General features: G+C 37.0%; 2 protein-coding genes across 5 annotated transcripts; one reads left to right on the top strand and one right to left on the bottom strand.

The window, feature by feature from the left end:
• Window positions 1-7,862: 7,862 nt before the first annotated feature.
• On the bottom strand, window positions 7,863-11,338 carry zfp36l2 (zinc finger protein 36, C3H type-like 2). Its single transcript, XM_026276384.1, has 2 exons — window positions 11,109-11,338; window positions 7,863-10,237 (listed from the first exon to the last, which is right to left on the bottom strand). Exons 1-2 carry the CDS (start codon window positions 11,148-11,150, stop codon window positions 9,137-9,139), a joined length of 1,143 nt encoding a protein of 380 aa, XP_026132169.1. The 5' UTR covers window positions 11,151-11,338; the 3' UTR covers window positions 7,863-9,136.
• An 18,758-nt stretch (window positions 11,339-30,096) lies between these two features.
• Window positions 30,097-59,803, top strand: LOC113111557 (protein phosphatase 1B-like). 4 transcript variants are annotated; one of them, XM_026276382.1, is made up of 7 exons: window positions 30,097-30,484; window positions 32,640-32,747; window positions 50,700-51,545; window positions 52,600-52,717; window positions 53,223-53,334; window positions 53,966-54,023; window positions 54,690-57,519. In XM_026276382.1, the coding sequence occupies exons 3-7, from the start codon at window positions 50,715-50,717 to the stop codon at window positions 54,975-54,977; spliced, it is 1,407 nt and encodes a 468-aa protein (XP_026132167.1). In that variant the 5' UTR covers window positions 30,097-30,484; window positions 32,640-32,747; window positions 50,700-50,714; the 3' UTR covers window positions 54,978-57,519. The 4 variants fall into 4 exon arrangements, with proteins under 4 accessions (XP_026132167.1, XP_026132165.1, XP_026132168.1 ...); XM_026276381.1 differs by lacking the exon at window positions 30,097-30,484 and adding an exon at window positions 31,636-32,091; XM_026276380.1 differs by lacking the exon at window positions 32,640-32,747 and having other exon boundaries at window positions 30,098-30,484.
• Window positions 59,804-72,089: the final 12,286 nt, after the last annotated feature.

Genomic DNA, 72,089 nt, shown 5'->3' with positions numbered 1-72,089 from the left:
CTTTCTGCTCTTGGTCTAGGTTGCTTGGTCTGAACTCAAGTTTGATTCCACGCTTGCATTAGAAGAATTGTGAAGAATGTGAGCTCCTCTGCATGTCATTTATTTGGAGACAAATAGCAATAACATACAAATGAGACTTTTATCAAACTGATGGAGAATGCAGAGATGCAAATTACATAGTTACATCAATAGTTATTCACTGCGGTTAGGCCAGATTGCATTACCGTTGCAGAGTTTATATGAACCGTACTCCAAACAGCCTTTTCAAACGAACGCAGGCGTGGTTCACTGGCATGCATCCAAGTTTGAGAAATAATTTGCACATCGATCAAACACACTGAACTCTGACGTCAAATAGACTCAGGTTTGCACTACAAACTCAGGCATAACAGTTCTAGAGGAAAGAAAGCTTTCAGAACAGATGTTACCTTGGTGTTTTTCCATTTCTTTCTAAAGAAAAGCAGCAAGCCAAGAATGGTTTGAATTGCTGAAATTTGTCTGGGAATGACTTGTCATGAATTTTTAAACATATGTATGATAGACAACACGTGGATGTCTGTACAGCCTGAGAACGTGCCCATGTTCGCAGAGTTACAGCCTCAATATTGAGCTGTTGACCTGCAAAGGTTTACAATTCCATTATCTCATGGTCAACCATTAATCATTGGTTTACAGAGGGGTACAAGGTTACACGGGTTAAACTACCAGCCAAAACCTGAAAAACCAACACTCTGTGTTGCAACGTTTGGCTTTTTAAAACACTTAAATGTCACTGCTAAAACAGAGATTGATGGTAACTCATGCTAATCTTCATCCAGTTCTAGTGTACTAAATCCCTGAGTGTGTAAAAACTGCACTTACGCACAGCTGTTTCGCCATTTTATGGTCCTGCAGTGACAGTAAAGCAAAGGCTTGTCAGTCTAGCCTCGCACTGCTTATCAGGTGAGAAAGATATCATGAGACGGGCCTGTAAAAAAAGTGAAGAAGTTGAGCAGCAAGACACGACCTAGAATCCAGACAGGACTTTAGATAGGTATGCTACACTGTTGACATTTTAACTGGTGCTTTTCATCGTTTTGGTTGTAAGGCTTTGTGTAAATCAAAATGTATATACATATGATGTTTTGCATAATTGCATAGATTCTGAACTGACTGATTGTCATTTGTTGTAATTTAATTCAATTTATTTCAATAATAACAATAATAACAAGACACACTGATGGTGATGACAAACTCATTTGTCTTGCTGTATCAAATTTTATAGCTACCTAGTCATGGGTAAAAAAAAGAAATCTACACATTAGTCATTAGTAAATGTAAGTGATGAAGTGCTAGTTTGTGACCTTCATACCAAAAAAGGAAAAATTAAATCAGATGTTGGTATAAAAATCAATTCATGGGACATAAAAGTGATTGTATAGACACTGATTTCTCTACACACTTGAATACATGCACTTCCACACAGCCAGTTTATGTAGTGTCAGTTTCTTCTTCTTTCAAGTGACTAGCCGTTTACCCTGTAAACACTTCCGTGTGTTTTCATTTGATCTGTATATCAGACGTGTGGTTTGAGAGCCAACACTCCTCATCAGCAACTCTAAAGCCTCTGAATCCAGAACTATTCAAGGTGAAGACAGGTAAGATAATTAGCTTTAGCTGCAGGTAACTGGATTAAATACAGGCATTAATTACAGACTCATATATCATTTTCTCCTTCAGGGCTGAGGTGTGTGTACATGTTCTACCTGAAGCTCAGGTGAGCTTCCTGATTGACTACTTGCTGGAAGTCTTTTGTGGGTTTTGTCTTTTATGGGTTTTGCTAATGAAAGCGGTGTTTCATATATATGCATCTAAACGTTTTTCTATATGACTGGATAACTGCTGCAGTTTAGAGGTTCCCCTGTAGGATCCTTCAATATGTCATGCAAGGAACCCAAAATGGTAACCTTAAAATACAGTCATATCAAGTCATCTTCATTTTTTTACATAACTTTTTACAATAATATTGTTTCAAAGCAGCTTCAGAGTACAAAAGTAACAGACTTAATGCGATGAACTTCAAATGTTGATTCAGTTCAGTTCAATAACTGTTGTTGTTGTAAATTGTGTCAGTTATGAATGAATTTGATTCAGCGATAAAGCAGCTCTACACTTGACAATAGGGTGATTATTTAGTATGAGTAGTGTCAGTGCTGTCAAATCAATAATTAATGTTAATATTTACATCTTTTAAACCTCAACTAGCAAACCAAAGGCAACTTTGGCAAGGAACCCAAATTCAATCTGGTTACAAGAATGGAGGGAAAAAATATCCAAAGTTTCCCTAAATCAGCATCCATAAATTAATCACGGGGTGTTATTGCCAATATATGATTTTTATAGAAGAGTCTTATCTGTTTGACTTTAGCTTTTATATGCAATCAATTCAAAGTGCTGTAAAAGTGGTTCGTCCTGTTTTCCTGCAGGAGCAAAGTCCCAGATCGTGAGTCAGACAGGAAATTGTTTATATGCACTGATATTCGCTCTGAGCTCAGTCGTCCTCTAGCCGTCTCATGCCTGTCTGTTGATTTGTGAGAGCCAAGTCACAGTGCGATGACTGTGTGGTGTTAGGTTTCTTTCCAGTCCCTGGAGTATGCGAAAAATGAAGCGCACATGCAGCACAAGTCCAGAAGAACATCCAAACAGCCTCAGAGTTGTGTAAACATGGAACACAGAAAAGATGGAAGAAGTATCTGAATGAAGTCTGAATGTGGATTCAAATAAACATCTGTGGAGTGGTCCAGACTCAGTGTCTTTGGCTCTCTATGATGGTTTTTACCACCGAAGTGTTGCAAAAGGCTGCGGCCAGAGCTGTGGCCTTCACATGGTGACTGTATCTTATTGTTCAAGAGTTGAGAGAAAGAGTACGTCTTCTCTTTGAGTTAAATTTGTGTTTTTGTGTGTGTGTGTGAATTATCTGTTGACAGATGCCTGGGTGTACTTGACGACAAAACGTCTTCTGAAATTCAGAACGTGTCCATCACTCCTGACTGTGGTTGGTATGTGACTGTCAATCAAGTATTTTCACCTTTTCAGTTACCTGACAAAATAATAATTGGCCATGTCTGCCAAAGCTGCCTTTAACTTTAGCTCTGCTCCAAAACCTAGTGACCTACATCATTGCCTGTCTGATAAAAAATATACAAATATTACGACCTACATGAAGCAAATGATTAACAGAGACAACATGAGGAGAATAAGATTGTCTTAAAAAACATAAATAGTTTCAAACTGACATTTAAAAAAAAAATTATCAAGTTGATTTTTTATCAAGAATTCTTCAAAAAAAAAAAAATCCATTCAACTTTCCTTCAGTTATATGAATTTTGTCAGTGCTACACCATGATGTTTTTGGGGTGATGTGGAGTGCAATTTGACCTCTAAACATGGTGTGTATTATGGCATCCAAAGAGTACAATTTTGGTCTCCTCTGACCAGACTATATTTTCCCAGTATTTCACAGGCTTTCTAAATGTGGTGCAGCAAACTTTAAACCAGCTTCAACATTCAGCTTTTTCTTCAGCGACGGAGTCTTGCGTGGTGAGCATGTATACAGGCCACAGCGGTTGAGTGCATTACTCATTGTACATATTTATTTTTTTTAAACAATTGTACATGCCAATTCTAGGTCTTTCTGAAGCTTTCCACAAGTTATCCTTGGCTCTTGGAAAACTCTTCTGTTAATTTTTTTTCACTGCTCTGTCAGAAATCTTGTGAGAAGCACCTGGTCGTGGCCGGTTTATGGTGAAATTATGTTCTTTCCACTTCCGGATTATGGCTCCAACAGTGCTCTCTGAAACATTCAGAAGTATAGAAATCCTTCTGTTACCAGTGCCATTAGTATGTTTTTACAACAATAAGGTCTTGAGAGAGCTGTTTGCTTTTACCCATCATGAAATGTTTCTTGTGTGACACCGTCATGAGACACTTTTTTTATAGGCCATCAGGTGGGACTGAAACTTTACCTTTCATGTAAACAAAACAGCACCTTTAGAAATATAATTACTGAGAAAATTGTGATGTGTTCAATACTTATTTTACTCGCTGTATATATATATATATATATATATATATATATATATATAAAATCCAAAATCTATTTAAAAAATAAATATTACAAGACTGGAAATGTATTTTCTTGCCTCTTTGCATATATATTCCCTAAACTGTGCTGCTTACAACATCTATTTCATCATATTTGAAATATATTTTAGCCAGAACAAATAGATTTTTTTTTTACTTTACAGAATTATCGCAATGAATTACTGGGATTGCCTTCTGCATGAAGAATAAGTGTGATGCTGCCTTAAGGCACCTTCAGATCAAGAAAAAAATATTGTAATGATAACTATAAAGATAATTATATTCATTATATTCTATGACGTTCTACTTATCAATGTGTGCTGCAGTTCTGTCATCTCATCTGCCACTAAATGCTCAAGCTGTTTATCAGGATGGATTCTGATTGGCTAACAATGTCTTTTTTTATTCATCAACAAGAATATCACTCTGAAAGTAATTCCAGTGCTACTGTTCTGTTATTGTTATAGTTGCCAGATAATGTGTTAAAACACATTCAGCTTATACTGAATGACAAAAGTAGTTAGGCTACTTGTTATTAAACACAAATTTAGAATTTTTGTGTTTGTCTGCAAATAGACGTCCAGGCATCTTCCTTTAACCCACAGAAGGAGTTAGGTAATGATTACATGTGAACATCCCATTTGCAGTCAGGAGAAACAGAAAGGCTATTCTCTCTCATCAGCCTTGCGCTCAAGGTCAGTTTCGTGTACGCTTCATACTGACGTCACAGTAGACTCTAACATAGCAAACTGTATGTTAATGTGTGTGTGCTTGACCTATTTACAGCCAGGGTAGCAGGGGACCAGAAAGGTGGCTTATTCACTGTATGAATCAACATCAGAAACTTGGACAGGGGGCTGGAGTGCTTCAATAAAGATACGTACATTTAAACTGATGTAGTGAAAATAAGTATTAAGCCAACTCCAACTTAATGAGAGCATGACTTTAAATCAATAAGAATGTCTTAAGTTAACAGGTTTTAAGTCACTTCACATCTGCACACTATGGAAGTCAATTTCTACCTAAGAAAATAAATATGAGATGATTAATTTGAAAATAAGAAATTGGGTGAATAAAAGTACATTTAAGTAAAAAAAAAAAAAAAAAAAAAAAAAAAAATATATATATATATATATATATATATATATATATATATATATATATATATATATATATATATATATATATATATATATATATATATATATATATATATATAATATTTATAAAAATAAATTTGCACTTCCAAAAAAGAAATTTATGTAAAATTGCAACCATGAGAATATTCTCAATTTTGAGGTATAAAGTGTGAGTGTCTATTGTGCAAAATATATTTTACACTTTATAAAAATGGTCTTATTTTCAAGAAACAAAGTTTCAAAACAAAGTTGTTTTTGCTAGATATAGACCCACATTTGAAGATTTCTCACGCTGTTACATACAAAGCCGCTACTAGAAGAAGTAGTCTCAAGAAATAAAGTCACAATTGTGAATGTTTTTTTTTTTAGGTGGAAACAGGCTTCCATGGCAAGCAAACATCACCACATGAATTCTGTTGAGTGAACAGGTTGTGCCATTGTTCTGTGCTGTAGTATTCTGATTCAAGTCCCAGATGGGCCTCTCATTTCCTTTAGTTTAGACCCCTACTGAGTGCGTTGCTCTTTAAGTGCTCTTTGAATTCATTGTTCTGCACTGTGTGACACGTCAGATTCATCATGCTCCACAGTTTGTTTCCGTGTCCCTGATTCTATTATGCCAGTGAATCTATCCACTGTAGAGACTTCCAATCTCCTTGAGTCCATATGGTGGAGTTTGTCTGTTTCCAAGCATCACTATATCTGCATTGGAATCTAGCCCAACTTGGAGGAAACTAAATCAAACAGGGCGATAGCTTTATCAGGCCAGTAAACTCTTAGCCGCCACACCCCTCTGAATTTGTGTTTATGGATGTGATCTGCTCTAACTTTTCTTATGACTCACTGAACTATATTGTGTTGGCTTTCCCTCGGTTGCTCTCAGATAACGCTTAAGACAATACAGCTACCGCAGAGGCAGAACACATGGGGCTATGAGTATAGGACTGTTTGCTCAAGGAAGGAAGTGTTCACTTAGTGCTTTTTAGACTCCAGCACTTGTGGAAGAGGAGGAGGAGGGTGGGACTTCCTTGCCTTGTGCATGGAGGCACTGAAACTTGCACCAAGCACACATTTCCGACAACAAAACAGGAAAGGAACAGACCAGTTGGTTTGTTTGTCACAGGTGCTTAGCTGCTGAAGATAAGCCTGAGCCAAAGTGGAGCCAGTCCTCTATCCTTCAATGCAACAACCCTATTCCTCAAAATTTCAAAAGTGTTCTTGTATTAAAAACAGCCACACCCAATAGAGACTATGATAAACCCTTTATTTACTATGATTGTACTTCTTGTTTTACTAAATGATCATTGACTATTGATGATTGTGTGTGTGTGTGTGTGTGTGTGTGTGTGTATATATATATATATATATATATATATATATATAAAGAGAGAGAGAGAGAGAGAGAGAGAGAGAGAGATACACACATACACAATATATAAACCAGTTTATAATTCATTTATATGACATACTATTAAAAATATATAGTCTTATATATAGTTTTAGTTGGAAAATGAAATTTAATTAACACATTTCAGCATTTTTGGATCCAGTGTTTGTGGGGGATATGTTATAATACATAATTACATTTATTTTATATAAATGTTTCAATAGTACAATTTAATAATATAATTAAACAATTATATTATATTATATTATTAAATGAGAACATGGAGTATTTTAAATCCTGATAATTTTAGCTTTTGTAATGACTGTCAAAGAACATAATTCACTCTGACTCAAAGTTTGACGGAGTGTATTTATGCATATCTGAAAAATGTCCCTGTGCCTGAAGCCTACTCCACATAAATCACAAAAGAGGGGTGGAAAATATCCAAGAGGAATAACTCTGCTCCCAAGAGTCCCTAATCAGCGAACAGAGTGGTTTCCTGCTTTTGTGAGATGTGGTTCATTAATGGCCGACAACCTTTCTTTTGCACAAGCACACTGACACGCAAAGGACCCCCACTACTCTCACACACACACATAGTGGATCCAGATACGTCCAAATGTAGCTTCACATTTAAGCTAACGCAATAATTTGACCGTTTATCAACCTTTTCATACATATGCTTGTGACAGGCCATACATTTTGAACACTCCAAGTTAAACAGAGTTGTCTAAGAAGTTCTTAGTATGTAAATATTTGCAAAGCACCTTATCTTCACGAGCAGACCCTTAACACTGATACACATGTCTGCCTGTGTTTTCCTAATTACATTTCTTACGATAAGCACTGAGAATTTCAACTGCAGAGGACTCTGTAGGCTGCTTATATATGATACTGAACACATCTGTATAAATAATTTTTTTTGCAATAAACTACCTTTCAGAGATTGCGGTGGAAGGCCACAACTCCCCCCACCATACTTCATGTTCTGCCATTCATACAAAGCAGGCCTCTACAAAACATTCTGTTAGGAGAGGAGACCAAACGCTAGGACATTGAAGTCGCTATTTTTCCCTGAAAGAAAAGCAGGAAGATGGGAAAACGGACTAGAATGGAGTAGAAAATAATTTACAGGATGCCTCATGAATAAGCCCTGTACTGAGCATTGAGCAACTCTTATATCCACTGTGGAATAAAAACCCTTCCAAACATCCAGATCTTGTTCAAAAATGCCTTTATTAGAAGTTCTATAGAATATGTATATATATATATAAACAACATACAGTACAAGTTTTCTCTGCACACTTTGTATACATACTCCAGCTACAGCTGACGTTCGTTTATTACATTCAGTGTTGCTTTACTTCATCTAAAAAGTTAAAGTAATAGTTATTAACCAACTACAAAACTTAATATCCCCAGTCAGCATGTCTACAGAAGCACAGTTGAAAGGCAGAGTAGCTTTCATTAGGAATGGTGCGTTGAAATGTTCTAAAAGTAGAAAAATAAACAAGGAAATAGCATCTCAGTCACCATAAAAAAAAAGGCATCTTGATCTATGAGCTACATTCAATTCGATTGGCTTTAGATATACACCACAGCAACTGCTTTATTAGGTTAAACTATGTGGGATCTTCAACCCCAGCAGGCACATATTAGCTAGTTATTAACCTCTAGATAGGAGAGGGCTACATTGTCTGGCACTAGACTGCAATCGTTGCGCAACTGTGTGCAAATGGACACTTTTTTTGGTTGGCGTTAATGTTGGTAAAAAAAAAAAAAGTCATATTCGTAGGTGTGAAGCCAGTTTGTTAGTTAAGGCCATAAAGACATAAGATAGGCTACATTCTACAAATGCCCATAGATCCTCTGACGCTTCCCTCCCTCCTGCACAAGAAATCACAGCGTGACCTCATCAGATGCTCCCACTTTTTTAATATATACACACACAGTAAACAAAATTGAAATAAATAGCATACAATCTTAAATTATTTACCTATTTACAGTAAAATAAACGAGTTAACAAAAATATATTATTGTGAGACGAACCCAACAGTTTCCAGATTAATATTGGCGATCACAATTTCAACAGGAATACAAGTGTATTGCTTTAGATTTGATAAATACCATATGGACTCAATTTATCCTTGAAGGCTATACTTTCACATGACAATAAATAAGTTAAATAGATTTCAAAGCATGATGCAAAATGCAATGATACCACACAGCTTAAAAAAAAAAAAAATATGCAGTGACATTCCATGACAAACTTATGAGTCCCAGTTCTTGTGCGCTCGCACCGCTTCCAAACTTATGGAATGTTTTCCCAAGATAGTTACTTCTACGTAGGCCTTTTTCTAGACTGTTGGAGCCATCATTTTGGTAAAGAAAAATGAGAAAGAAGAAATATAATCAGATCTCAATCATGAGACAAACACCTGAAACTCATGTTGGCACTACTTGGATAAAAGGCTATAACAATAATAGCAAGTCAATCATCTGAAATCGACAGCCTGCTGAAGATTGGCAAACGTCTATTTGCGTCCATACTGGGTGACTCCGAGCCGCTGATTGTGCCAGAGGAACAGCAAGAGCCGCTCAGGTACCCTTCGGGATCGGAGAGGGAATCCGGCGGGCTTGGTGGAGAATCGAACACTGGAGACTCGGAGAGCGGATGCATGGAGGGCAAGTGGCTCATTTTGAAAGGTGGTGATGGGGGGCTAGCGTTGGTCTGGATGTTACTGTACAAACCACTGCTGGTCAGATGATTAAAAGCACTATGGGTTTGAGGGATGATTGGGGCAAGGAGAGCCTTAAGATCCTGATCGGGGAACGTGAACGCATTCAGACAGGGTGAGCTGGGAGTGAGTGTGCAGGTGGGTGGCGGGGGCGTACGTGATGTTGGGTTGTCAATCAAAGCAGACTCGTTGCTGAAGGAGCTGGAGAAGCCAGAAAAGCTCAGGCTGTGGTGCAGCTTCGGTCTTTCCCTCGGTCTCAGGAACAGGTTTGATGACTCCTTCTCTTCCAGGACACCAATCTCCCTGCTGAGCCTCGGCTGAGCGTTACCCGTAGCAGCTCTGCGTTCATCTGCGTTGTGAATGAAGTGACAGCGAGGGCCGTATGGGCAGAAACCAATAGTGTGGAATGTGCGACATGGCTCTGTCTTGTACTTCGGGTGGCGGGACAAGTTTCTCAGTTCGTGATAGCCGTGAGCGAACTGACACTTTTCCCCGTACTTGCACGAACCGTTTTCCTCAAAAGGCCTGCAAAGTTCAGTTTTGTAGCGGGTTGAGTTGATCTGAGAGCCGGGCTTTTGTTGAAGGATTTCCTGAAGCTGTTGACTGCGTTCCCCTGCGTCACTGAACGCACGGTCTCTGTACTTGTTTTCTTTATTCATGAAGGCAGGTGTTGAGCTCTCGAAACCGATCTGCAGCCTGTTGCTCATGTTGAAGTCCATGTGGTTTGATGAGTTACTCCTGAAATAACCTAAAGAACGGTTGCTGTTGGTATTGGAAGCAGCAAATGGGACCCCGACATTCCTCTTTTCCAGCATATTGTGGAGATAGATTGCATTTGAACTTGGGACTTTTTCCTGAAAGAAAACAATAAGAATTTAAGTAACAATAAAAAGCATGGATGTCAAATAAGTTTAAGATTCATCACCATTAGTTTAACCAGTAATTAGCAATGAAATACAGGAATTAAAACACTATTGTACATGACTATCAGCCTCCTGAGGTGGCATAAGCTATAGGGCAGTATGTATGTTTGAATATATACATGATAAAAAAATAAATAAAAGTACACTTTGGTAAGTGGCAGAGTGACTGTTAAATGATATTGAAATTATCATCGTTAATGATGATACTGAATGAACTGAATATAGGTAAATATGTATACAAATTTAAAAATAAATATGACAAGACAAACCCATGCTTTATGCGTTTCGGTTTTTGTTGCATTTTATTTGCTCTGTGCGGTTAAAATTGTACATGTTGTCCAATATATTTGGAATAAGAGATTTAAAATGTGTGGCATATTATTTTGAGCATGTAATTCATTCACAAAACCTAAAATCAAGGTTTTCAACTGATGTTACAGCTTATAAATCACTAGTGTGGTATATTTGTCACAACAGACATTCTTGTACTTGACAATGAGTCTATGGGTTTCAAAAACTACTTTAATTTGTAATATACATATATGTGGATATCATATCAAAGTTTGTGACACATAACGCAAAAACACCGTCTGTAACGGAGTTACAGAAGTTGAAACAAAACGAGTTAGAGGAGTCCCTGTCTCCCAACAACGCGTTATTATGAAGTCTAGCGAGTAAACACAGAGCTCTCGTGTTACAAGTTTGCCAACGCGGATAAACTGAGGAAACAAACAAAGAAAGAGCAACTAAATAATAAGATAAGCTGAAAAAAAAAGTCAATAATTAAAATATAAACTCTTACCCCGTCGAAATCAAATATGGAAGACAGCACCGAAGCAGACATTTTCTGGGTTATAGTGAGTTCCAGCTCAGGGGGAAAAAGTTTTCGGACCGAGAAGGATCCTTGTGTACTCAGAGAAATCCACGGCTGGACGGGGGTTGCCTCTTCAAACGGAGTTGGAAAGGCGCTGAAGTTCTTTGGAGTTTAGTCGCATAGGTTTTGGGGAGTGTCGTACATGGGCAAAGTTTGCGCATGTGTATAAATGCGCTGCAGCTGTTAAGGGCGGAGCTTAACAAAGTTTCAACAGTCCGCTGGCTGAAGCCCCTCCCTTCCCACACGTGGTTTTGGTAACTGCCCCAGACTTCAGTAGTTTTAGTGCGCGCACCCTTCCTTTCAACTCCACATAAATTCAACTCAGGTGCTTGAAATCCGATTCTCCTCTCCAACTCCTCTAGTTCCCCACGAAAAGTATGCTACTACATTCTTCATTTTTAATGCTGTATCTCTATTAATCTACATCCTATGAATAATGCACCACTGACTGTATATGGCTGTTTACGGATTTTTTTTCATAGCCAAATATTGGCCTATTGGTTCTCGAGAACCTCAGCCCTGCACAATTTGGAATGGATGTCTCTTTTGACATGCATTTCAGGTCTTGCAGCCTCTACAGTGCCCCCTGTGTTGAAATATGATTTTACATTATGATGGGTTTTTCCATTTTTGTAGTTTATTATTTACTCTCTTTATGTGGAATTTAACAGACAAAAATTAAGATGAGAACAGTTTTAGATTTTCAAAAATACAGTAAAAACAATAATATTCTGAATTAGTATTACAATTTAAAATAGCTGTTTTCTATTTTAATTAATGCAGTCAAACGATTATTCGTGATTAATTGCATTTAAAATATTTTTTGTGTAATATATGTGTGTGTACTGTGTACATGTAATATGTATATATAGATACACATGCATGTATATATTTAAGATTACTATGTTTGCATGTAAATATTGAATAAAATACTGAGTGTATCTATCTCTCTCTCTCTCTCTCTCTCTCTCTCTCTCTCTCTCTCTCTCTCTCTATATATATATATATATATATATATATATATATATATATGTACACACACACGCGCAGAACACATACATGTATTACGTAAACAAAAACCTTTATTTTGGATGCAATAAATCATTTGACAGCACTAATTTTTATATATTTTAAAATGTAGTCTAGTTTATTACTGTAATGGCAAAGCTAGATTTTTAGTATTTTACTCCAGTCTTCAGTGTCACATGATTCTTCAGAAATCATTCTAATATGCTGATTTGCTGTTCAAGAAACATTTCTTATAATTATCATGTGCTTGTGCAAACCGCGATACATTTTTATCAAGTTCAAAGCAATGCTACTTTTTTTGTTTGACATTTGAAAATCTAAACTTGACTAGTAAACCCATTTTTGGTATATTCATAATTGATTGAAATTGAGTCTAGCCAACTGGTTAAATGCATGCATGCATAAAAATTTAATTGAGTGAAAACATTATTTGTTTTCACACTGAACTCATTGACTCGTTGAAAGAAGAGCTGCCTATTACAAGCCGTGTTTGTGGGATCCTAGTTCGGTGGCTATTTAAGTTCAGTCCATGTGAAATTCCCATCACTTTAAATTGGCAGTTTCTCTTTGCAATCCTCACCACACTGGCATCCCAAATGTAGAAATGATTAGACCCGTGTATTATGTAATATGTAACAATGAGTTACAGGGCCATCTCCTTTTGCGTGATTCAACTTGTGTATATAAACTAAAGATTAACTGCTCTTAGTGGATAGGAAAGTGGTAGAACACTAATCATAGTAGATGCAGTTCTTGGCTACAAACCTTCAATTTAGAGCTCTAAATTACACGCAAAGTGCAAGCCTTAGATCTGCCATGGTCCATGATGGACAACTGAATCAACCCACCGAAAAATAAAAAGAAGAAGAAAACTCTCAAACAAAACTCTATCCACAGAAACCACTCATCCATTACTCTGACTCCGGTTCTCGCTGAGCTGCTCCGATCATTCCAAAACATTACATCATTGCACAGAGAGGGAACATCGCTACTATGGCCAGAGCGGCTGCCAAGGCGTCTGCACAGGACTGTACACTGGCTCCTTTGTGATGTCCACAATGTGTGTCCAAGGCAACCACTAGGTAGAAGGGACAGCCCATAATAGAACGCTTCTTGTCTTTTTCTTGACAACACATGGTAATGTTGGACATGCTTTCTCTGTCTGTACAGCTGTCACACTGACTGTTTGAAGATGCTGCCGCTGATGTGTTGTGCGTATCATATTCTCTGCTGAATGTGGACCAGTGATGTCTCATGAAACAGTGTCAGGTTTGGGCTCTTGTTTTCATCCCAGGATCTTCCCTACAGGCCGTAGAGCATCCAGAAGCCATGTTTGAGGTCTGCTCTGCTTGTTTATGTATGGTTACACCCAGAGCTGAATTTAACCCCAGCTTCCATCTGCTGCAGCACCCAGGGCCTGACAGAGATGAGACCGGTTTGGGTCGGTCTGCGCCGCTCACTTACTACTAAGCACAGCTTGCTCCTATGTGTTATTATCGTCAGAGGCGTCTCCTCTGTGGCAATATTCCTTTTTAGACAATTTTTTTTTTTTTGCTTACATTGACCTTAAGGTTCATTTAAGGTACTTACTTTGTAGCCAGATTTCTTGTCAATTTTATAGTAAATATGAAGATATTTAAAATATAATAAGGAGGAAAACACCTTATAAAAATATATATATATATTTTTTTTTTGCCAGACTGATCATTTTTAATAAGCACTTTAGCTAGATTTCATGTGAATTTAATGGTTAATAAGAAACATTTTAAATAATACACAAGGAAATTTTTAATAAAGAATAATAAAAAGAAACTGTCATTTTCAGTTGTATGAAAGTTTGCTAGTAGCATTTCATTGAATTTTGTTAAGATTTCTTGTCTAGTTTGTGGAAAATATTGAAATATAAACAAAGAAATGATTAAAGAATATTAAAAAGGAGGAAAACACATAATGATTAAATATTTTGTCATTATGAATGTCATTTTCATTTGTAAGACCATTTTCTATTAGCATTTAATGAAAAAAGTAGATATGAAATGTTTTAAATAATAAAGAAAATTAAAAAAGGGGAAAACATTATAACAAAATATATACTTTCACATTTTCAGTTTCACTCCAAAATTTTGTTTTAACTTGTTTTTATTTTTATTCTGTTTTAGCCAGACTTAATGTCATTTTTATGGTTAATATTAAAACATAATAATAATAAGGAAATATTTAATAAGGAATGTAAAAAAGGTGGAAAATATGTCATAATCTTTTTTTCTCATTTTAACTTGTATTACAATTTTTTTATTAACATTCTGTTACTTTATTCTAATATAGACCTACTCATAGACCCAACCTTGTTTTCAGATTTCAAATTTTGGGAGTCACTTTTCCTCCCTCCTCGTCATGCCACAGAGCTGGTATTCTGGGCTTCAGTGTGCCCTATTGGCCTAGCCACAGCCCTGCAGCCTTTCATTACACCAGCCGAAGGAGGTGCCCTGGACATCCCCATCGAAGACACCATCACCACCACACCCCAAAGTGTGCCCAGCGCCGAGCTGTTCCCTGGATACATCAACAAGAGAGAGGAGAAAACAGCTGCTCTGTTTGCACATCCTTTACCTGGCAATCAGCAAGGTAACCACTTTGAAATCTAAAAGCTTGAGGGATGTCTTGTTGTAGCATATTTGATAATATTGTTGGTGACATAAAATCATCTTCTTTTTTAGGTTTAATTAGAAAACAATAATAATATGCAGGTATTTGATCACTTTATTGTCATTCATAAAATCTAAATTGTTATTTCAGCCTGTCCTTTTGGGCTAGTGATGACTGTTCATTCCTTCAGGATGTTTTCCCGCCAGTTTTACATCGAACAAGCGGTTTTCCAAACTGGATGGATGTCATGGCTGGAACTACACCGCCCCCTGCTGATTCGTTCCAAAGTATGTACTTTATTAAAAATGAGTGACATAAGTTAATTATTTAAACTTTTGAACAGGATGAAGATGTGGAAATTTTTCTTATTTCGCCTATCACATTTTTTCATTTAGTAGGTACTGCCCTTAAGAAGCTACAGAAAATAGTTACGTTTCCTTGAAAAGAAAATAAGTTACATTTACCCTGATCTTTATATACAAAAAGTGTTCACCCCCTGTCTCTTAACGCATTGTTTGAACCTTCTGTAATAGTTGTGTATGAGTCCCTCAGTTGTCCTCAGTGTGAAAAGATGGATCTCTAAATCATACAGTCATTGTTGGAAAGAGTTCAAATATACAAATATGCTGGAAAACCAAAGATTTTGTGGGACCTGAAGGATTTTTCTGAAGAACAGCAGTCAGTTTAACTGTTCAGCACAAACAAGGGACTCATTAATAAGCTGTAGATCATTCAGATAACAGCCCCCTATTAAGAATCAAATACATCTAAACTTTTGAACGGGGTCATTTTTATAAATTCAACGATTATTTTCTCTTGTGGTGTATATGTTAACCTTTTACTTAAAAGGTCAGTACTTAATAACCAATAACATGCATTTATTATGATCCCTTTTATTTTTGTTAAATTATTAACATCTAGCAGATTCTGCTCTGTGTGTATGTAAACCTTTGACTTCAACTGTACACGATTTATTTAATGAGTGAGACTATACCAGCTCATTAAACTTTGCGTTATTGTAATGTAATAATAGGAAGAGTAAAATGTGTAGAATTAAAGAGGTAATTTCTTTCTGCGGCTACAAATGGACAATTTAACTTAAGGTTTATCAATATTATGTATTAAAGAGTCAATGTTACAGGTAGATTTTGAATTTATTATCTTTTTTAGTCAAATGATTACTTCCTTGATTCGGATTTATCTGCATGTCAATACTATACAGTTCACTAGAGGGCAGTATGACCATATTTTACATCAAAATGGCTGTACTTGTGATGGCCACAATAGAGTGAAACGTCAAAAACTTATGAGAACATTTCCTGTGGTACTTGAAACTAAGTCTTATTTGATTGGTCTTTCTTCTGCTTTAATGACAGATGGAGCTGCAAGAACTCCATAAACCTGATGATCATAACCAGCATGATTTGAGAAAAATCCAGTGATCAACTTGTGGTTCTGACCGTATACAAATGAGTTCATATGGTCAATGTCACGTAACGGTTTTTGACAGTTACTTTGAAATAGATGTGCAGAATCTGAAATATTTATTAAAGAAATAGAAATACAATAATATTCAATATTAATAATATTCTTTGTTTAATTGTTTTGTTAGAAATCCATACCTACAAATAGAGTTGAATGTGTAATAATTGTTAAATATTAATTTAATATAAAACTAATTAAAATTATTTACAAAAATAAAAAATTTGATTGTTTTAATTTTTTTCAAAATCCTAAAATTGTATTATAACCTTGAAATATTCAGTAGCTGAATATGAAATATTTATCTAATAAATAATAACAGTATAGTAATAATATTGGATAGTAATTACAATAATAATAATAATATTTGTTTTGAAATCCTAAAATATTACCGCTGTTACCTTGAAATAGTAACAAATCTGAAATAATAATAATAATAATAATAATAATCATGCTAATGATGATGTGAGAGTGTATAATGTAATTCTAATCAAATAAAAATTTAATTAAATATGATTTTCACTAATAATATATAATAATATATTAATATTCTTTGTTTTACTTTTTTTTCTTTTAAATACTAACATTTTTAATAACAAGGTTTAAATTAGAAATCCCAAATTCAAAATGGTCTCAGAATTTTGGACCCAATTTTCATATCCGTGTTCATTAGTCATGAACGAGTTTGTAGAAACATCTCGAGTTGGCGTGGGCTACAGCTGAAAAATATCTCACAATATATACAGCTAAAAAGCATATAAAACCAAAGCACACCATGTTCACACAACTGCTTACCCTGGCCTTATTTGTGCCTTAAAAGCAGTGACTATTTGCTGACTATTCGGTGCATAAAACTTTCATTCGGTGCATTAATGCTGTGGAGTGGATTAATGTGCAGGGCGCAGGAGCTGCTTGGCCAAGGAGGCCTAACGGACACTGGAAGTGAAAAGCTGTCTCATGCTTGATTGGACCTTACCTTCTTGTAAACTCACGCAACCTGGCAGAGTGAACTCTGACCCCCGTCTGCGCCTAAGCTGTAGTGACACGGTCAAGGTGACATGGCAGAGTGGAGCTGACTGAAGGAAAGGCTGTGCGCTGAGCTGTAGCCCAACATGGTCACATTAAGAGTCCACCAGTAAATAATTGAGACCGAGCAGTCGCAAAAATGCAAACATGTTGTTATTAGTGTTTCACTTCAATATTCACAGCTGCGAGAGGAGACGGGGTGCTCGGAAAGTAGTGATGCGTTTATGCGTGTGTAGTCTGTATGCATATTTATGTATTTTGGACTGGGGGTTTGCATGATGGGGTGGATGTTGTGGTGCCAGACCCAGTTTAAAGAAATAGTCCAGGTTAACTGACACCATTTGTGGTATAAAGTTGATTACCTCAAAAAAAAAAAAAAAAAAAAAAAAAACCATAATAATAATAATGTCTTGCTCCTCATTAACAAAAAATAAACTGTATGGTGAAGGTTGATTTTTGGAGGATTTTAAGTAGTATTCTGTAAAAGAAGTATTATTTCAGTTGTAATGCTGTTAATATAATTTCACAGTAATTTTAGGTTTATGCCATTGTGCTGTAAAGTTGTAAAATTGGATATATAACTTAGGTTAATAAGCAATTTTTCACACTTAAATCACCTTCTGGTTATAGTTCATTCCAAAATGAAAATTGGATTCAATTGTACTCACCTTCAGGTCATCCAAGATGTACATGAGTTTGCTTCTTCATCTGAATGGATTTGGAGAAATGAAGCATTAGATCGTTTGTTTACCAGTGGATCCTCTGCAGTGAATGGGTGCCGTCAGAATGAGATTTCAAACAGCTGAGAAAACCATCACAATAATTCACAATAGGTTAATCCACACAACTCTAATTCATCAATTCACATCCTGTAAAGAGAAAATCTGTTGTTGTAATAAATTCCTCATTAAGATTTCAACTGTAAACCATAATTTCTGTCCAAAATACCATAATGCTTCCTTCAGTGAAAAAGTCCATTCCCTGTTGTACTCCCAAAATCCACCAACATATTTGTTAAGCACTGATATGGACCATTTTTGCTAGTAAACGGTACTTGATCTGTGCATATTTCTCTCCCAATTCAGACTTTTTAGCCCAAAAAATGAATAAATCAATCAATGTTGTGATGTTTTTATCAACGTTTTGGACTCTCATTCTGACGGCACCCATTCAATGCAGAAGATCCATTAGTTTCAGTAAAGAAACGTACATCTTGGATGACCTGAGGGCGATTAAATTTAAACCAATTCTCATTTTTGGGTGAATTATTCACTATTTTATGATTTGTCTTTTGATTTTTTTTTTTTTACATTTATTGATCTGCCCATGCTTCTATTGTAGATTCTACACAGTAACCCAGTTATTTTTTTTCTAATAAAAGGAGATAAACGTGAACATTAATTTGTATGGTTATAAAATGACACAAACTTGTATTGTACCCAAAATGTTCCTTTAATTAACTAAGACTTTGCTCAAAATTATATTTATATTTATATAATATAATTAAATCTGATACACAAAATACATTTTCATTCTTATTATGCCATTTTGCCATGTTCTTAATATGAGCGGAGCTTGCTACAGTAACACATTCCTCAGCTATAGGCAGTTGCCAAGCCGCTTATGGGGAACATTACAAAACCATATACAATGTGTTATTTAAGTTAAATATAATGGAAAGAATAATCTTTCCCTGATAAAGATCCAGTACGTCTCAAATATAGATTAAGGAGTGTTTTTTTATGATGAAACTAGAGCTATATCCAGTGCTCTGTATTCATCCCATCTTAACAGCTTTGGGAACGAGCTGGTTGTCCTCTCCCCCCCCCTTACATGTAGCATCCAGATCCCTTCATTTTTCCTTAAGCGTAAGTCTCAATCAAACTTGCTCTGTGCCTTATTTTTTTAATACAGAGTCTCGGCTGATTAATCTGGTTGCTGAACTGAGCATCAGCAGCTGCTCCTTATCCTTATCATCGCTGTAACGACTGGCCAGCCGTCGCCTCCCACAGAATCCTGCAGGGACCTGAATTAATACTCGGTATAATTCCACACAATCCCAAGAAAACAAATCTCGCCCTGCTGCCAGGCCACTTGACTCGTGTGTTCCAGCAGGCTCTGGATGGCACCAGCAATCTCTGTAATCAGTCGCTAAGCCTCTGCGCTGCTCAGTTCAACTGCTTCCCCAGAGCATTTAAAAAAAGAAAGAAAGAAAAAAAAAGAGCAGAGCTGGTGTGCATTGTGTGTCAAACATGTATGTTTATCCTGTCCACTAATTAAAATGGGGACGCTTAACATGGCTTCCATATGTAGATGCATGAATACTCACGCAAACAAACACAGATATGCAGCATGCCCACCACATATTAAATGAATTGTGAATTAAGACACCATGTCTTTGAAAGCCATTTGAAAAATGTAACTCATCCATTTGGATATATCAAACAGTTAAAATAAAAAAAAAGAACAATATCTGCTTGTTTATTATAAAGACAATAATTACTGTTAGATCTTTGAATGAACAGAAAATTTTATATTGTAATAGTACTTGATCAAATTGAAAAAAATATTTATATTATATATTATTATTATTATTATATAATTATTTTATTAAAAAAAAAGCCACCTTGCTTGATATTTTGGTAATGCAAGGAAATTCATACAGTTTTATGTGGGTTACCTGCCCAAATGCGTTTTGGGGCTACTGCATATTATCCCATATTTAAATCATATTTGTACACTTATACAAACATACACAATCCTTAGAAATCACATAGGAAATATGGGTGCTTTTAAAACCAAGATGATTCTTCTGATGATGTTTCTATATCAAACCACAAATGCCAAAGAAAAAATAAAATAAATAAATATATAAATAAATATATATATATATATATATATATATATATATATATATATATATATATATATATATATATATATATATATATATATATATATATATATATATATATATATATATGACAATATAATGCTTAAAAGGATGTCATACAGTCTTACAATACTCCGTGATGTGAAGTGGAAGTAGAGATAAATGAGAAATACAATACTTATTTCTCGTTAGAAATGTCAAAATGTGTAATTTTCATTGACACAACCTCTGAATCTATCCTGCCTTCAAAATTGACCAGATGAAGGCATCTTTGATGTAAAAAAAATGCAAATATTGAATTTGTACGGGCCATGATTTTGGTGGTTTTTATACTTTTTGGCCTTTATTTTTTGTTAGATTTGGACTTCAGGTTTCCTCAGTAGTGATTGTGCTAGCATCAATACTATATGCATCAATACTATATGAAACATTGATTGTACATAAAAAATAAGATATTTCCTTCATGTAGAATAAACCAAAAAAATTATAATAATAGAAAACGCACTGGAAGCTCATTACAAGGGACTTTATCTATTAATTTCATGGACATTTCTGTTAACACAATGTATTGCAGCGAAAATTCAAAGTACTAGTACAACATAAATAAATACTGAAAAATCCTTTAAATAATACAGTATACATTGTGCTCTATTTTTACAGACTTTTTTTTAAGTGTAGTTCCTATCAGTGTATATGTGCATTAGACAGGTATATAACTTTATAGAAGGGCAAACAGGCTTTATATCTGACCTAAATGTATGTCTCATGGTCAGGAGGAAGTGAAAATGAGAGTGTGGCTTTGTGTCTCATCTCTGCTACGACATAATCAGAGCCCCAGATTTATGAGCAACCAGATCCCTCCTGAGGCTTAGCGCTGTAAACAACTTGGATCAGGCCACAGATTTAAGAACATGTACCACTTGCACTTGGTACTTTTGGTGAAAGAAGATTAGACATGACAATTTTTAATTTGTTTCTGAATCCGTTTTATAAGACGATAATGCCTCCAGTGTCTTTTTATAGCAGAGGGTCTAATATTCTTATAAGAAGCCAAATCAGGGTTCGAGCAATCAGAGATGAGAACCACAAGAGATGAGGATCATGGGACTCACTGGCACTTTACAAATTAAACTGGTGGAAATTAAGAATCCTGCAAAGGTGCTGTTGTTGCTCTAATGAAACTTTAAATCTGTACCACATATAAATAAAAACATCACACTGGTTTGAGGCACAACCACAAAGTGTGTGTGTATGTGTGTGTATATAAAATAGCTTTTATACATACAATAACTAATAAAAATAATATTATTGAATATACAATATCACTATATAATTACATTTGTATTTTTTATATATATATATATATATATATATTTTTTTTTTTTTATTATTTATATATATACCCATATTTTATATGTGTGTGTGTGTGTGTGTGTGTGTGTGTGTGTATATGTTGTTTATATATATTATGTGCAACAAAATCATTCCACATTCAAAGTTACTTAAATCCCCTTTCTTCCTCATTCTGATGCTCGGTTTGAACTTCAGCAAGTCGTCTTCACCAGTTGGTGTCATGTGATTGGCTGATTAGCAATTTGAGTTATCAAGCAATTGAACAGGCATATATATAATTTGTTTCTTACTGTATATAAAACTATAAAAATTATATATATATATAATATGCAAAATTATAAACTATATAAAAACATTTTACATTTTTGACCACTGTATACTATATAACATATCCATAATGCATATCCAAGCACTTATAAACACACACTTTGTATAAAAACAGAATTCCACCATGAATGCAAGGACAGAGGGCAGTATCTGCAGAAGTGAGGCTGCTTTCGTCTGTGCGAGCCTGTCCTGAGACGCCCATGATAGCTTATCTTGTAAACTTGAATCTCTGATCCATGCAGACAAAATTATTTCAGGCCTGGCATGTATTTAAACTTGGCAAATCTCACAGGGACCTTTCCCAGCTTTGCCCTCTGTCTCATAAACATTTTCTTATCCTCCATGAGCAGGAGCTGACATCCGATGAGTTTTTCATTAATAAGACTGGACTTAATCGCGCTATAAACAGGAATAACACAAAATGACAATGACAATAATAATCATATTTCTGCAAGGATAAGGCAAGGAGAATAATCTTGGTGTGACACAACTGTAATCCTGGTTCTTGCACATTGTCTGTGAGGATCTAAAGCCCACACATGCACACTAAACCACCTAAATGCTGTACAACAATTAAACTCTGCTAATGAGAAAATGTATGTCAGCACCATTCAAATATGAGTTTCAATTATAAATATGGGTTTCAAAATAAATAGTGTTTTGTATGCTTAATTAGTCCCCTGCCTAGATCTCTGCCAATCTCACAAAACATCTTATTGTGAGCCCTAATATCTGAATAGCTGTTGTCGGGCATGTTTTTGAGCACTGCCTGGCAACCAAATACAGCTGAGGAGACGTTTAACCTTGCCATCTTACACCAGAAATTGTGCCGCTGACAAAGACGTGTCTACAGTGGAGATTTCCATTTTGGGTTAAATTAGAATGATATTTATATACAAAAAAGGGGTTTCAAGGATCAAAACAATTGAAGTTTATTAGTTTTTTGTTTGTTTGTTTGTTTGTTTTGAGCAAACAATAATCAAACATATTTACTATGATTTGGAGAAGTCTACTATTTAGTAAAAGACCCACCAAATGTCATTCAGTGTAACAAAATTAATATAAAAAATATTTTCAGGCATATTTAGAACATAATCATTAGATCACATTAAAACTCTGTTTAAGGGTCACGGTGCAGCCCTTAATATATATATATATATATATATATATATATATATATATATATATATATATAGAAAGAAATATTGAAGAAACAGAACAAACTGAGATGGACTAAATCCAGAACTGTGGAAATGTTTCCAAGATTCTGATTTTGATTCTGATTCTGAAGATGCTTCAAGAAAAACTAAAGATAGGAATAACTGACTTTAAAAAAAAAAATTTAGCTGGTGAAAATACAAGTTTTCTATAATTTGGGCCACTACTGTTTATTTACATGACATATATATATATATATTATGCATTTTTTTTATCTCTATGAAGAGTACAATATTAATCACTGTATTAGAAACAGATTTTAAGTTTCTGAACATATGGATCATTTCTCACATCAAATCTGGAAGTGTATTTATGTTCACATAGTTCCCATCAACTCAAGCGAATCTTTGAATGATGATGGGATTATGATGAAGATCATTTGCATGCTGCTGTAACAGGCACTGTTTTACGGTGAGGACCGGCACACTCTCGTGCTGTTTCAATCCCATTTATTATGCAAATGAAACCCGGCTTTTTTCTCCTGTCAGAACAATGAAAGCGGGCACAGAGGGGGGCATCATCTGGGTCACGCTGGGTTTTAAAGCTCTCGCTTTTGTTTGCTGTTTGGCATGGTCCTGCTCTATCAGAGGGTCATTAAACAGTAAAGTAGGACATGCCGGAGCTCCACCGCCGAAGAAGATGAACTGACTGCTGGAGCTCTGCCCAGGTGGTTTGAGTGGATGGTTAGAGATCACTCAATTAGCGCATGCAGAATTTCATTTAAATCGGTGCTGACATTGTCAAAGAGCGGCATCCAGCACTCTGTACACGACCCTCTGAGCTGAGTGGGTGACGGTGCGTGTTCCTGACGTCTGAAGGTGGCAGAATAGGCACAGATGCTATTAACCCTCATCCTGTGGGTTCGCATTCCGCTTCAGCCTGGACTCCTCCTCAGAAATGCCCATCGCGGAGCCTGCACACAAACACGCCCAGTGAGGCACATTAAACAAGGGTGACAGGTCTGCTGGTCGACAGCCAGCCTAATGGGTACGCCGACTGAGAACGCAACGCTTCGGCTCTGTGAGTGTGTGAAATGCTCAAAACATTTTCCCATTACTGTTTGAGTCGCAGTCACACAGGAGTGTTAAGACCGCCGAGCAGAAGGGAAACGACAGGCAGGAACAGGAGAGAACGGCGGAATATATGATCATTGATCTGTCGAATAAAGAATTTTACAGTTTACTTGTCATTTATTTCCTCAAAACAGCTTATTTAATATGATTATCAGCAAACTATTTGAAAATGTGATAAAGAGATACAGTCATTTAAAGTATCTGAATGGTGTAAGCCCACCAAAAAATTTAAATTCTGCCTTCGTGTTATTCCAAACCTGTATGACCTTCTATCCTCTGTGGAAAACAAAAGGTATTTTGAAGAAAGTAAGAAACCAGTTTCAGTTTCCATTCAATGCCTTAATATTTTTTGCCATTTAATCAAAGTGAATGGTTACTGAAAATGATCCCAACATTTTTCAAAATATCTTATTCTTTAGAAGATAGAAGGTCATACAGGTTTGGAATGATATGAAGATGAAATAATGACAGATTTTTCATTTTGGGGTGTGTAATCCCTTTAGTATGTTATATGCTTAATACATTGCTAAAATAGATGTGCTCATGTAAGGTGAAGAGGAGTCTCTCTGACTTCACAATAATGGTTTCCATTCAGAAATATTCCTGCAGGGGGCAGAAGTGAACAAAAAACTGTCTGTGGAAAAGATGAAAACAAATAGGCCTTCACATCCCATTACACTAAATAAGTGGTTGACTTAGAGAAAGCATCACAAGGGCTGGATTTTCAGCTAATGATCAGTGAAAGGAGGTGCCTGACTTCCAGAAAATGCTGTTTGTCAGTCTGAGGTGCAGAACCGAATTCAGGACCTTTCTGAAAACATTTAAAATCCTGATACGTAATTTCTTAATATAAATAAAATGGGTACAAATAATGAAAATACAAATAATTAAACTGTGCCTGAATGGATGTGTAGTATAGTGTAGATTCAATTTAGCTACTGGGTAGGATTGGTTTGGACCAAATGTTGGTTAGCAGGTATGAAATTAACAGTTTTCATATACTCTTAATAACATTTGTGTATAAATTGATTTACACAATATTTAACAATGTTTATTGGGGAAAAAATGGACTTCAGCTAAAAATGAATAAAAAAGGAATTAATAAATAATGGCACTGATATCTGATCTTAGTTGTTGATTAAGTGAAATTGTGCGAAGGATCTATTATGTACCAAAACCTCGCTGTACTTTTCTTGGAGGCATAATTACAGAATGTGGCCTATAGGACTTTCAGGGTGGGCTGGAAAATTAAGGCAGCAGGTGGGTGGTGGTTGCAAAGGTTGGGCCAAGATCATAATTAGGCTGGGTAGGCCCACCCAGACCCCACTGTGGAGCCAGGCTGTCTTTGCTGGTGACACATGTGCGTGCTTTTGAGTATATAGTAAGACAGCAGTATTGGGACACAATGATACATATACATTATATGTCACCACCAGGTTAAAATGATTACTTAAAAATTTATTACAAATCAACTGAAACATTAACTCTATAAAACTTACTGTATGCAAACTTCTATGGTCTATAAATTATCAACATGATCAAAGTCTGTGTTCTTGACTGTCTTTCTACATTGTGCTTTCTTCACAATCTTCCACATCTTTAGTTTTTTTTCTACTTCCTACATTTGCCTTCTGAAATTTAGGTCTTGATTATCAATAATTTCATTTATTTATATATATATATATATATATATATATATATATATATATATATATATATATATATATATATATGTATGTATGTATGTATGTATGTATGTATGTATATATATATATATATATATATATATATATATATATATATATATATATATATATATATATATATATATTGAAAATTGCTCGAATTTGAGTATCACGTTAAAAACTACAGAGCTTTGCCCATAAATAATGTAATTTTCCCATGACATATTATAAAAATATCTAGAGTGACAACTTATGTTTATATTTAAATTTTATTTTTATATGGTCAAATTTATGAAATATGAGCAACTACACCAAATTGTATATTTCTGCTCAGTTTGGGTTTCTAAATAAAATTTAAGGTGTTTTTTCCTCTTTGCTTGATGTATCTAATATGGTACTACACAAAAAACACATATGCACTTTTTTATTTAAAATATCTGTCAAAAGGTTCAATTAAAAAAAAAACACTGAGTTAACTTAAAATTATAATGTTAATTTCTGTAATGTTCATAATAAATTGAAATGGGACAAAATGGCTGTAAAGAGCATTATATTCTTCCTTATCACTTCAGTTAATTATTTTTGATTACTTTAAAATAACTATTTTATACCATTTTAAATGACAATAGACAAACTAACTGTTAATTGTTTCATCAGTATTCAAGGGTAAAATATGTTCATCATACAAGCCTCAAGGAGACCGGAGATGCCAAAGGGTAAGGAGTGAGATCAACCATACGCTCATCACATCACTGGTCCACTGATTCACACCATTAAGTGTGCCGGGGCCCCACCAGCACACCCGAGAACAAAGCATTCACACCGAGGGCCTCGCCTGAAGACAACCCACAGGGTGGTGAATGAGTGAGCTTCTGTCGCACAGAGCCTAATGCATATGCAGAAGGGTCTATAGGCTGGAGCTTTGGTCTGCATCTTGTTCAGAATGCGAAACATTTTAATGTGCTTCCATGAACCCTGGTTCAAACCTTGTCTTAGTACTTCAGGGCGAGAGAAGCCTGCTAAACACTGACCTCCACTGCTTTAACATCTTGCAGTCTGAATATTCAACCTGCGCTGAATAAAAGATGAATTTGCTTTTATACTCTGTGGTGTTGTTAAAACGTGTGAATTAAGAACATGGAGTAAAACAGAACATGCCCCTTCCATATCCTCAACAGAATGTCATCCATTCATCCTTGCATGTTAAAAGAAAGTAGACTGACCCAGACTTTAAACCCCTGAACCAAGTTCCCTCTCGCTTTGCCACAGTGGAGAGAGGATATGGCACATAGGTAAATGAGAAAGAGGCTTTCACAAGGACAAAGCATGCAAGAGCTTGAAGAAAACAGCCTGTCATGGCAGAAAACATTCAGATGTGGCCAGAAACAAAGGCAGGCTGGGGAGTGTTGACTATCCGTGTGCATGCTCTGTGTCACAAGTGATGAAATAAACTAGCCTGCCTGACTAAAGCCTCCAGCCTGCTTTGTTCACTCATTTGACGGCTCATCAAAATGCAGTTACCTCTCGAGGTCTCCAAGCTCGGGCTGCCAACAGCACCTGTGGCAAGAGAAATTATAAAAACAAATGACACGCTCTCTCAATATTTAACGCTGTGTGGACAGCATGCTTAATGTGAAGTGAATCCCCTCAAAGCATTCAAAATTCAAAAATAATTAAATCAGAATATGAAGGAAAAGCCAGGGTCAAATGGAGTGCATGACGTATTGTGTGATACACTGAAAAATAAATGGTGTAGAAACAGTTTTCACTCAGACATTGCTAGTAAATTTCACAAACAATTACAAAGAAAATGCAAGTAACACAATTAAATAAAGGAATAGCTCACCCAAAATACAAATTTGCTCCAAATGGATCCTATGAGGTTAATGGGTGCCATCAGAGTCCAAACAGATGATCATAATCATCACACTACTCCATGAGTAATCCACAAGTCCATCAATTACTGTGTTGTAAAGCAAAAAGCTGAGGGAGAAACAAATCCATCACTGAGATGTTTTAACTACCAACTGTTGCTTTCACCTAAAAAACTATCCTCTAAATCCTCTATCCATAATATTGCTTTCTCCATTGAAACACCTGCCTTAATGATGGATTTGTTTCTTATGAACACTTTCACTTCACAGGATGTTAATATCTGTTTGGACTCTTATTCTGACGGCACCCATTCACTCCAGAGGATTCAATGGTGAGCTAGTTATGTAATGCAAAATTTTACTCAAACTTTACCAATCTGTCCCAATTAAGAGACAAACTCATATCTTAGATGGCCTGAAGGTGAGTACATCTTCAGAAATGTTCATTTTTATTCCTTTAAAAGTGTAATTTTTAATAGAAAAACTGAATTACAGTAGTATTTTCTAGTAAAACATGCTCCAATAAAAATATAGATTTTTTTTTACAGTTTAGAATGCTACTTATTCATATTGACTAAAGTCAATATGAATAATATTTGACTGCCTGCATACACCATCACACCATGCGCTCGCACACACACACACACACACACACACACACACACACACACACACACACACACACACACACACACACAGTAATGCATAATTAATCATGCATACTAGATGCATTAATGCAGACATTCACAAATATTTAAACATGATGTTGCTTTCAGGCAAAACTGTCCAGTCAGCAACAGCTGCATGATGTCACCAGTAATAATAATCTAACTCTGCCTCAGAGCCGCATTTCCTTGAGAGAACTGGGAGTGTTGGAATGTGCACTCAGCTTTTATAAGCTGCTAGTAATCGAACTGTGCAGCTTGTTATGTGTAATAGGTCTTTTTTTTTGACTCATAGTTTTGATTAATTTTGTCTTGTTTTCCACACGTTTAAACACTTGAGAAGAAAAATGACAAAAGGTAACAAGTCTTGTTTCAGAAAAAATATATCAAAATTAAGTGATCTAAGCTTAACACAAGAAAAAAAGTCTGCCATTGGTGTAAGAAAAATAAACAGATATTTTTTGTATTTTTAAGATATTTATTTTGTAAGCAATTTTGCTTCTCAAGTTAAAGTATCTTGAATTAAGAACATTTAGACATTGAAAATGGAAAATGGCAAAAATACTGAGGAAGAAAATCATTTTTTGCCATTAAAACGGCTGCCGGTGACCACTTGATGGTGCTGTCAAGCAGCCAATGGTGGTCTGCCCTGACAAAACTCGATAAAAGATTCATAAAACAGCATAGGGTCACCTTCTACTGCTAACCATTCAGCTCTCAAGACACAAAGACATCTGTGTTCCTATGTCTCTGGTTGGTTAACCACAGTTTAATGCAGACACAGTAGGCAGAGAAGTGGACAGTTCAGCTGGTGCATCCAGAAGTGTTTCATAAAGGTTGAAAGAGAATGCATGGGTTCTGGAGCAAGATCAAAAGGAAATTGGACACTGTATTTGGTTATAAATTGGACTCAAGGTTCTTTATTCTAGGATTGACATATAGCAATATGACACTTGCACCACATGGGATTCATTTAGCTCAAAAGCAGCTTTTTATTGGCCAAAATACATATTACTTAGTTGGACCAAGAATAAACCCCCTTTGATCTTGAAAATGCTTCAATTTCAGAGAATATGTGCTCCACTAAAAGGGAATGTAGATATCTTTATACATATTTGCTCAACTTTTGATTACACCTAGACCATGTAACAGTAAAAAAACAAATGGGAGGAAGATTTCTTGATATTTCTTTTAAGGCACAGAACTTAACTTTTTACTGGTGAAAATCAACATTATGTGTGTGTGTGTGTGTGTGTATGTATATTTATATATATATATATATATATATATATATATATATATATATATATATATATATATATATATACACACACACTAATACTTCACAAAGTACTAAACAACTGTTAAATTACTAAGCTGATGTTGGTTACTCTAAGCTAATTTTGCTGAAATTGAAAACCGTGACCATTGAGATGGATGGAAACACTCAGCATGACAAACTAGCAACCTAGTGATGAGTTTGTCGGTTTGCCTGTGCTTAACGTAAACTACTGTTCAAGCGTCATGACGGTAAACTGACAAGATGAAAGCCAATCAAATCGTCGGATTGGCCATCTGTATTCTTAGCTGTCAGCAAAATAATCCAATTAGCAAACACGCCTAGTAGAGTTTTGGCCTATCATCGAGCCACTTGAAGAAAGTATCCCACCCCTCCATCAAGACGCACAAGACTCTGAACCGAAGGATATCTTGGCCTCCCTACAGAAGCTGATTATTCGGGTCTATGTAATGATTTATCCCACACCATGATCCCATACAGATACGAAACTTAGACAGATTTAGTCAATAAATCGACAGATTTGTTCAGGGACATCTGCGTTGGCGTCAAACATGCGCAAAGATCCACGCTATCAAAGCAGAGAATCGCCGTAAACGGAATGATCGCTTCTCACGTGAAGTCACCCTGATTGTTTGTTTTTAAAGCAAGCGACAAGCTTATCGACTCTGAAAATCCCCGCAACCGAGAGACCGAAGTGGGAACGAGCGCTGACATCCACAATATATCTGGAAATGTAAGTATGGGGACGTGTGGGCCTCGGGTTTGCTCGACGAGAGCGCATGCTAAGCTAACGAGCGCGAGCCTGCTCGTGATTTCATTGCTAAGTATGAGGCTTGTTGTGTAACGAGCGAGCTGACACACAAGCGCGGCTATAACGATGTTAGACTGACATTACCGCCCACTTCCCGTTTGGATACGACAAAGAAACACTGTTGTTGTTATTGTGTGTAGGTTCCGAGTTTTATTGCGTTTGTTTATCCGGTAGCAGCGATAGACAAACAAGCGCGCGTCAGAAATAATCCCATCGGCTCGTCCTCACTGTTAGTAAGAATTCAGTGCATTATGTAATCACCTCGGCTCCTGTCAGCTCTCCTTCTGTTTCTCTGACATGTTTGAAGCATTTCTCTTTCACGTTTAACGCTTAATTGTCTTTTTTAACCTTACAGTGTGCTGGTTTACATTTAGCCTTGGTTTCATGGTTCCCACAGTTGGTTACGTTTGCCTGACTAGGTGTTTGCAAGGACGGCCTGAGATTCATGATGAAATTGTGACGATCAGTTAAGCTCTTGTAAGGCCTCCTCATTTAAATAATTGATTTATATTATTTTTGCACAGCTAATTTTTGTTTTGATGAAACATAATGGGATTCATACTTCAGATAAATTGTTGTAAGATGTCTGCTTAGTGACATTAGGAGAAGCAAAAACCTAAACTGGTGAGTATAAATTTGGAGTCCTTCATAATGGTTAATCGTTGGACATGTTTGGCTTCAAAAGTTGAATGGTGGCCAAAAAGTTAATGAGTTAACCTCTTATGCTCTTCAGTTACTCTGTAATCATAGCTGTATCTGATATAGGTTAGTTTGTAAAAGTATGAGTTCAAAATCTTACTTTTTAAATGGTGTTGCAAGTCTTTCTCATGTTTAAGTATTATCGATACATGCTTAAAAATTAATGGTTTGGTGGCCTCTTGCTCTCTTTTGCAAGTCATGTTTCATATCTTGTCTAGGACAGCTTTTCTGTAGACTGAATTTGACTAGGCGTTAGTCATAACTTAATTTTAAGTTTCAGATTGTGTTCTCAGATACACTTAGGTTTAAAAGTTTGTGGTCACTTTTTTTATTTTTTTTTAAAGATTTTATTCAACAAGGATGGATTAAATTGATCAAAAGTGACTGTAAAGAACATTTTTATGTTAGAGTAACTCAAACTTTGACACTTAGTTCATCTGCAGAGAGATTAAAGGTCTGATTGTAACTGTAGATAAAGGGCATTGACCATCATTTGTTATCCCGATCAGTACGGCTGTAGACTGCAGAAATGACCAAATGACGACAGCAGTGAATGCTCGTTTCTTTATCACGATTGAACACCGTCTGAAACTTTGACCCAGCCTGCCGTTTAGAGAAAGTGCTGAGTTTGCAATTGTTCACCTGATGCAGATTGCTAAAGCATGGATCTGCAGGAGTGAGGACGTTGGAGGATTGAGTGTAATAAAAGCAGATGAGGGAACCCCTTTGTTTGCTCGGTGGCTTTCTTAAAGACTGTCCAGATCTGTGACAGGCACAGAAGTATTGGCAGAAACCGGAGCACAAGACTGCCATGCAGATCTCTTGTAATGGTGAGCACTGTGGGAAAATATTTGGGCACTAACTTGTGGATGTTAGTGAAAATGAAAAAAAAAGTGAAAATAAATTCATTCGTTGCAGACCTGTATGACTTGTAAGATTTTGAAGAACTGTCCATACGATAAAAGTCAAAAGGTGTCTGGTGTCATTTTGTACCTCGTTGAGTTTTAATATGTGGGCAAAAACAGTTCTTTAAAATATTGCCTTTTGTTTTCTGTAAACACAAACTAAGTCATACGGGTTTGAAACGCCATAAGGGTGAGTAAATGGTGACTTAATTTAAATTTTTGAAGGAACTTTTGCTTTTAAGTGGCTTTTATTATTTTTGGTTGGTGTCATTACATGACACCAAAAGTGTTGGAAAAAGATGTTTGCCAGCTAAGAATCGTTGTATACACCTTTAAGGTGTTGTCCTCATTATGGTTGAATTGAGCCTATATGGAGATTATAATTTGAAAATGGTGTTTAAATATGCATCATCATAATGATTTCATCAAAATGTTCTTGGCATGCTCTAAATATGCATATGGTTCACAATCAGGTCCTTTGGATCACCCTCTTCTTGCTGTCATCATGCTGTCACCACTGAACCAGCTCTCCAGCTCACAGGAAATGTCAAGGGATTAATGTCAAGAGGCCCAAATAGGTGGTGCGTGAGGACCACAACTGTGAATACATGGAAGATGTTTTCTATACTCTAAAAGTATTTGTATGTTTTATGGGTTTGGCAGGGTGGTGTTCAGAATGACTCAGGATTAACTCTTTCCTGATCACTTCCCTGTGTCAGGGTGTGTGAGAGGGTGTGCGTGCTTTTGTTTGTGCTGAACGTCAGACGTGAAGCTTAAGTTAGGCCTGGCTTAAAAAAATGCATGCAATGTGCACTACTATTTAAAAATGTAGTGTTTTTTTTTTTTGATCTAAACTAACAGTAAACACCTTTAGAGTAATACAAAAGATGCAAGAAGTGTCAGTTTCCATAAAAAATATTAAATGTATCATATGTAGGGCCCTGTGATTTCCGCAAAACGGAAAACGTGGATGGAATCATGGAATCCAGTCATAAAAATGAAATTAAGAGTTTAACATGGAATGTCATATAATTTGTCAAATTAATCAAAAAGGTAAATCAAATTGTGCTATGGACTAGTATCTTTAATAGTGTGTTGTCAAAAGACCAGATACTTCGGTACCAAGTCGGTACTAAAAAAAATGAAAACGTTACGGTACCAGGTTTAAGTTCCAAGTACTCAGTGGTAAGTACGAGTGCCCGGTCAACCTGGTTCTTAATGCGCTATACAAAAGGTGCGCAGATGCGCTCTCTTCAGAAAAACACTGAGACATGACGACATCAAAAGGAGGAATTAAGGAAAGGAGCGCTTATTTAATTACAGCCGTTACTGGGGAAACCTCTCCTGCCAGCAGGAGGAGCTTTGCATATATATATATATGCTGCCACAAATAGAGTGGAAGGCTGTGGGAATCTCCGCTTTTGTTATGAATATTATACAATATTTTAATTTGAATGTCCCATTAAAATTAATGCTGTTGTTAGTGTAGTTAATCATTAGCATAAGTTCGACTAATGTTAATATAATGAGCATTAGAATGACTTTTCTTTATTAACGATTTAATACTCCTATAACATTTATTAGTTTAAAAAAAAAACAAGAGGACATGATGCAATTTACTATTTTTACACACGAGGCCTTTAACAGGGTTTCCGCGGGGTCTTAAAAAGTCTAAAAAAGTCTAAAATTTCCAAATCACAATTTAAGGCCTTAAAAAGTCTTAAATTTGCTGGAGTATTGTGTTCTAGGTCTTAAATCATTTTAAACAGGTCTTAATTTTCCTACGTCCATGTAAATCTCATTGAAACGCTCCCGCAGCGCTTTGGAATGTTTTTTTTTTTATTTAATCCGTGGTGTTGTAGTTCCTTATTTCGCTAGTCCAAATATAATTGGCTGTATTACGACTACAAAATAGACCAATATGCAACCACCAATCAGCTTTGAGCTGTCATGTTATTGGCGCGAGTCTCTTGGATACCACAGACAGGATTTAAAACGGATTTTTTATTCAGCTATGGGGAAGTGTAAGTTTAGCGATACTTGGCTTGAGAAACCTGAATTTAGTGCTTGGTTAAAGTCAGTTGCAAACAATGTATTTGAAGCCTACTGCATCTTATGCAAGAAAGCAATTAAATTGGGAACGTTGGGTGTACGGGCGCTGGAGTCTCATGCAAAAAGTTATAAACATCTAACTGCTGTGAAGGGTCTCCAGCAAACGACAGCCATCAGCCAGTTCTTGCAAGTATCTGACGGCTCCAGCAATACTTCTACACTGCCTAGGCGAGGCCCACACAGTAGCTCCGCAACTCCCGCAATCGACCTCCGTGTCGCTTTTGGTCAGAGCCAACACTAAAAGCGGAGGTGCTCTGGGTTCTCCACACGGTGACTAGACACCAGTCCTACAGTGCGAATGAGGAAATCGGGGAATTGTTTCAAACGATGTTTCCGGACTCTGAGATCGCTAAATCCTTCAGGTGCGGGAAAGATAAAACGTCATACATTACGCGCTTTGGAATAGCGGATTTTATAAAAAGAGAACTAATTTCCAAAATCACAGGACCGTTCGTGCTGATGTTCGACGAAAGTCTGAATCGCACCACCAAAACGAAACAGCTGGACCTGCACCTACGTTTTTGGGAGGGCGGGCAGGTGCAGTCAAGATACCTGGGATCCCAGTTCATGGGGCATGCAACAGCTGTCTTCAGTACTATGTTCAGTTTGAATAAATTAATTTAGTTTGCAAGTAATTTTGAGAGAGCGTTTCCTTTGTACGTTTTTTTTATGTCGTGATATAGGTCTTAAATTTCATTCATAATGGTCTTAAAAAGGTCTTAAAAAGTCTTAAATTTGACTTTGTGAAACCTGCAGAAACCCTGCTTTAAACGAATTGTGAATCTAAAATATGCGTTTTAGAGCATGAACAAATGGTTAATATTGTGTCATATGAGTCAGAAAAGCAGTTCTTGGCATATTATTTTATTTTTTAGCTAACTTAGATGTTATTCTTCACTAAATAATCTCTAAAATGATTTCAAAAGCCCTTTAAAATTAAATATGTACACAGTTTGGATTAAATTATAGTCACATTTTTTAATTAGCATGTATTTGTGTTTTGCTTTGGTACCGAAATTGGTACAGAGAACCATGGATTTTCACTGGTATCGGTACCGAATGCTGAAATTTTGGTAATGTGACCGCACTAATCCTTAAATATTAAGCCGCAAGAGTAGATTTAAATATGAATCCAGCATGTTCTGTGTGTCTCTGTTAATGAATGGTGCAGATGCGCGGATTCATTTACGTTACTACACACACACACACTGAAGCGCACGTGGCGCTTGTGATTTCAGTGTCTGTTGTAGGTCTATTGCTTTGCATTTCAATGGAATCTGCCAGCTGTGTTTTGATTGCCAGAGATTGTGGAATATTTTTTAGTTGGCTTTATGGGTAGATCAGTAAAAGCAATACCACAGGTAGCTATAAAAAGCACATTCAAGCACCTGGTCTTTGATATGCAATGATGGTGAATTCACTAATGGATGTTAAGTAACCTAAAATAAAATATTTGAAATCAATAATCTCTTCTTATGTAGTTGTTTGGTTTCATAACAGTGCTACTAAAGTGGATATCCCAGTTGATAATACCTTTATTGAAAGTAGCAGTTCTGCTTTGTCTTAAGTAGGTTGTATATAAATTGATATGTTTGTTTAGTGCTGTAACAGCAGTCTTGCTCTCTTTGTATACTTATTAAAGGGGTTGTTCACCCAAAAATGAGAACTAATCATTAAACATTCGCTCACACTCATGTCATTACAAATGGTTATATGACGATATTATTGTATATCGACGATGTCTCATAAGTATCGCGATGTCGATGTCAACATTCAGGTAACAAACGATTATTGATATTATCGGGAAAAAAAGACATGATAAACCTAGAAAGTTGCAAGAAATATTTTACATAGCACCGTAGTCACCATACAGGTCTTTTTTTCTTGCAAAAATTAAATAATTTAGTAGGAGGGTTGGGAATCGAAAATCTATTCCTTAGGGCTTAATGTTTTTGCTCAAAATTTGTTTTTAATCCCTGATTGATTTTAGTCATACGCCTACATGATAAATACCTAATGCTGGGTACACACCAAAAGATAATCGGCTGATTTCCGACAATCCTAGCTCTGTTCCGATTATCTTGATGGTTCTACAGATTATCTTATCAGATGTTCCCTTGGTTTGAGGTGTGTTAAGATTGTCCGAACCTGATTGGAAGAACGCTGGAGCCTCCCCGATTGCGATTGGTAAATATTCAACATGTTTAATATTTACGATCAGAAATCCTTATGTGTGGGGGGAACCCCCCGAGGCCAAACGTGCGGCGCTTTCAGTGTGAAATTTGACTTCTCACCAGAAAATTTACAATTAAAGGTACAGGTTGTAGGACCTGTCACTAGAGGGCGCACTACCAAAACAATAACAATCGTGCGGTTTGATGACGCTAAGGAGGAGCGTGGAATGATGGGGTTTGTTGTCTTCTACCCAACCGTAGATTTCATACAAAGTCAATGCAAAGACACGATCAGACTATGGATCAGACGTGTCCTCGCGCGGGTCTAGAGACGCAATGCCCCGCATTTGCCATGTATGCCCCATAATCCCAATCTTGTTGACCATTATAATATTATTTGTTTTCTGTAAAGATACAAATTAAAACAACTCACCTGTCCAGTAAAACAAGCGAGATCTGCATCTCTTTCTAGTTGAAGTTTGTCGCGAAGCTCTCGCCATCTAGAAAATGCAACACCGTTATTGATCTTCGCTCTTTCTCTCCTCTTGTCCCAAACTCTTCTTGGGTCATTTGGTTGGCCAATACGCTTACGTTTACAGGATCTGTCCTGTAAACAGTAATTGTTCCCTAAATAAGTAACACAATCCACCATAAAACGTGATTGAAGAAGTAAATAAGGAACTGCTTGAAGCAAACAAGTGGTTTGCTGGATGCTAGACACTACTTCCGCATTTGTCCACGACACTGTTGCCATGTGGTTTCTACGTCAGTAAAGGCAGTAAAAAAGGGTAACTAACGTCACTGACAGGCCACTGCACTGCCCCGTGTCACGGTTTAGAATGGGAATTTTCTCATGATTTAAAAGTAGGTGAAAACATTAGAGATATTGTTAGTAATCAGCTGGACAAAATATATAACACTAGCCTAGTGGTTTTTGGATATTTTTCTGCAAATATCTTACAAATTGTACCTTTAAGTCTCTGTAATAGCGCATTTTGTCTATAAAAAAGTTTGGTAAAAATGTCAATGTTTCTTGATAGTAGTAACATTCATAATGTGAATATTTTGATGAAGTACTGTCTTTACACTTATGCTGAAACATAAAGCAAGTAGCAGGTCATCTGTGCTCTAACAGAAAGGACACATCACTGGTTTTGGATGTCTTTGCAATGGCACCCTACTGACTTCTTTATAAAGCTCTTAAATAGTCTCATCTGTCGTGCAACAAAGTCTCTCTTTCAAACAGCACAAAGTTGTCTGCCTTTTCTGTTCATTTTTTTTTTCTAGCAAACCATTTGGTTCACATAATTACTTCTCCTTTGCATGCCTGAACACCATCATTGTGGCAAGACTAAAACAAGCGTCTACTACAAGGGTGTTTGAAAGACTCATAAGGTGCAGAGTTTTGAGGGAATTCGGGGATGTCCTGTTTTGAACTTTAACTCCTTAGAGGTGCTGCCACTGGTTTGTGGCCAATATCAAAGCCATTTTATTGAAGGAAAGCTGTTTTAATGAAACATTGTAACGTTGATGTATTGCACTGCTGCTAAGTTTCTGTTTCTGATCTTACTGTAGTCTAACCCTCAGGCGTCACGCCTACAGATCGTCTGATGCATATTGCACGCAAAAATTGCAAGAACTCACCGCTACAAATCTGATTGGCTTTTGCGCAATTTCTAGGAGTGAATGTGAGATAGTCAGAAATCTTTCTACGTGAGACTAACTGTACTGAGGTCTGTAAAAACAATAAAAATTAAAAGCACGTAGCACATGTGCAATTGCAAAAGAAAAAGTAAACTTCTGCTTTCAGTATTGTCATTTTGGGACAAAAAAAAATCACAATGTTTTTTTGAGTCACAGTAGCACAGTTTGCAATGAACTTATTACCTCAAATGTCTCCAACCCCTACTAAAAATACATGTTGCCTTGTTGTAACATCAGCAGGATGCAGTATTGCATATTTGCTGTACCTTTGGCTACTTTTTAGTCCACATGCTGTGATCACAACTGCAGCTCCTGCGGAGACCAGCCATTCCCAGAAGATGATGCTCTGCTCTTGAGTCTTAGAAAAGATTTCTAATAAAATCGGGTTTTGCTTAGTTTCTAGTTGTGTAGTGCTTTGTATGAAAAAGTTTGTTAGCGATATGTCATTAATTTTGAGATTTCCCCTTTTTTTTTTTGGACGCTGTTATCTCTTATTCTCCTCTCACTTAACTTTTTAGACCTTTTAGAAAGCAGACTGTCAGCTCACACTCTCAGTGGTTGTGTAAGACTGCCAAAATTCACTTCCCTCTTACACTGAATCGATGTATTTTGCCTCCATTTTTACAGTACAGACCTGTGCTTCAGGTTTTGCCGTGTTTTTTTGATACGAATGACTGGCCAGTGACAGAAGTTTGGAGGGGAAAGATGACGAGAGTTTGCATTTTCAACTGTGAAAGGGTGGTGTGGGAGTTACTGGGGTGGATAATTCATACAGTAAATGTGAGAGCTCTTCTGCACTTTACACGTATGCATGGGGAGAGGAACCTGCCGTCGCATCTTTCATCCTGCCTTCAGAAGAGCAGAGGCCACATATGGTGTGAGTGATAGAAGAGGGGTTGGTTGTTGTTCTCCAAACTCTGTGTTTACTCAGCTGAGGCTAGCTGGACAGATATAGCTCTCTCCATACAGGGCCTCATTGCTCTTCTTTTGTTTTGGTGCCTTGGTGATGCAACACATCTTCTTTAGCTAAGGGAGTGCCCTGAATCGTTATGATCTGGGTGCTCTGTAGCACTTTAACCACAGGAGCTCCTCTTTGTAACGGTTCATGTGCGCTATCTGTGAACCTCTGTCAGAGGCGGTCAATGTATTCTCTGATTTGAGAACCAAACGAGGATGTAAATGACTAATACATTATCTGCCTAAAAATATATATAGCGTATCGCAGTCAAAATTAATTCGAATTTGAAATGTTGAACATAAAGTGGCTAGAACCTCTGTATAACACTGTACACAGAAGACTGCATTAGATGTTTCCAATCATTTGTTTTAAGGGTGTTAGTCTAGTATTGTTTTGTCTCATTCTATCCTGATAAACGATTAGTCACATCATTAAATATTTTTTGCCAAAAAAGGTCCATTGTGTATATTTAAGTGTAGCGATGTTTGAAGCACAGCTCACAGCGAATTCCTTGCAAACCAATCAGCTTTCTGTTGATCAATTTGGTGAACTCTGCATAGGCAAATCTTTTGTCCTCGCACATAATTCCTGATCGTTTGGATCCCTATTTTAATGATTGGCTTTTGGGATTTTTTTTTTTTTACAAATTTGACCTCTACTTTTAGTTCTAAAGCTCCCAATCAAACCAATTATGGCAATCGCCACAACTATAACGTTTTATTATCTCTCTAATTCTGTGTGAATAGAGAACAATATTGTGAAATCGCTTTTAGAATTTTTTTTTTTCCAGCTGATGAATGATGAAAACAATGGGCCAACCAGATCACAAGTGCAGCACGCAATTAAAAACTGTATGTTGTTGTTGTTGTGCATTTGTGTGGGTGCTAATATAAACATCATTGTAGGGGTTGGGTGAAATGTATGTGAACAGCGTGTGAATTAAATGTTTAACGGCTCTAAAGCAGATGCAAATAATGTACTTTTGTGACTGTGAGTAAGTGCACTGATAAGATAACATTGATGTGAATTGTATGTTGCGTATAGTATCTTGAGATCTATAGAAGCTAAGCTGGTCAGTACCTGGATGAGGAGACCTCCTGAGAAAACTAAATTGCTGCTGGAAGAGTTGTTAGCACAGCTTCTCAGTGAATTACGTCTCTGCGTAGTAAATGCTGCTCCATCTGAAAACACATGAAAATGCTACATTAAATAACGCTCAACTTGAACTTGATGTTTTTATTCCAAACTCACTTCATAACGTCAGCTGAGTGTTTGAAATAAATTCTTCTGTGAGATGATGTGGCTTCTTAAACAGAATAAGGCAAGCAACATATTTAATAGCATTCTAAGCAGTGATAAAGACTGTCAAGTTGTGACATTGAATCAATGAAAGCAGTTCAATCTTCTGTTTATTCAGCTGCTGCTATAATGATTTCCTGGATTTCTTCTGCAGAGAGCGCCCCCTGGCTTTTGGATGGAGATTTACTACTGATCACAGAACCGTGCTTTACTGACAAGATGTGCATGACAGTCGCAGAAATTTACAATTACATTGACTTAATTTGAGCTAAAAATTACCTGCTGTAGCACACTGAAAAAAGTGTTTCATTCCTCCAATTAAAACATTTTAGGGTAATGATCCACATCTATATTTTTTTAACATGAGCCAATAGTTATTTATTTTTCATTGGCTCAAGTAAAAAAATAGATAATTTATGTTTTTTAATTGGATGAATGAAACACTTTTTTCAGTGCGTCTTTGTTTTATTCGCACTAAACATTATTTGATTTTAACATTTTGTAATAAATTTTTTTGTATAGCATATAGGGATGGGCATTTTCCACAAATATCACATTCGAATATTTGAGCTCACAAAAAATGAATATTTGAATATTCTTTTATTTAAATTAACTTTAGTGAGACAGACGTTATTTTTCAGTAATATTTCTTGTTTCTGTCATTTTTGAACAAGCTTATACACAGTAAGCTTGAACATTACACTACATCATGTTTGTAGCTGAAAATCTTTTAACAATGTGTGCAAACAAACAAAAAAGTACAGAGCACAAGCACACAAAAAAAGTGAACAAAGAAAAAACTTAAATAAAGCAGCCTGCAGCAGATAGGCTATTGTACAGAACGTAGCCTACATTTAACTTTGAACTAGGGCTGTGCGATATGGTGAAAATATCTAATTGCAATTTTTTTTTTACATATTGCGATTTGATTTGCTATTTTAAATTTACAAAGTCAAGCTTCAGCTCAATATTGTCAATAATGTGCAGCACATAGGGTCACCACCCGTCCCGCGTAGCGCGTGTGCGCACAGCGTTTGAAGCCCAATTCATATGTCCCACAAATTGAGACTGTGTCACGCATAATTAATGCTTGCTCAAAAAAAGTTGGTCGATCATCTATATCTGTAGTCATCAACCTGTCAATCTCAGTCGACAAGTCGATCTTGGAAGCATTTTAAGTCGATTGCAAAGATTTTTCAAAATGTGAGGAAAAAAAGGTGCGAGCCTCCGGTGCGAGTTGCTAGGTGCAAGCCTCCGCTGAAACAGACAAGATATTTATACTTGACGCAACTGTTTTAGACTGAAAACCAGACCATACAACTGATTTAGACGCGGGTGCCGGTGTGATGAGATGTACTAATATCCGTCTGCTCGGGCATGGTTGTTTTAGGCATGTAATTGATTGATTATTGAGGTAATAGGGATGGCACGGTTCGCTGAAAAAAACAAACAAACCGTTTCTGTTGATGCATGCACATTCTGGCTCCCCAAACATAACAAAAACATGAGAGGAAAAAAAAAAAACGAAAAGAAAGACATTGAGTTTACATTTTTCCTTTCCTTTTTGTTTTTAGCATTATTCCAGTAGGAATTACTGTTGTTCTATTGGTTGCCATCTGCCAGATCCCACCAATACAATCCATCAAATAGACACCATTAGAGTTTACATTAAAACCAATGCAGTTCCCATTATATCTGAAATCCATTCAATTCAACTCTGAAATCCATTCAATTTTGGTCTGGGAGGGGTTCTATATATATATATATATATATATATTAGTTGGCGTTAATCTGTTGCGTTAACGCGAGACTCTTATTGGGCGATAAAAAAAAAATATCGCTGTTCTATTCTCAAATAGAACAGCGATATCTATTCTCAAAGTTGGGTTGGGAGCTGGGTCTATACTAAGCAGGCTATGATTACTTTCACCTTGATATTTTATATAACCGAATGGCTGAGGCGAGCCTAAAAAGATGCTCAGGACAGTTGACGGGCCACTGCTGCGCATCGTCACGAAAGCTTCTCTTTTTCACATGTTTTTACGCCTTACCGCTTGTCCATTTAAACATTAAAGCATCCAAACACAAGACGCGGAAAAGCTGAACAGAGTAGCTGGTTGCTCGCAAGCTGTGTTCGGTGCAGAGAGAGAGAGAGACGCGTATCATGGACAGCGACACTGAACCGAGCTCTCTTCTGCCAAGAGAAATGCGTCTCAAAACACTTGAACATCGAATTTTCTTATTTTTGCTCTTGTGCCGACAAATACATACAAAATATGTCAAAATATCCACCTTGGAAATTATGCTTGAAAAAACTGTCAGTTATTTCTTAAGTGAAAGTAAACATTTGAGGGAAAAAATGGGATGTGTATCATATTGTGTATTATATTGGATGCGTTCATCGTCTTTTAAAGTGACCGGGCCTAATTTAGCTACTGGCTGCTTTAATGTTAATCCAAGAAAATAAATGTAGGTTTGATTGTATGTTTCATTTTTACATTGAAGACTATTCAGTGCTATTTTACATTTAATTATTTGGTTTCTGTACCTTGACACCTACAAACTTGAAAAAAAACGTAAACATTGGTGTGAAACAGGCGTAAGGTTGTTTGCACCTTGTTCAATGTGGAATTAGTTTACAGCTTTTTCAAGCACTTTGTGATGTATTTTGGAAACAGGAGATGAGCTTCTTTTCTAATGCACCACCTAGCTTGATAAACCCCTTCTCAAAGACTTACTGTTTCAATTTTATTTGGGTAACGCACATATTCTGAATGCCTTCGGCATAATACGAATGAGCCATTTTAATCTAGATTAATCTAGATTAATTTCAAGATCACAGTGAGATTAATCTAGATTAAAAAAATTAATCTGTGCCCACCACTAATATATAGATTTATTTTTTATTTTTTTTCCAGCAGACAAGATTATAATTGTATAACTACTTTTACAAAATTAACTTAATTACTAAATTTCACTAGAAATATATTTTCTTTTTACAAAAAAAATAAAAATAAAAATATTTCTTTAGTCAATTGTTAAAGTATTAAACTAAATTTAAATTTATGCATTTAGCAGACGCTTCTATCCAAAGCGACTTGCAAGTGCATTAAGGCTATCAATTTTTACCTATAATGTAAAAAATATAATTTAGTATTTATTTTTATTTTTTCAAACACTGCGCCACCGGCGGTTGTTGGTCCATGACTACCGCGGTGGTAAAAATCAGCCACCGTCACAAATGGGGTAAAGCACTGATCTCTCTCTCTCTCTCTATATATATATATATATATATATATACATGTATATAGATCATGGATATATATATAATATATAATTGGATCGCTCATCGCGTTCTAAACTGCCAGCAGACCGTGAAGCCACCGGAAGTGTTCGATCTGCCATCTAACTAATCCCTACCAGCAGAGAGCACCATTGAGTTACATTCAAACCGCTGTCCTAAACTAACTGATTTTGAAGCAAATTAGTCAAATGAGATTCGTTTTTATGTTATGTGCATGTAAATTCATCTTTACTCCAGATGTTATCTGCAGTGTTTATGGTCTTTTGGGGCAGTATAAGCGATATATTCAAATCGTTTAGGTGGGTGTGTCTGCTGCGCACTGACGACACAGGTATATGATCCCACACAAAATATAGCCTATTTCTTTTAAAACATAATTTTTCAGAAATTGTTAAACATGAAAGTATTAGTATTGGAAATGGATTTGAATATATTACAATGGATAATGCAATTATGTTGTTAATATTGCTCTATAAATGGAAAGCTTAACTTGCTGTTTGGGAAATAAAGCTTTATGTCTTTAAATCCATACTGTATATAGTCATTTATTTCTCTGAATAAATTCAGATTTCAGAATGAGCAGTTTGTAGTTTATTATATATGTTGAGGTCGTGTCCTTCTGTAGGACGTAGGGGAAATTCGCAACCTTTATAAAAAAAAAAAAAAAAAAACTTTACATGCCTAGGGTGTTTGCATTGTAATAATGTTCAGAAATAATTCATATTAATAAGTTTCCTATTAATTCAATAGAACGTTTACGCACACTAGGGATTACCAATATGGCGGCTCGGTGGCTTCACTTTCATGACGTCATGAGCAATCCAGTTCTATATTATAGATCAGTGGGTAGTAGTCATAATTGTGCTTGGGGGTTATGACATTAATTTGGACACTTTTAAGATGTCCATGTACATACACTAGGTCTAATTAGGCTAAGAAAAAATACCATCCCCCCCAGCATTGGAATACATCTACAGCATATTCAACATCCTAATCCCTCACAAAGTGTTGCTACAGCAGTACATTGTGTGTCTCCTGTTTGAACAGGCTTCTCCTTTGAGTTCTTGGTTTACACCGTTATTATAGCAGTAGTTATCACTATGGATCCGCATTATGTACTTCAGTGTTTCCAACATGATTATGTTTGTATTTATTTAATAATTATTTATAATTAATAACTTTGCTTATTTAATAAATGCTTATTTTAAATAAATGCTTATTTATTTAATATGGAAAAGTGTGCCCTTAATTCCGTGTCGTATACGCAACCAATAATTAGACAGATTTTATTTTTTATGAATCTTTAGTAGACCGTAAAAGCTTTTTATTGTGTGCCGCAAAAATTCAACAAACTTCAAGTTGTTGGAACCAAATTGAAACAACAGATCACCCAACTCTGAAAGTACACACAACTTTATTTTAAAGTAGACTAAAAGTGATATTTTGCAGAATAGTATGTGAGTCAAACGTTGATTCAGTAACCACTCTGAATGATTTGAGTTCATTTTGTGAATGATTCAGCCAGACTGATTCAAACCATTTACTTTTGAAACATTCATTGAAAGATTCAGTTCATAGGAGCCATTTGTTTTCATGAATTGGACTACTGTGCTCTTGATATACAAGGTCATTGTACTATAAAAACATTCTGTAAGTTTTAGAACTCAAAACCTTCTTGCTAAGGTGGGCATACATGGTGTGATTTCTGTTGTCGTATGAGCTTGCAGGCGAGAAAATTATCTCAGGAGAAAATCACAGATGTTCGCGGCTCGTAGCATGTAAGAAGAATTATGGGCCAATAGAGAATGTTAGCACCTCCCGATTAAAAAAAAAAAAAAAAATGAGACCGTTTAAATTAAAGTATGTGCAGTTGAACGAGATGACTTGACGATCCATCTGAAGTTGACCAATCAGAAGATAGCAAAAACCACATATTATGTATATAAATAGTCGATATAGTAATTTTTGTTTAATTATACAGCTCGATTTTTTTATTATTCCAAATTGTGCTAAATTTGCCATTTAGCTTCAGAAATAGCCTACTCATCTCGACTTGTTTATGAAGAACAAAGTCCATGCTTTTCAGCCATTTTCTTTGCCATGTCCTTCATCTTTGTGTATATGTATGTGTGTTCTGTTTAGTTTTTTTTTTTTGCAAATATGATTTTCTTAAGCAATATTCTCATCAGTTTTCTCTCAGCTCTGACATAAATCTGCACGTTTTTATATATATATATATATATATATATATATATATATATATAATTTTATCCAAGGGCATTTTCCCACTTATCTCATTTCACATTTTTACATTGGATCTATACATTATAATATTATACATAATACATTTCTTTTATTTTTTATAGTAAATCCCCTTTGTTTACCAAAAAGTTGTTAATTAAAAGATAAATTAAATTAAACATTAAACTCATAAAACATTAATGTGCATCTCAGAAAATGCTTTATTTAAATCCCCGACCGAATGACACTTAAATGCACTTAATTCATCTGTCAACTTTATTGTCATTGTTCACAGTACAAGTACAGACAGAGAAACAATGGGTAATATTTAAATGTTTATTTTTGATGAATGCATTGCATTCTATGCATTTAAAAAATATATATTTTTTTTTCTAAAAAAGGAAATTAGTTGTTAATTTTAAGAGACCCAGGAGTCTTATTTTCTCTTGCAAAATTAATATTGCACTTTAATTGAGCAAAAACACATTTTATCCGATTAATCGATGGAATTTTTGATAGAATACTCGATTACTAAAATATTCGATAGCTACAGCCCTACTCTATACATAACTTTTTACAGTGGATTACATTTCAATTGAAAATAAATTCTTTCTTTAGGATGTACCAGATATACATGTTTACTCTTGCCTCTTTGTGGTGAGGGGATAAAGCTTAACTCTGCTGTGCAGTTTTAGTCCTCTCTTCTTGAGGTCCACATCAAGCCACCTTTCCAAACCCCCCTCATTTCCTGCTGTTGTGCCTGTTTATTAACGTTTGATCTGATACATTCGTGCATTTACTGCACCTGGTCTTGTGCATTTGTTTTGAAGCTCAAGCATTAACAAAGCTTCCTCTCGAGCGTATCTGCCATGCTAATGGCAGGGTTTGATCAAAGCGGGTGCTGCATGATGGATCAGCCCACTTACTCCTGACAGGGATCATCCCAGCCTCAAGGCCTCTGAAAGAAGAGGATCTGACAAGGACATCTGAACGTGAATGTTGGGAAGGATCCCTGCAAGAATGACAGCCATAAGGATGCAGCATTTTGCCCCTGCCAACATTCAGAAGCAAGTAACCCAATCTGAGCTTGAAGGGATATATAAATAGAGCTGTGCTCAGAGGGTGAGGACTGGCCAAGCTGACAGCCTGGCCAGCCGAGCCATGACACTGCACAACAACCTGTGCCCTCATCCTGCCGCACACACTAACACACACTCCAACTCCCGACCGCCTTTTTTGGTCACATGCCTTCCATGCTTGTCGTGTGTGGAGTAGTGAGCAAAAAGCTGGCTGTGAGCACCACCCTTAACTAACTCTAGTTTAGTCCCTGAAGGGGCCACATGCTCTGGTTTGGACGTGTCCATGATCCTCTGAATGCTGGAACTTTCACTGGATCTCGGCCCTGCTGTCTGCTGCCAGCTCTCTTTCTCGCAATGCATAAACAGACCTGTAAAGAGGGACGTCTTAAAAGAATGGGATAAACTGTAATTTGACCTATCCCATGATCCTGCTTGTAACATTGATTTACCGTTGGTTAGTAGCCTACTGGCTTTTTTTGGGCTTTGCTAGGTCAAGGTCCCTGGCAGTGATCGCATAGCTTACGAAGCGGCTCCCATTCCATTTGTCTAATGGCTTATTTGGACTTGTAATACATTTCAGTGGCTATTCCTGGAGTCATGTAATGGTCTTACGGTTGAGGTTTGCCCAAAGCAGCTTAAAGTTGCTGCACACTTTCTAATCCTGCATTCAGATGGGGAATCAGACTCATGAAAAATACATTTTGCCTTCTGTCTTGGAAGTGATCAATAATACATTTTTTCCCTTGTAAGTTCTGCTAAGCTCCTTTTTAAAGAGAATTCTGCATGCATTCGGTGGTTCTGAGGTACACTCTTGTGTTTGTTGTCTGTGTGTGTGCTTGTCCTGAGGATGAGGTAAAGATAGCCAAAACCAGTTTGTGTTTTTCTTTTCAAGCGTGGTTCATGGAAGAAATGATACTCGAGATGAAAGTTGATGCAGGAGCTTGAGTTACAGCTCGGACACACCCCATCGGTCTGCGTAGCCTATTTGTCCAGAAGCCTTTTTTTTTGACATCCTTACACTTTCTTTTAGGTATTGATTGAGACAGAGTGATAGGAAATTTTTTATTTCTTAGCCACCCCTTCACTGAAATCCTAATCATGTTTGCAACTCATGACCAAAGGTTGACCAATATTATTACAGCATGTTACAAATCATGCTGTTCTTTTAACCTTTCTGTTCGTCTATGAAACAACGTTGCGTTTGATCCTTCGCTGGCTGTGCTGATTTAAATCTTATGGTTCAATTGTGTTTGTCGCAAGTTCAGTGACTCAGGTAGTGACCATTCTCTCTGGCCAATCAGTGATCAGTGGAGTTTACACGTTTTGGTAAAGGTACGGTTCCGATCCATACCATGCCTTACCATGCAGTGGAAAAGCGCTATTAAAAGGGGATAGTTCACCCAAAAATGACAATTATTTTATTTTACATTACTCCCCTTCATGTCGTTCCAAACCTGTAAGACTTTAGTTCATCTTCGTAACACAACGTTTGGATGATTTCAATGATCTCCTTGCTACATTTCTGAGCCTTGATCGTGTAAGGATCCTTGCTGTCTATGGGAGGGTCAGAGAGCTCTCAGCATGCATTATAAATATCTTAATTTGTGTCCCAAATATTAAGTTCTTACAGGTTTAGAATGACATGAGGATGAATAATTGACAGAATTTAAATTTTTAAATGAACAATAACTTTAAGACTGGAGTAATGGCTTTTGAAAATTCAGCTTTGATTTCTAAGTAATAAATTAAGTAAAATGTTTAAAAATATATTTTTTCTTTTAATTCATTTTTGTGGTGAACATAAGAGACTTTAAAAAAGAATGGGAGTTTTGTGTATATTGGTAACAAAGTAGTAATAAGTCATATTTTTATTAACCACATGATGTAATTTGTCATATCACTTAGCTTTGTGTATACACCGTTGTCTGTGGTAAACACTTTTATCATTAAGTTTAGACCGTACTGATGAAGTAGAAACAAAGGCATGAGCGTTTGTTAGAAATATCTGTAAAATTGTTTACCAGTTGATTTCAAAGTTGTCCCCAGCAGGTTCAAAGCATCCTTTACTATTCTGACTTTGGGGATACACCTGCTGCACATCCACAAATTATGCATTTTATGGCAAATACTACTACTATAGTGCCTTGCATTGTGGATTATGATGTTATAGGTCAAGTTAACCACTGAAGTAAATCAGTATGTTCCACTTCTACAAAGAATTTCTCATTTAGCGTCATTCTGAATGTTTTCCAGTGTACCCTGTTTTTTAATCGCTTCCTTCCTCTGTAATTTATGAGTCATGTAGTTAGGGCTGAACAGTTAGACCAAGAGAACCATTCGGCCCAATAGTGGAAAAGCGGCTTATGGAATCGCCCATGAGTGAACGTCATGATTCAGTTAATCTGGAAGAGAAGACAAAAATGCAGAAGATCCCACTAGTACCACTAGTGCAAGGTGTCCATTCTCTGAGCATAAAAGCCTTGAGGCATGCCACTTCCGTATTGCACTGTTTTGCAGTTTCTTAAAAGTTTATTAATACTAAATGTTGCACATGTCCATATTGCACCAGAATGTGACCTGCACCCCCTTGGGTCTGCAGCAGCACACCAGCCATGCATGAAGTCAACTGGATAAATGCTTCTCAACATAATAATAATGCAAACAGACAGACAGACACACAGATTTCTGCCTTTATTAGAAAGAAGAATATGTTCTGCTCCCTCCCTCCGAAGCTTCAAATATTCGGTATTGATTACCATCAAAGCTTCAAAGCTCAAAAAATGGTATTCAGACCAGCCCTGGATGTAGTTTTCTAATGCTCTTATGTTCACTGTATCTTGATGAACTTATTTGCTGAGGATTGTCTGAAATCTGGAGTTGCTATTTGATGAGCTTTTGACAGTTTGTCTGTTATTATATTCGTATCTGCTGTTACAGTAGCCTTTAGATCACGTCATGATTTGTCAGTAACTTGGCAGATATGTGTGGCTTCCACAGCCTTCATTCTCATCTCATACTATTGTGTACACACTGGTTTTATGAACAAAAGAGGATTGATGACTTTGTGTAATGCTAAAGATCATTGTTGTTAGTGTTACGGCTTTGCTGGTGGCTGAAGTGTTTATTTGGATAATTTCCTAGAATGCCATCCAGTGTTTGTTGATTTTAAATGGTCAGTTGCACATTTAGTTATTACAACATGCTTTTATTAAAGGGTTAGTTCACTTAAAAGTAAAATTTTTATTTACCTTTGTGTTATTCCTGACCAGATAGCCAAAACTTAAAAGATAAAAGATCCATAAAGTGTTATAAAGATGTCATAAGAGATATGAGCTTGGATTAGACCGCTCTATTCTTATGGTTTCAATTTATGCCACCCCTATGACTTTTTTGGGGGGATTTTTTATGTTTTGGACACCCAGACTTCCAATGGAACCTTTCAGGGTTCATTTTAATGTGTGTTTTGAAGATTAAACAAAGCCTTATGGCTTGAGGGTGAGTAAATGATGACAGAACCTTTTTTTGTGGACAGAACCAGAATTTTGTGGTGAACCATAACTTCTCAAACAGCACTTTGTTATTGTTGTAATATGTAAATTTTTAAGTTTCTCATATTGCTTTTTCTCTCATAAACCAACTTTGCATCTCTCTTTCTCTTGCAGACGGTGTCCTGAGCCATGGGGGCCTTCTTGGACAAACCGAAGACAGAGAAACATAATGCTCACGGAGCGGGCAATGGTCTACGCTTTGGCCTGAGCAGCATGCAGGGCTGGAGAGTAGAGATGGAGGATGCACACACGGCCGTTGTTGGTCTACCACACGGCCTAGATGACTGGTCCTTCTTCGCAGTATACGACGGTCACGCTGGTTCCCGTGTAGCCAACTATTGCTCCAAACACCTGCTGGAGCACATCATAACCAGCAGTGAGGACTTCCGTTCAGGGCCCGACTCCGTGGAGGGTGTTAAAAGCGGCATTCGTTCTGGCTTCCTAAAGATCGACGAGTACATGCGCAACTTCTCGGACCTACGTAATGGCATGGACCGTAGTGGCTCCACGGCAGTTGGTGTGCTGGTGTCTCCTGAACACCTCTATTTCATCAACTGCGGAGACTCCCGTGCCGTACTCAGCCGTGTCGGACAGGTACGATTCTCCACGCAAGACCACAAGCCGTGCAACCCACGTGAAAAAGAGCGCATTCAGAACGCAGGAGGTTCTGTGATGATCCAAAGGGTGAATGGTTCACTTGCTGTGTCACGTGCCCTGGGGGACTATGACTACAAGTGTGTGGATGGGAAGGGCCCAACTGAGCAGTTGGTATCTCCGGAACCGGAGGTGTTTGAAATCCCGCGTGTTTCAGAAGAGGATGAGTTTGTGGTGCTCGCCTGCGATGGCATCTGGGATGTGATGAGCAACGAGGAGCTGTGTGATTTTGTGCGCTCTCGATTAGAGGTGTTGGATGACTTGGAGAAAGTCTGCAACTCTGTGGTGGACACCTGTTTACATAAGGTAAGGAGATCACAGCCGAAATCTCAAAAGCATACTTCATCCAAAATAATTACATAAAGTTGTCACTTACCCTCATTAACATTTAGTTGCCTTCAACATTTAGGAGCCGAATTACTTTAAAATCGCTTAATTGTATTTGTGCCATAAAATATGACTGTTCTTGAAGAATATTTCTGGAACAACAAAATACATTCTAATTCAACCTACGGTGTTGGGATGGCTAAAAAAATCTTGATTTTAGTCTATTCTCGTTCTAGCCTGTTTTCATTTAACGAATGGAACATTGAAGCGCACCTCCCATCTAATAAATCGCAATAAGATTTGTGCTTTTTTACTTTTGACATTAAACAGTGTCAAATTTCAAATTCTGCCCATTTTATTATAGTATTCGAACAATAAATGCAGTTTAATTTGGAGTGACAGACCCCTGTGGTGCCTCCGTTTAAGAGAAGAGTGAACTCTAGCGAGGAAAATTTTGCTAAATATGTGCACTACATAAGTTGAATCATTGAGTCTTTACGTAATCGTTACAGTCCTTCTAAAAAACAATCCCCACTCCCCTTTTCTACGCTGCATTTAAATGTTTCATTGATGGTATCATGGCATTCAACATTACAAACCCTCCAATACTCTCCAAAAAAAGCACAAGCCTTTTCCTTGTGAGACACCAGCTCTCCAGATGCTCAGACAGAGCCTGGGACCTTGTGAGTGATGTCACAGCTCTTGTATCTGGCATGGATTTGTTCAAGCTGATGTCAGGGCTTTCCGTTATTAGTCTGTAACCTTCTTCATGCTTTTTCATATATACATTGGAAACTAAACTTAACCCCCCTTCCACTTGCAAGAGTTCGTTCTCTATGAAGGTCTGCTTAGTGTCTAACTATGAATAGATGTCCCAAATTTCCATCTCAGGTAAATATCGGCGAATTCGGAGATGGTCTAGATTTATAGTGGTTTACAATAGAAGCGTTTGGTGCCACAAACACAGGTTAGATTTTTGTCTAGTGGACTGCCTTTTTTAAACCTACCATCTCTCTCTCTCTTTATTAACCAGGGAAGCCGTGACAACATGAGTGTTGTTCTAGTATGTTTCCCCAATGCACCGAAGGTATCAGAGGAGGCTGTTAAGAGAGAGGCCGAGTTGGACAAGTTCCTGGAGGCTCATGTGGAAGGTAAGAAGCAGTACTTGTTCATTTGTCAGCCAGTTTTCTGCGTTGTACATCCAGTGTGGTAGAAATGGCCATTTTATAATGCAAAAAGTCCTAATGCCAGACCTCAAGTGTAAATCATGCGGTTTAAAATTGATCTGTGTGAGCACTGTTTGGATTGCAGTTCTCTTCTTCTCCCTCTGGTTCTTCTCTTTCAACATTCTGGCATGTTCTAAACTATCCGGAGGCTCGTAGGATCTTTCCTGGATGGGGACTATATTCATTCTGAAAACGATTCTAGTGTTTTTCCAGTTGACATGTAGTTGGGACAGCTGTGATGAAACCTGTTTGGCGTTCTTTCTCTGCCCGGATATTATTTTTCTCACACTGTCTTGATAAGTGCGATGGTTGATCCTGTGCCTACACCATTCTAAGGTTTCACAGCAGCAATTACAGTGGAGGAAACACTCCAGGCTTCCATTAGCAGTTTGTTGCCCTACATGTGTAATATAATTGTCTCTCTCTGCAGAAATTATGGAGAAGTCAGGGGAGGAGGGCATCCCAGATCTAAGCCATATCATGCACAACCTTCGTCCTGAGAGCATCCCCAACCTGCCACCGGGTGGTGGTCTCGCTAGCAAGTAGGGGTCCAAACTTAAGTTACATTTGTCCTTGTTGTTAGGGCTGGTAAACCGCAGACACGCATATGTTAGTATTGATCATATATTGATTAATAGTAGTTATTTCTGCCTATTCTTTTTATTCTATGTTTTGCACTTCAGTCGTTAATGTAATATTTTTCTTATTGAACACTGTTACGCATGTTGTATTTTACACACATTGTAATGTTGTGATGCCTAAATTTGTAGCAGTCTATTTTATTTCTCATTCATTTAGAGACAGTTGTATAAAGTTTTAATTTCAACCATCTCAAATATGGTTAGTAACATAAAAATTATTACTAGTTAATTGGTATAATCCAGAATTGTATTTTATTTATGTGGAAATTGTATCTCTTTTTTAATGTTGTTATAATTCAATAAAACATAATACTAGATTATATAAATATTGTGAAGAAGGCCCTTATATATTTGAATTTAGAGCTAATAATATTGCAGTGGTTAATGTTTTTTACCACCCCCCTATATAATGTTCAAAAAAGTGGTTTTTCAATTTAGAACATCTGGTTTTGCTATGGATCATATACACTTCTCACTATTATCTTCAGTATTGTTTTTGAGTTCTGTCTAATGTCTCTCTTCTGTCATCCAGACGTAGTGTAATTGAGGCCGCTTACAACAGGCTAAACCCACACAGAGAAGAAGATGGGGTGAGTTTTTCCTTGCTGTTTTTATCTTATAAGAACAGAACAAAAGGTCACTTCAGTCTTGCTTGGACTTAAGTCCGTCTATTTACTTATCGTCTTACAGTACTTTTAATGTATAACACCTGCAATTATTTTGACTTAATATAGGTCTAGGTGACGCATTCATGCATACATTTACTGCCTCAATCATTTGAGAGTGATACATTTAGCAAGTGATTAGCAAACGTCCTACTTAGGGAAGCATAACTGGTACTCCGAGATAGATTTATATATAGGGCAGATTAAACACCCAAACACCATTTATCTTTAAAAGCAGTGCCTCTGCATTTAAGATTTAAATGCAAGGCTTTTTGTGCAGGCCTTGGCTTTGTTCGTCCGTCTGTGCTTGTGCCACTCTGACCGTTTGTATTTGTATGTCCGCATCTTGGTAATGCTTACTTCAGTGAGTTTATTGCTCTAAGACTTGAGAAGAGATGTGTGTTGACAAGCACCTGCATCTTTTGTACCCTTGCGCGCACACACAGACGAACACACATTCACCACATTTTATCGCTCCTCAAGCGTGCTGCTTTCTAAATGAAAAGGCAGTGTAAGGTCAAGGGCAGGTGGCCCGCTTTTAGCGGGATCTCTTAACCTGCTCTGTCCACTGACACTGGCGTCTTGCACCAGGACAGCCAGGGAGGAGCAGTCGGCGGTGAGGAGGAAGAAGAGGGCAGCTCCGCTGCCGCCCACCTGCTGGAGGCACTACGACAGTTCCGGCTCAGTCACCGAGGCGAATACCGCCAAGTGCTGGAGCAAGCGCTGTCCACTTACGCCACGACACGGACTGACCCCAAGGAGGAACCTCCCTCGCCCCCTCCGTCCCCGGCCACTGAACCCCTCAGCTCTGAGGAGGGACAGGACGAAGCAGCTACGTCACAGTCTTTGGACGAGCTCTCCGGCGCCCCCACTGCATGACCCTGTTTAGTACCCACCAAACCCAGCCCTGCTATCAAACCCTTTTCCCCAGACCAGATCTCTTGCCTAGATTGCTAGTTTGCTTTTGGCAGTCTTCCTCTTTAGAGCACTTCCAGTGCAGGTTTTTGGTTGTCTTTATGGATTTGTAATAGCACTTTGGGTGGATGTTTGTGTTTGTGAGCCCTGTAAACAGTAGAAGTCGCATACAAAGGAAGTTTTGCGCAGAATTCTTATCACTAAAAACCTGCTCTGCAACTGCAAGTGAGTTTAACCTTGGCATATCCCAGCTCAGTCTGCAGTAAGCACTTTCCCATATCTCTGCACTTAGCCTAGTGTTTTTAAAATGAGACATGGAGGTGTAATCTAATGAAGAGTTGAAGAGAGAGTCCACCTAGACATAAAAATTGTCATGTACTCGCCCTAAGTTCATTCCAGTCATAATGGCTTTATTCTATAGCACACAAAGATATTTTGGAAGGTTTATGCATCTTTTTTATGTGTTTTTGTCTGTTTTGTTTGTGTTTTTAGAGTTTGTTTAGTTTAGTTTTATGTTGTTGTTTTTGTCTTTTTGTTGTGTTTTTAGTTTTTGTTTGGTTTAGTTTTGTTTTTTTTCTTGTGTTTTTGTCTTATATTTTTATTTATTATTTACCTTTTTTTTCTTTTTTTTTGTACAAAGTCGTTGTGCAAAGACTTTAATTACATAGGTGAAAAACATTGTTCAAAATATCTTTTTTTGTGTTCTGCAAAAGTAAGTTATACAGGTTTGGAATGACATGAAGGTAAATAATGAATTTTTGGAGACCTGTCCCTTTAAGTAGATTTGAACACTGTTACCCCTGAATGATTTTTTCATCACCATTTCACACCCAAAGAGTTTACCCATGTATTTAGTGAAACATTTGAAATAGCAATGGTTTATGTGGACAATCTGGGCTGTGCCAAGAATACACACAACTGTGCCATGCGATGCATGTGTACTCCTTATCCTGGGTTGTTTAGTGGCTGATCATAGTTATACTGTAGTAAACATCAGGTACAGCTTAGCTTCTATTATGCTCTTTATGTAGTGTGTTTGTGTGTATGTGAATCAGCTGTTTGAAATGTGAGATGATTAACTGATCAAAAGCAATTATTTCACCATTTAAAAGGGAACTCTAATGTTGTGTATGTGTGTATTTTCCTCTCTCTCCATATCTTTCATATCGGTTTATAATTTGAGCTGACCTCTCGAATATGATTGTCCTGTGTCTGCTCTTTGAGTGTTCACAGTTAACTACTATCCAGGTGTGTCCTTGAGGAAGAAGCACAAAATGGAAATGCACTGGCTTTATAAGCGTGGACCATATGAGATTACAGAAGCTTACACAATCATTTGTTCTTGCAAAATTCTCCTTTCGGCGGTTTTGCTGATGCAATCATCAATACAGAATGCTTTACCTTTAGATGGACTTAATGCAATATTCTACACATTAAGCAACGCTGCTCAATGATCATTCATGAATGTCTGTACACTGCAGTATTTGCACAGGGCTTCTTATCTCATTCTTATGACCCGAGTTTTTGGAAAGCAAGCTGAATTCTGTCAATGTGAATTGTCATATCGCAAAATATCTGATGTTCCAAACTGCTTTAGTTTTGTTTTCTTTGGATGGTTTTATCAAGCCATTTAAACCTGATTACTCTTTTTTTTTTTTTTTTTTTTTTTTTTTTGATTCGGAAGTTAATGCATAACACAAAACTGTATAATCCTCTTAAGAGTTAGCGTAAGTGCATGCATAATGCTGCCATTGTTATATTAATCTAATGTTAATAATATACAGGCTCAGCAGAATCAAAGCTTAAGTGTCCATAGAGCAGCATTTGCTGCCTTGGGTTTTGATTTTATTTTTTTTATTTTTTTCCTGGGCAAAGGTTTGTATTCATTTTGTTTCATGCTGAAGTTCAAAATAAATCAAATTCAACTATTGATATCTGTCTTTGCTCCCATTCATTATTAAATTTGAGATGACACACACCACACAGAATACTGATAGTCTCAAGAGTGCTTTTTATAGCTTATGTTCTTAGTCATGAGCCTTGTTAGTGGAAGCTTGAGGTAAGTGAGCTTCAAATGTGCTTTAATCGTTTAAAAGCAGGGAAAAAGTGAGTTTTCCTATCGGATGGAAATGCAATTTAAATCCGTAAAAAGAATGTTGCCCAGGCCTTGTAGGGTTTATTTTTTTGTTCACACCCTTTTTTTTGTAGTATCTTTTCATGATTACATATATTATTATGTTGGGTTTATCCTATTTTGGTTGTATGCTGTTTTTAATGTTATTGGCCCACTGTCTACATTTGAGTCACCTGTTGGTTTGGTTTCAAAGTTTGGGGTCTGTATTTGATGAATTTGGAAAAACATTGTTGAGAATGAGAATGCCCTTTATGTTCACCATTTATTTGATCTAAAATACAGTAGTATTCTTAAATATTACATCCTTAATAAATGTATTATATTTTTCAAAATTAATAATAATAATAATAATCTTACTGACCCTAAACTTAATTCTTTTAAACTAAGTCAGTGCTCTATTTTCTGTTACATGGAATTAGAATATTCGGAAATCTTCCTTTCTCTCCTTTTCTTGTCTTTCCCACCCTCAAACGTTTCATTGTTTCTGTTTTCGTCCCCAGTTGTCTCTAGTGAGTGTTTTACCCTTTTTAATTTTTCTCTGTTTGCTCATTTTTTTCCCTTTCTTGTTTTCTCCCTGTCACAGAGCGGAGGTGACCTGGACGACCCCTGGTAGCCCGAGCAGCCAACGGCTTCTGAACCACATGAGAATGTCCTCAGTTCACACAAGAAAACCCTTGCTCACACACTTTTTGGTTTCAATTCGGAGAGCGTCATAGGAAATGTTAAACGACGAGTCTGGGAATATATACGCTTGTTTTTTTTTTAAGATAAAACTACAGAATTGTTTTTTGTTTTTGTTTTTTAAAGAACTGCATTGTATGGTAGAGAGATTTATTTTTACTCCACAACCCCATCCCTCCTGAGATCTGTGTCCATTACACAGAAGTTGTTGGATGCTAATTTGGAGACATGAACTCTGAACTCAGCTGGAGGAGGGCGGGGCCAGTGAGCTCTGAGGGGGACGGGGACCCTCGTTCAGACACTGCTCTTTTTGAACCCCTTCACACCACGCATGTGCAGCTTTTGGAGGCATGATCTTCTTGTTCACAGTTTCTGCCGCCCTCTTCTTTAACCCTGCGACTCTTAACAGGCTCTATCCCACCATCTGGACGGCAGCCACAGAAATCTAATGTATCTGTTGTGGATTTTTCTTTTTCTCTTTTGGGGCAGAGGCAACTTTCCTTTAGTGGCATTCATTTTGGTGCTTGCTGTTAAACATGAAAATTAAAAAAGAAAAAAATCCCAGGACAGTCTTAAGACGTAATCTTGACAGCAGGAGATTATTGCGAACCCGCTATGAATTTGGAGACTTCCTCACAGTCGCCTCAGAGACAGTACATAAAAACTGAACTCCTTCTCTCTTTCGCAGCACTCTTCATTCCCTGCTCTCCCCATCAGCTTGCCTTCTGGTTTGTGGTTTTCTCTTGCAAAAGTCAAATTTCAAATAGTTTCCCCCTCTATCATTTTGACTCAGCATTTTTAACTTTACAGATTATATGGCTAAATTGGTATTGTTTGATTGCACTCACATTTGATTACAAAAACTAAACAAAATAATAATAATAATAAAATCTATATGAAAGAGAAGCTATGAAAAAGTAGAGTAATTCTAAAGTGAAATTGCAGAAATATGTATGTGTATATAGCTATATATATTTTCTTCTGTTTTAACAGTGGAGTTAAAAAGTGGGAGGGGACGCTCTCTCCTCTGACTGGCTGATAGGTACTTGAATATTCATTATGAGTGGTTCTGATTTTTTTTTTTTTTTTTTTTTGGGTAATCCTTAATGTAGGATTGTTTTTGAACCGTGCCTGTAAAAGGTGAACCATGCTGTAGGGGTGTACTTACAGGACAGTTGGCTATGAATGAATGTATGTACCCCAGTTTTCCACACTGATACACAATACATACACCCTCACACACCCATTTGTACATGTTCATGCGTAAACCTTTCATAAATGCTTTTATTGTTTGATTAGCTTCATCGTATACATTCACGTTCTTACTCCATGTACTTCACATGTGAGTTTTTTCCTGCGCTGTGCGATCATCGGACACAGACATGCTCTGGAGGCCTTTTCTTCCTCCTTTTTTAGTTTTTGCTCGTTTATTCATCGACTTCACCTGCTCTGGTGTGTAGCTTTAAAATGAGTGTTTAATTGAATTTTATGAGATGATTATGTATGTGTATATATATTTTTGCAGTTTTCCCCTCTTCTGATACATATAACTTGTAGCCATATGCTGGAAAGTTTCATTTTAGGACGAATAGATTGAGTCAGTTTCCATTCGAGATGGTAAAGAGATATATTTTGTGCGGTGAGTGCTCAAGGACATTCATTTGCGTTGTGTATATCAACAATTTTTGATGCATAGAATAATTGAGACAAAGTATTTTATTTATTCCAAGCGTGTTGGCTTAAGAAGAGAGGGTTTGGCCAGAGGGGGAAACTACTGTCCCGTGTGTTTTGGAGAGTGTGATCGGATTCTCTTGCTCTCATGTCCTTCCTCTCTTTCTCTCGGATTCTCTCTAACCACCCGATGAGCCCATGTAATGAACGTCCCCAGTATGATGTTGTGATGATGTTTCAGTAGCAAACAGTGAATAAAATGTTCTCCTCAATAAAGGATTGCTAAAGTTTGATGTTAACACAATGACTTGCTTGTGTTTGAAATGTAATCTCACAAAGTTCCAGGAGGGGAATGAAGGGTTCACATCTTAAATCATTCTGAACTTACTGATTGTTTTGAGGAGACTTCTGTCCACCTTATGTTTTATCAAATAGGCTATTTTCTGTGAAAGTGTGAAACTTCCAATTCATTTGCAGCTGTAGAATACAACAGTGCACTTCCGGTTTCAGGAGCACTTTCCCCATTCATTTTTGTTGTGGTATATTTCTCATGATTCTCTGATTGGATGCAATTTCTTAGCAAAATCATGGGTAATGTAGTCTTTTCACCAGAATTTCCACTGCCAAACACCAAGCTAAAATAATGGCTTTACCAAAGCATATACCTTCAGGTAACCTCTAGTGTCTGTTCACTTTGTCAGAGACCTTAAGAGTATTTTTCCCAAGTGGATTTTTTTTCTCTCTCTCTCTCTCTCTCTCTGTTTTTAAGAGTTAAAAACCATGAAATCAATCGGGCTGACCAGCTGAGATGAATTATGGTACACGCTTTTGATTTAAAAAAATTGGACAAACACACGGGTGTATATACATACATACTCAAACGCTTAAGTAGTTCAAGAATAGGATCATAGTTTTTTTTTTTTTTTTTCTGGAATTCTGCTGTTGAACAGTAATTTAAAAAGGTTGAAATAATGCATGCTGGTGGCTTTAACTAAAGCAGATGCAACTGATCAACCTTGACTCACAGTAGGCCTGTCTTCAAAGGTTTATACGTTAATAAATATAAATAAATTCCTCCATAGGAAAAATGTATGGTATTTTTACTTCTAGAACCCACCTGCTGATGGGAAACCTTAGGATAACTCTAAAGTTGCTTTCTAAAAACTCTTTGCACCACTAACCAGTGAGTTTATGATTACGATAAAACCTCATATTTTGCTTTTCAGTATCAAGCAGGCTGTTTTTGTACTGCTAAAATAACTGGAAGCTGATGAGACTGGAAATTCTAAGTTAAAAATAGGGTGGATTGAACAACTAAGGTGTTCAATGGTGTTTTAGAGGTGTGAGTGGTTATGTCGGTGGAGTAGCACAAGAGGGCGGAATAACGTTAAACAAGTCAAACTTTCATGTGAGTGCTGCTGAATAAGAGAGCCTGCTGTGATCCACTGATGACTTTTTTTTTTTTTTTTTTTTTTTTTTAAAAAGCAGTATTTTGTTTTCTTGGAAGTCTTGAGTTTTGCATTCCCCAAAGTCTTTAAAATAGTGTTGATTTTATTGTAGAACAAAAAAAAAACTGGTTTAGCTTTAGGCAGCAGTGTATTTCCTGCTGGTTGTCTTTTTGAAACTGAAAAGATCCGGTTTCATTATGAGGATGTTTGTCACTTTACTGTTTTAGTCTGTGTGAATGAAGTGAGAAAAGATGAGGAACAGTGTGCATTACACCTCAGCTGACTGCACATGCTCACCTGACTGCTGGGTGTCGAGGGGTCATCACCTCTCACCTCTTCCGCTAATCATCAGCAGAGACGTCCTGAACTGGCTTCTATTTTTTTTTTTTTTTTTTTTTTTTACATCTGTACCTCATTACAATGTCTCCCACTGCAAAGTCTAAATCCCCTTAATGATCCAGTGTAGACCCACCCCCATCTAAAAAGTGTCCCTGCACAGTTACACAGTATTGTTTCCCTAGATCCAGGATGCCATTAAGGTAATCCATACTCTTCAGGCTGAAGCAGTAGGGAACTTGACTGGATTGTGCGCAACCTCTCAGGTTTGTGAATTGGGAAATTTAAGGAAGGTGATTAAACGGTCTGAAAAGGGTTGGGGAAGCTAATTTAGTTGAAACACCTGTTGCTTGAGGCTGAATGTAAAAATAACAATGTTGTAAATTCCTGGTGTAGAGCAAAGCAGGAAGTATCATAGACATAGATTTATTAAAGGGATAGTTCACCCCAAACTGAAGATGTTATTGGCGTACCTTAAAGTCTATTTAAACCTTTTTGACTCTGTGACTTTCACTGTGTGGACAAAATGTATTTATTAGTGCTGTCAAATGATCAATCGCATCCACAATAAAAGTTTTTGTTTACATAATGTGTGTGTACTGTGAATATTTATGTATATATATCGACACACATGCATGTATACTTTTAAGAAAAATGTTACATTATTTGTTAAATGATATAATTGATATTTAAATATACACATGTAAATATTTTCCAAATCTATGCTGTATGTGTGTGTCTTTATATATACATGATAAGCATACACCGTACACACACATATGTAAACAAAAACTTTTATTTTGGATGTGATTAATCACAATTAAAATATGCAAGACGAGGTAAACCAGTAAAACAAGGTCCAAAGATTTTTTATTTTTTAAGTTAAGTTTAAGTTAAGCTTTCTCTGAATACAGAATGGCATTTTTAGACAGAAGGGCAATGGTTAAATTCATCCGTTTAGCTCATGTTTCCATATAAAAACAATGGAAAAGTGTGTGGCCTATCCTTAATGTGCCAGAAAATGCTTCCTAGCTGCAAATCAGACTCCTAGCAGCTCAATTCCTCACACAAATCTCATTTGAGAAGATTAATGCTAGAAAAACAAACAGATCATCAGTGTAGCGAACAAATTGCCTTACTGTGTAGCTAAAAAGCCCCTTAATGTTTGCATTGGTTACTTGCACTCTTTCAAACTCCCAATATATAAAGCTAGCATCATGTTTTGTAACGGCCTGCTAAAATACCTTAGCTCATGGGTGCATAGAGTTAGCACTGGGGGTCTGAGCGGTTGATCGGGAGGGTGGGCGTGGGGGTGTTAGGGATTACCCCCTTTTCCAAAGCCTAGTTACATTGCAGAAGTAAATGAGCTGTTGAAAGAATGCACCAAGGGCAGGAACAGCCGTACGTCCTGGGGGCCGAAGCTTAACCACCACCCGATTGGTGGGATTACAGCGGAAATGAGAGGACAGCGCAGGGGACCCAGAGCCAGGTAATTCAGCTCTAATTAACCACATTCACCAACCCGCATGTATTCTTCTCCACCTTCTCTTCATTCCTGCAGGATTTGTTCCTACCTGTTGAGACACAGTTGCTCTGTGAATTCACCGACACATTGTCTGGGAGCAGAATGCTGTACATTTGGATCGAGGCGAGTGTTGCAGTGAGTGTATTTCACAGGTCGCTGTAAAACATTGCAGCTCTTGCAAGCCGCAGGTGTTTCACGGCTAGCGTACTTGTGTGATAAACTTTCTCTCAGTCTCATCTGACTCTGTGTTTGTCAAGTGACGTTAATTATGCCGCTCCCCTGCTGTGTCTTTCTCTGTTTCTCCCTCTCTGAGCTGTCACCTCTGTGTCAGTGCATATCCCTGAGTCTCAGCATGCGGCGTCCATTGGAGCTGAATGTGCCCTCCCTCTCAGCCACCGGCCCACCAGCCGGCGCTGTCCTGACATGACAGGCCATTGTGTTTGTCCAGCCAGGCCGAAACCCCTGGCCGCAGGAAGGAATTAAGAGAGGATAGGAGGGGAGAAGTAATTGTTTAGTCACTGAATTCTGTAGATCCCTGTGTTAATTATGCGATTCACCACAAAACACTGTCAAGTCAAGTGAAAAGAGCAGGAATGCCGGTGAGAGCGGATCAGAACATGACACCTCGGAGCCCCTGTGAGGTCAGGGCAGGACCGTGTGTTTGTAAGGGTAAGATAAGCCGCTCACATACACCAGGCTCCAATTACAGGCCTGCCCATTCATATGCGTCTCTGATCGGCTCGTCTGGTTTGTCAGCAATTTTTTCGTAATTAATAGGGTGTGAGAATCTATGTATGCTGTAACATGCATCTGCTGAGGAAAAGACACACTGTATGTTGTGTAACTGACATCCTAGTGCTCTCTCAAACATGTTTCTGTAGTTCTGTACTCCAGGGGTTTTCAAAATTGGGGCCCAGGGATCCACTAGGGGCCCAGCAAGAAATGTAAAGAGAGAGAGAAAAAAAAATCAGTATATATGAAGTTTATGTATATATATATATATATATATATATATATATATATATATATATATATATATATATATATATATATATATATATATATACATACATGAATCATATAAATATTCCTTTATCATATATTAAATGCATATATAATAATTGATGTACTATTATAATAAAATATATGTATGGTGTTAAAATAATATTGCTCTGATATTTTATATAACAGATCATTTAGTACATATTTTTTCAGAAATATTTTCATGCAAATTACGTAATAACTTATGTATTCATTATATTGAATAAATCATATAAGTTACATATTTTAAAAGATAACTGATTTAGTAAAGGAAAATGTACAAACACTTAATATAACTTATTGTAATTATGATAATTGTATAAATATAAGTGTGTTTATTTTCCTTTATTCTCCTTTATTTTATAGAAAAATGTCTCTTATATTTATATACAGTGGGGCTCGAAAGTTTGGGCACCCCTTGCAGAATCTGTGAAAATATGAGTAATTTTCAAAAAATAAGAGAGATCATACTAAATGCATGTTATTTTTTATTTAGTACTGTCCTGATTAAGATATTGTGCATAAAAGATATTAACATTTAGTCCACAAGACAAAAAAAAATGCTGAAATTATTAAAATAACCCTACTCAAAAGTTTGGGAACCCTTGGTTCTTAGTACTGTGTGCTGTTACCTGATGATCCTCGGCTGTCTTTCTGTTTTGTGATGGTTGTGCATGAGTCCCTTGTTTGTTCTGAACAGTTAAACTGAGCAGCGTTCTTCAGAAAAATCTTTAAAGTCCTGCAGATTCTTCAGTTTTCCAGCATCTTTGCATATTTGAACCCTTTCCAGCAGTGACTTTATGATTTTGAGATACATCTTTTCAGACTGAGGACATTTGAGGGACTCAAACACAACTATTTAAAAAGATTCAAACATTCACTGATGCTCCAGAAGGAAACAAGATGCATTAAGAGCTGGGGGTGAAAACTTTTGAACACAATGAAGATGGCCAAATTTGTCTTATTTTGTTGAAATATAATTTTTTTCCTTTTAGTTCTGCCCTTCGTAAGCAACAGAAGATACTTGTATGTTTCCCGGTACACAAATGAAGTACAATTTACCTTGATCTTCAAATTCCAAAAGTTTGTTTCCAGTTTATCTGAAACAAAAAACATACCTATATATATATATATATATATATATATATATATATATATATATATATATATATATATATATATATATATATATATAAAATCACATAGTATGAATATGTTTAGGCCTGCTTCAAAATTGATAGTTGTCTTTATTTTAGGGTTATTTGAGGACTCTCGAACTCAAGAAGTTTGAAACGCTGGTCTACATTCACTCTATAGTATCAGTGAACATGCTATTGTGTAAAATGTATTTATATTCTTCTTCACAGATGTGCTCTAGCCTGGGGAATCAGACCAATGTGCTCCTAATATCCATCTCCATATTATGGCTTCTCTTTTGTAAGTGAGGAGAGAGAGGCAGATACGATCAGGTGCAGGAGCCTCGGTCCGCAGGCTAGAGCGGCTCTGAAGGAGACAGGAGAGAAGAGGAGGAAGTCATTTATGGGCTGAGCATGTTTCATGCCTCAGAAACCATGTTGAATTAAATAGAGTAATCACTGCTTGAGGCCACCCTCTCTCCAGTTCACTCTCTCTTTCGCTCTTTGTACCTCATTTGCTGCTGAGAGGAGTGGATTATCACTAGATCACCGCGGAGGCCGGCCCAACAAATCCACACACACTTTACTTCACCTCAAGTCTGTTTGTAGACGCTAAAGCCTGGTGTATTTCACTTTTTTGGCATATTGTAGTCACATATTTTTGTTTAGCCAATCGAAAGCTGGTGATCAACAGTTTCATTGCGTCTGATTTGTCCACCAACCTGTTAGTCATTTGACCCCGCGTCCTGCAGCCTGCCGAAGGAGAAGAACCACAAGAGATAAAAATAGTTTTGATTCAGATCAACCGAAGCGTTTAATTCTGGAGGTGCCCTCGGGCCACTTCGGTGAATGCTCTTAATCCACTTCTATAATGCACATTGCCCAATTGTGTATGTGCATTATCTGGACACAGTGTGCGCTCCTTTGGGCGGTCGTTGTGAAACAATGCTGAGTGTCTCCTGTGAGCCGTATGAATTTAGATGATGACAGCTGAGTGTGGAGACAAGGCTGTATATCTTATTTATGGGGTGAAGGGAAAGGTAGCAGCGGGACATGGGTGACATATTGAGACTGTGATGAGGAGGCGGAGGGAATGACTGTGAGCCGCTTCCGCCAGGATAAGATACTGATGCCACAGAAAGGACGAGCAGGAAGAGTTGTAGTCGTTTTTTTGTTGTTGTTGTTATTATTGTAGTAACTGTTGTTTTCATGCTGTTCACCGTAGACTTTGCATCTTCAAATTTTGCTTCCAATGCTCAACCTTAAAAAAATTTACATAACTATTTAGAAAATGGTTTATAATTGAAATAATTACTGTTCTGTTTAAATTTCTGTTCGTCAAATAATCCTGAAAAAAAAAGTATAAAAATAAAATAAAAAATTAGTTAAGCTGCACAACAAACTAAAAATAGGTGGATAAGATTAATTTCTGAAGGATCATGTGACACTTAAGACTGGAGTAATGATGCTGATAATTCAGCGTTGCATCACAGAAATAAATTATATTTGAAAATATATTAAAATAGAAAAGTTATTTTTAAATTGCAATAATATTTCATGATATTACTGTTTTTATGTCTTTTTAAATACAGTTTGAATTATTCTTTTATTCAGCAATGATGCATTAAATTGGTCAGAAGTGACAGTAAAGACTTTTAGAAAATGTCTCTTTCAAGTAAGTGCTGTTCTTTTGAACTTTCTATTCTTTGAAGAAATCTGAAAAAAGGTATCACAAAAAATACTAAGTGGCAAAACTGTTTTCAACATTAATAATACAAATAAATAGAGAAGGATTTGTGAAGGATCACGTGACACTGAAGACTGGAGTAATGGTTGCTGAAAATTCAACTTTGCCATCAGAATAAATAATAAAAATAGTTATTTGAAATTGTAATAATATTTAACGAAAGTACTGTTTTACTGCATTTTTGATCAAATGCATGCAGCCTTGGTGAGCATGAGAGACTTCTTTCAAGACTCACTGACACAAACTTGGTAGTGGTACATCAAATTAAACTTGTCAGATTTTACGAGCTTTGGTTGATACAGATGTTACTGCCAACTAACATTTAATAACACGATTACAAATGAAACCATGATTTATACCTCTTTTTCTATCTTTATATTTGTACACAGAAACTTCAAGAGAGTGTTGGCCATGTATAACAGGAATCCCTTTACCTCATATATTATTATTATTATTTATTTATTTAGTGTGGTTAAAGTGACAGTCTTACATCAATCTCTGTTCTCCCCTACTTTTAGACCAGCAAGACAGGTTTTCATCGCATACACTGTAGCAATGTCTACAAACAATCAGATCCTCACACTTTAGTTTTATTTTTTTATAATGAGTAACATTAAAGTAATCTAGTCCTATGAGAACAGTAGTACTGCAACATCACTTTTGGTCTCTGTCTGGCCATTTCTCAAATTTACACACTTGAATTGGCCACAGCAAGCAGTGTTAATTTCACTTACCAATAACCAATAGAAATTATCAACCTGGATCATATTAGTGAAGCTTCCCCATGATCTGAACATCTACTGATCTGTGGCTCAGTGCTTTATCCTGCTTTACTGTTCAGTGTGGAATGTTTTAATCCAATAACAGACACAGAAGTGCAGGCCGCAGTGCTGCCTCACTGTGTGCCCCCAGCGGGTGGCAGCAGTCTCCACTGTTTGCATGACGGAGGTCCTCTGGTGGGCTTTGAGAACCTGACAGCTCCTGTCTGTAAGGGTCTTGTAAACATGCAACATTCACGGCTTCTAATTCGGGCTTTTAGCTGCGAGCTCATGTGCAGATGCCTCAAAGCAAAAGCAATCTGGTCAGAGGAAAGTTTACTTTAAGACTGAGGCACAAAACATACTTACTGAATCACCAAGGGAGTGTGTGCATTTGTTTTAAGGGACAGTTTATGCAGAAATAAACATTATGTCACCATGTACTCATTCCAAACCTGCATGGCTTACACTATTTTGCAGAACTATTTTTTTTGATATTTTGAAGAATGTTTCAACTTGTACAGTAAGTCACTGAGGTCCAAAACAACATTGCTTTTCATTGACTTCTATTACATGAAGAAAAAAAAAAGTTTTATCACAAAATTTATATTTAATAAAATACTGCTCATACTGTAGTACTGAAAATAATTTGTTTATACACACACACACACACACACACACCTCCAAAAGTATTGGAACAGTGAGTCCAAGTCCTTTATTGTTGCAGTAGATTGAAAACATTTGGGTTTGAAATCAAAAGATGCATATGAGACGAGATCAACATCTCTGCTTTTCAAAATGTTTAAAGTGGTACTTGATGTTTCTTTCTATTTATTTGTGAAATTGACTTGCACCCCCAGTGTACTGAGGTAAATTTGTGAATAACCAGGTGACTGATGGATCATCATTAATGCATATGACGGTAATACCTAAAGCCCTTTACTCTCAAAGCTGTTCACGCAGCACTCAAGAGGGGATTTATAACTGCAGCATCCTCCCACAGTCCCCCATCACCATTCCACCTGTTACCTCACTCTCTCTTCCATAAACAGAAATGCTTCTCTCTCTCTCACTTTAATCCCTGAACTTTGTCACCTTTCAAAATCTCCATCTCCCCTTCTTTTTTTCCCCCTCTCCTCTTCCCTCAGATACACCTGTGGCGGTCTTATCTGCACCTGTGCTGTGTGAGTGTGGTATTATGAGATTAAGGATGGAGCTCTGATGATCGGATGCAGGTCTTAATTGGAGTGGAAGGTGTGCTTGGCTCCAGCCAGTGATTTTTGACAGTATGAGTAGGGCTCAGAGCACTGATACCGGACCTGGTTGGTGGAACGATGTCAATATAATTCTCTAATCATTTCTGATTGGTCCAGGGACCTCGGTTGGGATAGACGGATAAGGAAAATGACTCCCCGCTCTCTTGTATTTCAATGTCTTCGCACTCTCTCTGGCTGTCCATTATAATGCAATCATAACTGAAAGGTGTTCCCAATCAGGATTGCGGATTAAGAGATTACGTTTGCATTGTCGCTGCCCATTGTGAGGGGTCAAGCCCGAGTAATTTTGGTGATGGAGGACTGGTGCGTTTCCGTGCGCCATTACCCAGGTCACCCTGACAGCTTGTGGCAGGTGTGTCCTCTCTAATGACAAAAGACCATATTGATATAATTGCTCTTTTTGCGATTAATTTCATATTGTAATGGGACGGGATTTAGCAAAGCTCTCCCAAAAACTCTCAGCTTCTCATTACAGGAAGAGCCCGTCATAGAGTCTCATTGCTGTGTTAATATAGGTCATCGTAGTAAATGAGCACCCATTAGGTTATTGTATTATCGCTTGCCTTTTAGATGTACACCAAAACAGCCTAAATTAGGGTAAAGAGGCTCACGGGAAGATTAAAAACCTTTCCTTTCGTCACTTTTGCATCCACAACAAGTCCCAGGTTGATGCGTTTGAAGACTCTGTGCACAGATTGCGCTTGCTTCGGGGCATCCTGCAAGCATCCGGGACGGCCTCTTAAAAGCCTGAATTAGAGCCTCTGAATTTTACATGCATGCAATGGGGTTTTCATTTGGAGATCACCCATTCAACATGGGCCGTTATACATGAGCGATCTTCACGACCGAGTTCCACCTGAGGATAAAGAGCACTGCAGGTAAAAATTGGATCGTAATTACGGCATGACCTCCTATCAGCTGGTCAATCCCATTCACTTGGCCATGTGGGTTGTGAAAGCATGGGGCATTGTGTGTTTGGGATGCCGTTAACTGAAATGGCCTTTGACCAGACCCTGTTGTCAACACGCACCACTTATTGGGCCTCTTTCGCCCTGTGTGTCAGGCTTCCCTCCATTGCTCTCCATTCATTTCTCCCTCCTCAGCAGGCCGTCATAAAGAAACAGGCCCAGCCGTTGACCCCGCCATTCAGACCGGGGCTCTCTGCTGTGCCCAGCATGCCGTCTAACAAGCATCCGCCTTTTCTGATGGTTAGAATTGCATGGGACCCTCTGGGTCAAATCCAGACCTGGCATATGCCCCAGTTTCGCATCAGTGTGGAGTAGGCACACCTGAACCCTCGCCCTCTTAAATCAGTTACTTCCAAAAGTTTTAAGAGCACTTTTCAATTAACGAAGATGGGTTGAACCTCCCACAAAAAAAAAAGAAAAAAAAGAATGCATTAAAAACAATGACCGTCACTTAAAAAAAAAAAAAAAAAGTTCTGCGTTCTGTCAAAGCCACGGCGTGCCTGTTGCATCCCTTCAAAAAGACGGCGTGTGAAGACATTACTCAATTATTGCTCCTAAGTGCCTCTTAAAATTTAAGTGCTGCGCTGTCTGTCAAGCTGCCATTATGTTTAAAGGCTGTTCCCCTTGTGTCTGTTCATCTTATCACTTTTAGGGCAATTTCATAACGGAGCAATTTAATCCACTGTGTGGTTTCAATCCATCGAGTTCTCCAGCGGTATCACTGCAGTATACACACATGTGCACACAGCCAGCCAAGCAGGAGAACACTGTGTTTTCCACAGTACGTTGATGGCCGGTAAGGTCACACTCTCTCTCTGATAGGGAAGAGTGGAAGATGAGCAGGTCTCTGTGGAGTGAATAAATGTGTAAATGCAGGTCGTTCTTCTCTAATCCACAGAGGTGGAAAAGCACTGAGCCGTTAAATAAGCAGAGAGCTGAGCCGCTTTGCTCTTCGCATGCATATTGACCAGAGACTTAAGATGATTAATGCAGCACTTTAGCACTGCAGAGGAGAGAGTGTGTGTGAAAAAGACAGGGAGATGGATAGTGAGAAAGAATAGAGATGTTGAGAATCTTAATTGTTTTGTTTAAACGATAATGACTGCTTGAAGGCTGAGGTGATCGATTCGACATGCAAAAATGGTTTTAATCAGTATTTTTGTCTTGGTCCAGCAAAAATATACGAAAATCATTCGAAAAGATACATTTACATGAAGCCAGATTCTGTATAATAATAATAATAATAATAATAATATTAATAATAATAATAATAATATGCTTTTTCTGAGCATCTTGCAATATATTTTTAAAAGACATTGGAGTTAAGAAAGATAATTAAGAAAGATATATTCTTTTAATATTCACTTGACTTTGGCACTAGTGCAAAAAAATGTATTTTATATTATTACACATATATCATTATATATTGTCTTAGTAAAAATATGTATCTTTAAAGCATGACTAATTTAATTGCATACAATTTTCAGAGAATATATATTGAATTAAGTTTGTTTTTTCTCACATCACTCATAAATTATTTGACTTGTTTTAAGCATGTTTTAAGCAGGGGAGTCCTTACACCTTAAAAAAAAAAAGACAAGAATATATGGAAAAAAATCTAACTTCAAAAGATTTTCACTATGCATTGCTATTTTATTTATTTTAATTTTTTTATATGTCTTATATTATTACACAATTATTTTATAGCTTTTTTTGCAGTAAAAAATATCTAAAAACCTTTAAATTATAATCAATTTACTTGAAGCCAAATTTCATATATATCAGAGAAAGTTTTTCTGATATAATTGAGCATTTATATTTCCTTGTTTTAAGCATTAGGATTGGTTTTCACTTAAAAGGGGAAGAAAAGCGATCAAATGAAGTAATAATTCAAGACATTCTGTAAATTTAAATCTTAATATTGTACACAATTTATCTAAATTTCTTTAAAATATTTTTTTTCTTTTTTTTAAATGTGTAAGTCCAATTAACTGCTGTTTTACTGCTGTAAAATGTCACTGGTTGGCAGCCCATATACCCATAGGGAACAATTCCCAGGCCGTGAGATGAGAGAAATGACAAGTACACCGCACAAACAGAGCTCGCAGATTTTGCGAAGCACTATTTGAATTCAAGAAGTTGCGTTTGACATCCCTATCCCAAGGTTGCACCGCATTCACAGAGAGCGCTTGTAATTGTCTACTGACAGCAGGGTGAAAGGTCAGATGCAATCGGGACTCCGGTAATTTACTGGTGGAAGTGATTTACATGTGTGTTTGTTTTTCATATTCACCACTACATGAGAAATTGCATTTTTAACAGGGCGGGAGGGAATGCAGAACAGTTGGATGCTG

Source organism: Carassius auratus, chromosome 12 (genome assembly GCF_003368295.1).
Source record: "Carassius auratus strain Wakin chromosome 12, ASM336829v1, whole genome shotgun sequence".
Classification (NCBI taxonomy): domain Eukaryota; kingdom Metazoa; phylum Chordata; class Actinopteri; order Cypriniformes; family Cyprinidae; genus Carassius; species Carassius auratus.
The sequence above is the reverse complement of the archived record's forward strand: the minus strand, read 5'-3'. Positions and strand labels throughout refer to the sequence as shown.

Coding starts and splice junctions, on each gene's coding strand:
- LOC113111557 (XM_026276382.1), top strand. CDS start 50,715: ATGGGGGCCTTCTTGGACAAACCGAAGACAGAGAAACATAATGCTCAC. Junction 51,546..52,599: donor TGGACACCTGTTTACATAAG/GTAAGGAGATCA, acceptor TTTATTAACCAG/GGAAGCCGTGACAACATGAG. Junction 53,335..53,965: donor GGTGGTGGTCTCGCTAGCAA/GTAGGGGTCCAA, acceptor TCTGTCATCCAG/ACGTAGTGTAATTGAGGCCG.
- zfp36l2 (XM_026276384.1), bottom strand. CDS start 11,150: ATGTCTGCTTCGGTGCTGTCTTCCATATTTGATTTCGACGGG. Junction 10,238..11,108: donor CCATATTTGATTTCGACGGG/GTAAGAGTTTAT, acceptor GTTTTCTTTCAG/GAAAAAGTCCCAAGTTCAAA.